We start from the raw sequence: 60,948 nt of genomic DNA, 5'->3' as shown, positions 1-60,948 counted from the left end.
TTTATGGGACACAAATAAAACTTAGTGTATTATTAACATATATTTAGAATTTTTATAGTGATATCATAAACACTTATATTAACACTAGATTAATTTAATCAAATCCTAAATTATTTAAGACAGCTAGACACTTCTCTGATCATCTATATGCACTCAGGTACATGTTTTAAATTCTTTGGAGCTCTGATTAGGATGCGGGAGGGATATGTCAGAAAAGTGCTGCAGCACTGAAGAGCCACGGAGGGAGAGGAGAGGAGAGGGGGCCGATGACGCGGGCCCCGGGAGCTCCCGGTGTGAGGCGCGCGCCCGCGGGAGGGGCCGGTAGAAAATGGCGAGTCTGTGCAGAAGGCAGCAATGCACGATCGAGAGGCGCGGCTTTCGGCAGGAGCTTGACTCGTGGAGGCATAAACTCATTCACTGTGTAGGTAAGCTCGCTTCACCTAACATGCAGAATTGTCTAGCTGGGCTTCGCGTGTTGATTCAGTGTGTTTATTCGGTGTGGGGACCGGCGAAAACCCATTGCCTTTTTTTTTTTTAAATAGCCGCTGGACCTTATCAAAAATAATCGCAGTTATGAGTTTAGTTGCGTGGCTGTTGTTTGATAAATAATGTACATTTGCTATTTTATTTGATTGCATAACAGCTGTTGTTTTGGCCCAACGCCCTTTCTTTAAGTTGCATATATTTTTTAGAGGAAATTTAGGCGATGTTTATTTATTGTAAGCAGGGCGTGTTACGTGTACAGAGGGAATTGTGCACTGACCAATCACCGGCATCCGTTTTGCCTGAGTGCGCGCTCCCTGCTTTATTGTAGGCTACTGTATTATTTGGGGGGGAGGGCTGTGCGCGTCCCCGCCCCACTGCGCGCGTGCCCTCCCTTCCCTCAAATCATCGGCGCTGGGGGAGCGCGCATTGCTGCAATGGGGAAATGTCAGAAAATAATTTTGTATTTTAGGGGAAGGTGGGGGTTGACAAAGAAAATGACACTGCGCATATTGCTTGTTATCGCGGCCTTGTCAAGGCCAGATTATTATTACACTGAACGTGTCAATATAACGCCTTTGATCTTAATCAGAAGGTTTGTGCAGAATATGTGCGCTGGTATTTGAGTTTGTTTTGATTTCTTTATTCTTTTTTTTTTTCGTTAATCGATTTCTCGCTTTGAAGCAGAAATACAGTCCATGAACGAAACGTGCCAGTGTAGCCAAAATGTCGTGTAAATATCAACAATATTTGGTTTGGGGAAACCTTGAGTCCCGTTTCTATTTGTTATGTACTAATTTTTGGTTATCATTTCCAAAAATATGACATAAACCGTTGGTTTTCCCGCCCCTCCCCCGTTAAATGTTTCATTAGCTTTGTTTAATCCCTTTAAATCGCCGTATCTGATGTTATTGGGAGATTATTGAGTCTTAACCTCGAGGTTTCCTAGTTTTCAAACCCTAGATTTGTGGTAATCCCCCTTTTAATGTCAGAAAGAAAACCCTTGGCTTTTGGCATCTGTTAACTGAAGCTTTTGAGTAAATGTTGGTCACTCTTTCTATCAACCAAAACTGAGTCTGTCTAATGCTGCATTAATGTCAGATATTGAATATGAATCCATATGTTGGACCCTGTTTGTCTAACATTTCCTATACATCATATCAGATATGACAAACTGATATATTTAAAAAGACTAGTTATCAGATATTAGACGTATATCATTGAAAACGGCTTAGTTTTTCTCATACTATAAGGAAAAGCTCCTATTTTTTTTTTACCAAAAGGCCCGTTCCAGGAAGTTTGAAGGCGCTGATGTGATGATGGGTGGATTCATTGCTGTTTTGTGCTGAAATAGTAAAGATATTTGACAGTGAGCCTTTAACAAGATTCCCACGGTGATAATATTATATTATTGCTTGTATCTCATGCCATGCAGATATTCTGTCCATCACAAGAGATTAATTCTAGGCATGCTTCGAGGAAATGCAGGCTAAATAATTTGGGTTTAGTCTACTGAAAGTCTCCAGTGAATCCATAATGAGAGCTTAGCATGTTTTTGGACGTAAAAAACGGCCGAAGTTTCCGTCTCCCTCTGTGAAATCTAGAAGTATGTAAGAGTTGATTCACACCTTCATGAGACGAATTTACATTGGCGCTCTGCTGATAACGCTTTAGGGAGCATCATAAATCATTTCCTCAAACTTTCAAAGGGTCAAAGTTCCAAATTCTAAACTGTTGTTAACCAACTCTCCTTCAAAGCCAGCATTGCTAGAAGTTGCAAAGAAGATTTTTTTATTTCTTTTTCCATCTGCAAAGCGGTCAGTTTGATGCTGAATTTGGGCCATCAATGGTATTATATTTTGTCTTTTTTTTGTTGTCTGTTTGTAGTCTGGTACTAAATCATCCTCTGTAATGTTTGCTAGTACAGCTAGCTTTGCTTGTGTGTTCATCTGTTGGTAACTCGTAGATAACTTTGCACGGATACGAGAGCAGCATGTTAATATTTACAATACATAAATGTAAATTAATAATTGACAAACAGTACCAACGTTCATCAACTGATTTTATTTATATTAATTTTATGATGAAGAGCATTGGCCATTTTATTTTCAGTCACTAGAAGTAATAGTATATGTATTTGAATTCAATTATTTCTGTTTATCAGTGGCTCGAGGTTTGGCTGAATGAGACCTGAGAATAGGATTTGATGTATTAGGTGATCTGTAATTTCAGTTTAACTCTTGAAGTGGTCTTTATATCTAGCCTTGGCACGTCTAAATACAAAAAACATAGTTTGAAAATGTGTGTGGAGCATTCAGTTGGTTACATAAATCATTGCGGTGAGATGTCGCTGTTTTAATCAGACAAATTTATTCAAAACCCAACCGCACCCTGGCTTTTCCGACTCTTTCCGTGTGAATTTGTCACCACACATTTGGTGTCATGCACGAGAGAGTGTCACAAATTCAGACAAAACTGAAGGTCAAAGCTGCTTGCTGTGAGAACCATTACCATCAGGAAAAATGTCACTTTTTATTTTTATCTCTAGTCATCATCTACCTCCCCCTCGCTCTCTTCGAAAGCTCCCCTATGCATTTGCCTTTCCTCTCGTTTCATCAAAGATCAGCAACAATCTCATGACCAATTATGATTCTTGCAACATCTCAGGGCTATTTCGGATATTCCTTTGACATTTATCACTCCAGTTTGGTTACCTTCTTATCTATATTTGATATCCTAGCGCTTTTAGAAGTTTTTGTAGTTCTTTTTAGAAATACGATGCATGGTTCACAATCGTGCATTTTGGTTTTGGTGGTTTGAGAACCTTTTTGGTGCGTATCGAAAGCGACTTTACCTTTATTTGTTCCTATCTTGGCCGTAAAGCGCTTCTAGCAGCTCTTGAACATCCACCCCCAAGTGAAGAGGTTGTTAAAGAAGCGTCAGGAGCTATTTGACGACAGTTTCCAGCCGTTATAATTGGCATGTAGGCTGCGAGAAGGGGCATTGATTCGAGTTGCATTCTTTTTGAAAACCACTGAAAATCAACAGCATATTAAATTGATAAAAAAATACTGTCATCTGAATTATGTATGGATCTTTTTCAGCTGCGTGTGTCTACAGTACGGGGGAAAACATACTGCCAAATATTACTGACAAATATTTGATTAAATTATTTAATAGTTAATGAAATAAATGTTTTTTTTTTTTTACCGTATCATGTATTTTACTTCATATTTTATGTGAAATATTGAAAGAAACACTTAGATATACAGCAGCTGTTAAGATGCATTACACTTTAACTGAATTATTTATTTAATCATCAGATGACCACCAAATGAAGGTCATGTTTTCTTTGTACATTTGGTTTAGGGAACTAAAAACGTTGATTCCTCTTGATTTTAGCGTTTATCTAAAGCTTACATCTTTGCTTTCCACCACTTTCATGTTTAAGCTGTCAGGGTTACGCTGAACTACTTTAAAAGTAGTAGCATTATACTCCCACAGAGATAATACTTTTGGTTTTCCGCTGGATTTTTCACATCTTAAATACGCTAGGCTTCTGTGCCTAAGTATTTTGACATCTGGGAAGTCTGCCTCCATTATTTTCTCCTTTTAAACCCCAGGGATTCTCATTTTGTCGAAGGACATCTAGATTAAATCGTGCCAGATCCCTACTATATCGCAATTCTGACAAGCTCTAATTGTGGAGGTTTGATTGTGTAGACAATTTAGATGTTGTTTACAACTTAACTTGTAAATGCAAATTAATAATAATTGTAAAATAAGGTTTTACTGTCGAAAACACTGAATTTTGGGTACATTTCTTAGTATTATATTCGTTCTCTCAAGTTATGTTTGCTTCCTAAATTCCCAAAAGATTCCAGGTGAGTGAGACCTTTGATTCGATGAAGTGAAACATTCTTGAACAGGCTGTTGCGCAAGAACTTTGATATACAGTTACTGTAAAGACAAGATAAGCTCAAATTTGTCTCTTAATCTTTCTGTGCTGTAGTTCATGTATGCCTAAACCAATCCCTGCAGATCTAAATGTGTCAAAATCTGCCATATGCCTCGCCATTATTTGTCTGCCTCTCATGTGAAACTCAGTGGTTGTTTTCCATTAAAGCCATGTTCAGAATGGGTTTAGATTATGCGCTCAAAGTCGAATGCCCTAAAAAGCCGCCTGAGGTGGGGGTTTGAAGGGTTTTTGAAATTATTTTTGCTGCCTAATGCAGCAGATGTTTTAGGGAATGAATGCTGATGCAGATTTTTTTGAGTATTGGTGGCAAATTAATTAAAAGCTTTGGCCTAGTTTTCAAGTTTTAATGTTTATGCTGCTACAATTCCTAAATAAAAAAATTAATAAAAAAACAGTTGTAGCATCACCTTATGGAAACACCTGAAACACTTATAATGTGGAGATAAGCGAATTAAATGTGCAATGCAAAGATAGGTTCAAGTGTAGCATGTTTTTCACAAAAGGCTTTCTTTTTGCAATTATTTGATTGATTTTATATTTGACTTAAATATTAATTTTGAAAACAGTTTTAGTAATATTTTATCTAGATGTTACCCCATAAATAAACCCTGTTTTTAAGTAATAATTAGTTTTGGAAAGGTTCAGTGAGGTTAATATTTTTGATTAATCCATTTAATTGATTTTTTTTTTTTCTCAGTGTATTTTCCATATCTTTTTGGTTCGGTTGATTAGGGATGGGTGTGCCTTGCAATGGCTGACTAGTCCAATTATTATTTAGATGTATTTATTTTTTGTCGTCTGTGTGATTCACTTAATTTGCATGCTATACTTTAGATGTTAGACCTTCTGTACAGTATAAGCCCACTGAAAAAGTACAGCCATCCGAGGGTCAGCTGAATCTAAAACTTCTGCACACAACCAGCCAATTAGCACAAGTTAGCCCATCCTTCAGCTATATGTTGGTTTCTTTCTAACATCTCAGTCACCGTGCCAATGATTTCTTTTGTTTAGCAGGAATGCATGTGAAAATCATATGATAGGAGCACTCTGCTGAAATCTCATATCAATTTCACAGCCCCCTCCCGAGTCCCGACTAGAGATGAGTTTATACTCTGGTGATCCGTGGACTATTGTCTTTAGGGTCTTTGTGCTATTAAATGAGATTAATTGTGAGTCCCAATGTAAGACTATAGCCAATAATTACAAAAGTAGAATTAACTATTTACTATTATTTGGAAAATCCTGAATTATTAAGAAAGTGTTCATTTGAAAGTGTTCATTGTTCTTTTTTTTTCCAACACAGTGCTGCATAAGGCCGTCAAAGTCATTTAGTGGAAACGCATAACAAATGCTATCTCTCTAGCCAAGTTATTACTTTTTGTCTGTGTTAGAACCTATTCCAAAGCTAGATTAGATCTCATTAGAAACCATATAGCTTAGAATATTTGAGCAGATATAGCAAATATGAAGTTTTGCATTTAAACCTTATAAAATCTCTACTATAGTTTGATAAATTAGGTAAAATAGGATATTTTTCATCTCATTTTTGATTGAGATGTTTGATTTGTCAGGGTAGGGATCTGGAAGACTCACCAGACGGATTGTTTTGTGGGAAAGAGCGTTTTTGAATGGAGTATCGTATCGCCTGCATTGTGTTTTGTCTAGAGAGATGAAGTTTTCCTTTCACTCATGTATTGTTGAATTATTACAATGGATGCATGTTCTCTGATGTCTTTATGAAAGGTATGGCTCACCCAAATAAGACAATTTGATGATTAGTAGCTCGCTCTTTGAAACTCAGGAGTTATTTAACAGAATGTCCAAGCCACTCTTTTAGTACGATTTATTATTATTATTATTGGCATGTTTGCCTTTATTATGATAGGACAGATCAGATCAGGATCAGGAAATGTATTTGAGCCGGGATTCGAACTTGGGCAGACCGTAGCGCATTTCTTTGTCTTTATGTTTCACTGAAGGAAAAAAGTTTGGAACAACATTATTTTTGGTAAACTATACCTTTAGAGGGATTAGACTGGTTCTAAAAATTGCTGTATTGGTACATATTATTGAGAATGATTAAGTACAATTCTTTCAGTTATTTTTGGGAAATAACTTTGTGGGAAAAGAAACGTAGTTGCATTTCAGTTGCTGAATATATATACTTGGAAACATTTACTGCATAGTTTAAATAGTAGTCTACCTACGTTGTAAAAACAGAAAAATAGGCACTTTTGTTATATCCTTCAACTCTTAATAGATAAACAGACAGAAAGAAAAATATTATTGATCCAAGGTTCAGGGGCAGAACAATGGCAATGTACAGTACTACACAGACAAGCATGACGAAGGCCAAGCCTTTTTGAAGAGTGCTTTCATTCTCAGACTGACCTTAGGCTATGAAAAACAAAATATTATATATATAGTTTTTAATAAAAAAAAAAATTCTCTCAAAGACAAATATATTTTTAATTGCTCTGCAGATGTTCTGTGGGTTTACTTTAAGATCACTACATTAGTTTCACATGCGCCAGCCCTGAAAATAAACCATTTGTCGTGACACAGTAATGCAGAGCGGCTCGCAAAGATAAAGCATTATGGAAAATTGACCGTGTATTCTGCTTTAAAAAAAAATAGCTTTTTGATATGAAGTACTGGCAAAAAAAAAAAAAAGTTTCTTTATTCTATATCACATTAGATTTTTTGGAACACTTAACCTTATAAATAACCTGCTTTACAGCGGACTTAAATCCAGACGTCTACTTTAACCTAATGCTGCACATTTGGTCCTTAATGGCCAAGTAAACATTGCTTTTGACACTAATCACCACCATCAAAAGCTTAAAATTGCCTTTCGTGGCCAACAGTTCCTTTTATGACAAATGGTGCATGTACGAGATGTACATTCCCTGCAATTGGGGCTTGGCGACCTAAAAGTTCCTGTCGTGGAAGGCTGATGTCCTGATGGGTTAAATGTGATTGGCCCTTCCCTCGTAACACGGCTGCAGGTTTGAGTTTTTCCCACATTCTGATTCAAACACAATCTAGGTCAAGAATGACATTGGTTAACCTCTTCTCCAAATAGCACTTGTAATGTTCTTGCTGGAATCGAACAAGGGGAAATAAAATAGTGGATGCAGGAAGCACTTGAGTGTGTTTTCTATGTGGTTTTCTCAGTATTTCACGCACTACCCTTGTACCTTGCCGCTAGAACGTTCATACAATTGTTTCTAGGTTTTTATGTTGTTTGAAAAGCAAAGTCTTTCAGGTAATAGGACAAGATTATCTGGATGACGGAAATGTCTGCTTTTATCTCCTCCTTAAAGATTAAAGACATTCATAATTTTTATCTTTATGATTTTTGTCATGTTTTTCTTAACTAGGTCCAAACAAAGGATTGCCAAATTTGTAATAATATTTATTTATTTACCTTTTTCCTTGATTTAGATTGTAGTTTTCTTGTCTCTAGAGTGTCAAATTATATTTGTTGTCTAAATTCTGCTATTGCTTTGATACATACTTTGGGTTTAGTATTTTTAGTTCATATTTGTCACTTTTTGTTGATCAAAAAAATGCTCTTCTTTTTTATTTCATAATCGAGCCAAGATAGGCTATGGTATTTTTGGACAACGGGCATGATATTTCTGGATCAGTTGGGACTTTTATACATTTTTAAGTTTAAAAGTTTTTAGATTTGTGCCTGATTGGTTGATTCCAATTGATAGCTTGGATATTTCTCTGAATTTGAGTTTTGATGTGCAAAAATAAAAAATAGACAAGTTATTGGGGGCTCCTTAGTGACTAGTTGACTAATCGATAGGAGGGCCTGATTAATCAGTCAAATATCAGGATCACCCGAAAGAGATCTAGTTCGTTCTAGCTGTTTCTTGGTCTTTGCAATATTTATTTACTAAATTGAGCAAAAGGTAGGATACGGCAATAGGTGTGATATTTTGGGATCAGTTGGACCTAGTTGATTATATTTTACAGTTTATTATGATGATTAGGGGTTTAAGTGCATAGCACTGAAACCCTATTGTAATTGTTAGGATTTTTATTACTATTATGCCGTAAAACTGATCATGCAGACTAAACCTTTAGGCCTAGATACTGGAAACCTGGCCAGATGGTAGGTCTCAATTTCGGGAAAGCCTGACAAAGTATGACCCCGATTGGCAAATAGGGGGCGCTAAAGCGATCAACAACGTGAAACTGCTCATAACACCTAGACAGTTTGTCGTAGACTCAGTTGTCTTATATCATTGGAATCCTTGGTTCAAGACGTCTGATTTTATTTCTGCCATTAATAGTTTTTGGCCATTTTGAATTTTCTAAAATATCTACTTTATCGAACTCCTCATAGGCCGTTTGTCCGATTCACTCGAAACTTGATATACATCATCTTCGATCAGTGATTCATTCTTGTGACGGTGACAACAAAACGTTTGAAATAAGACAGGGCCACATTCACGTAAATGGTTATAACTCTTAAACGAAATTAGATATTTTCACCAAACTTGTTATACTTATGTATGAGTTCATTCTGTGGTCATGCAAAAACAATTGCTGAGATTTACTACTTGATGGCACTATAATACGAAAGAACACAAAAACAGCTATAAAAACGCAACTGTTTGTCCAAATGACTTGAAAATTGGCATAATTGGCTTTGTCCAAGTTCCCTTAATCATTCATGATGACTTTCGTGTATCTCAAAAACATGGCTGCCATCGGCCTATACATTTTGAGCACCTCTAATGGCTTACGGAGAACGATGGGGACACTCTGTGGGCCTATTTGACTCATCGCCCTAGAGGTCTGTGCGAAGTTTGAAATAAAATGGCCATTGGGTGGCGCAATCGTGTTTTAGACCCTATATATATCACGCAACCTATCACTCATACACACAATATTCATATCATATGTTGAATCTCCTCATTCTGAACCACTTTGCCTCCACAACCACTGCAGTCAATCAAATTGTTCATTAAACATTTGCGATTATTAGCAAAAACTACTTTTCTCATAGATACTTTTCTGATACAACTCCTAATAGGCCATTTGTGCAATTTGTTCCGTATTTGACATGCATCATCTAGAAACACTCATGACAAAAAGATATTTAAAAAAATGTAGATGGTGATTAAGGTTCGCAACAGAACGCCAGAACGTTTGAAGTAGAAGTTGCCTTACTAAAATGGTTATATCTCTTGCAATGAGATATTTTCACCAAACATGGTACACGTGTAGATGCTCAGTCCGAAGTCACAGTAAGAAAAAATAATAATAATTTGCTTTTGGCCATTTGGTGGCACTATAATATGAAAAAAACATGAAGACCACTACATCTACACAAAAGTTAGTCTGATTGACTTTAAAATTGGCATGCACTGTCCTTGTTCAAGTTGCCATGATGGTAAAGTGATTGTCCTCTTGATGGCTCCATTACAGGGGAAAAAAATAACTACGCAATCTTTAGTCTGATTAACTTGGAACATTGGCATGCAGTGTCTTGGCCGAAGGTGCCATGAATGTTTATGAGGACCTTCACGTCTCTCAAAAAACATGGGTGCCATTGGCCCATGAAATTTGAGAACCTGTTAGACCAGGTTAACAGTAGCTGATCAAAACAAAACTTGGTGGGCCTGTTTGACTCTTGCCTTTATCACTCATGTGTGAATTCTGAAAGAAATCTGTCACCAGATGACTGTATTTCCTTATTCTCTATAACTTTGCCTTGAGGTCATGTTTTCTATTCTCAATCCTCTAGATTTTTTAGGTCAATAATTATCTAAAACTGTGCAACTTTACCATTTGGATAGCCATAACTGGATCATTAAGAAAATAGCCATCTCCAAATGTACTCAAAAGCCTATGAATCTTTAATGCTTTCGTGTCAGCCTAGACCTTAACAGATGACATAAAGGTCTTAGCATAAATGCTGCTTGCAACTATAATTATTATTATTATTATTAATAATTCTTGTTGTTGGCCATTATTTGACCAAAGGTGTGGGTGATAAAGATATAACTCTATTATCACAAAAGATAGTTCCTTGATAAAACAATAATAAGACTTTGCTAAATGTTAATAATGTTTATATGCTAAAAGTGGAACAAAACAGCACTACTCATTTGAAGCGCAACACCGTTTATCCACTCGTTTGAAAGTTCAAACAGCTGCACAGCACCAATTCACTAAAGCAGATGCGTTTACTTGCTGATAAATCTCGGTCAGATCCAGCATAAATTCAGCAAACAACACAAATGGATCAGTGATTTAAACTAGTATAAAGCCAGATGAAACAGGAAAAACACTGTGCACGACGATACAGTCAGAAGACTTTTTAATCTACAAATCGCCATCATTTACCATGGATTTACTGTAGTAACACTAACATGGTATTGTGGCTGAAATGTGTAATAGTTTATTATATTATTAATGTAGAAATATTAATGTATTAAAGGAATAATGGAATGCAATTACAGGATTTTTTAGATAAAGCCATAGTGTTTTTTCATACAAATAGATAGAAACCATATAGGCTAGTTAAATTTTTTGTATTGAGGTGCTATATGTGTGGTTTTAACTGTGATTAATAAAACTGTTCGAATAATTACATTTCACCATATAAAAATGTTTGTTACAATTGTAATTTTTATTTATTTGATAATACACTTTAATTTACATCTGCATCCTAACTCAAATGTGCATTTCCAAGAGACAATTTTTATTAATATTATTAATATTATAGCCTGCACTGCAACTTAACTGAAGATAAGTCATCAAATTTAGGCAACACAAACCTCTTTTTGGATTTGAAGCAATGTCACTCATTAGAACTTGCAGAAACTATTTTTTTTATTTTTAATCAAGTCATTTATTTTGTTAAAGGAAAATAACTGGAAAATTTTAATGAATCCAAAAATGTTAAGTGTTTGTCACGTTCTGAGTCTGACCATAAAGAGTATTTAAAATCTTAGAAGCAGAAATATGCCTTTAAACTTGAAAGAAATAACGATAAAAAGTTTATCGCAATAATTATTAATATTAATAGATATAAAAATTATGAAAAAATTATCATGATAATTAATTTTGGACATATTGCCTAGCCCTCTGTTTGACCATTTTGAGATTCTTGCCTGATAAGTCTAATAGTTGGTCGATTCCAATGGATAGTTTGGACTTTTTTGCTGATTTTGAGTTGGGATGTTAGTGAGGGTTTCTGAGTGACTAATCGCTACAAAGTCCTGAATAATTAGTCCAGTTACGGTTCACTTGACTGTGATCCAGTTCATTCTAGTTGTTGTCTTCAAAAACAGAGAGCTGTTTAACATCGAAATCTCAACATCTTATTTTTGTCACTTTAATTAACACTCTCAAAAATATGCAAATAAATGCAGTGTTTAAGTTTTTATTTATGTAACTGAGCCAAGATAGAGTACAGCATTGGGAATAATATTGTTTGCTCATTTGCACCTAAGCATTGTCTATTAGTATTATTAATTTTATTAACATCAGTGTTATTAACCGTTATTTGACCATTTTGAGATTCTTGAGATCCAGTTAACTCTATTCCAATGGATAGTTTGGATATTTGGCTATTTCTGAGTTGGGATGTGCAAAATTTCGAAACCAGCTAGTTAGTTGGTCTTTAATTGACTATTTAATTGGAAGCTCAAAATAATTAATCCAGTTTCAGGTTCACTTGACCGTGATCAAATGTGTTCTTGTTGTTGTCTTCAAAAACAGAAAACTCAGCAAGCTAATTAAAGCACCAATTAAAGTATCAAATATATATTATATTTGTAGTTAAGAAAAGTTTAAATCAATTAGTCGAACTCACTGAATTGCATTAGATGTGTGTGCATCTAATTTGCAATAATTTAAACTGTATTATATGCATAAAATCATTATTACATTGGCCATCTGCCATCCAGATCTCTGAATATCTACATAAAAAAAAAACTCATCAGTCATTTTTCTAATCGTGATACACTGTGGATGAAAAATATAAAACCATTTTAGCAGTAATTCTTCTGTTTAACCTTCCACTCTTGATCTAATGCATCTGCAGTAGATCGGTATGACCACCATGTTATAAATACCTTCCTAACTTCATCAGATGCTACGCCACATCATTTGAGGAGCTTAATTAGTTATTCATCTCCAAAAAAAGACCTTTATGAAATGGGTGATGGGGGTCACTTTCTTGATTGGATCTCCCCCCCCCCCTTTATTCTACATGTGTCCTTTAGAAATCAAAAGCCAGACAAGCTTAGTTTTTTTTAAAGCAACTTTTCAATTGCACACCAAACATGTTATATATATAGTCCATGAAATGACTGACAGGCGGCAGGAGACAAAGGGATGGAGAGAAGGCTAATTAAGAGAAGTATAGCAATCTCGCCCAGTGTCACTAAGCAACGTGCAAACCTTCTTTTAACGCCCCGAGGTTAGGAAGCACACGTCTGAGAAAAGCCAGTCTGCTGCTACAAGCTTTCTTTTTCTGTTCTCTCTTTAATAATAAAATATGTGCACCTTGCGACCTCATAATTAGCTTTTTCTGCAGTCCTTCAAATTAATTAGTTTGATGTCTATGTTTGAAATGCAAGAAAAGAGGGCATTGAATCATAAAGGCATTCAAAGTGGCAATAGCGTGTGCTTATTTATGCCACTAATCACACACAGGTGATGTGCCACTCTTTTATTTACACTTCTGCCATTGGTAGTTAGAAGCCTTGAATGAAGAAAATGCAACCGTCAAAAGGCTTTTACTTGGAGATGTGGAAAAGCTATGATGCTCATGCGGACACCGAAAGTTCGAATCCAGCTTGCAACATTCTGCATTTAAAAAAAATCTCTTCCCTTCACTTCTCAACATTTAAAAGCCCAAAAGTTATGCTATTTGTGCTTTAAAAAAAGCCTATTTTTTTACTTTCTCGTTGTAAGAAAGCCAAACATTAAAAAAAAGATATTTGTATGTTTTAAATTGGTTGACACATTTTCTTCACTTTATTTCTACTACTATGTGTTTATTGAGTTATTTTGTTTTCCTTATTTTTTTCTTTAAGAAACATTCAAAGCACTTGACACATGAGCTACGCTTTTGTATCTGTGTTTACAGTTTATTTGGAACTGAAGTGAATTGAATCTGGCAGAACGTGTGAATTGAAGCGTAGGAATCCTATTAAGCACTTTCAGTAGAGGTTCACAGAATAGAGAACTTCAGTCTATAGATATCACATTGTCACCAACAGCAGTCACAGGCAACGTCCACTCTATTCATTCAGCATTCGTTTGTAGAGTATGTGTAAGCCGTTCCTTGCAGGGGACTGAGACAAGAGAAGAAATGCTTCCTAGAGAGCATTCATCTACTCTCTACTTTCTCAAGGGTGAATCTTTCCGGCTGCAGTAAAAGCAGTCAAATCTTAAAGGCAATCTCTGTAACCTCAACATCTTCTCTACTCCACTAACAATACGAGCATCTTAGACACTGAATAAAACATAGAAGCATTTGAATACATTGTGACAAAGTGGCACTGCATCTAGAGTTGAAGATAATGATCTGTGAATTTAAATTATGTTAGGAAAAATGTGATAATGGATGTCAAATTACTTTTAAAATTGATTTTAAGTAGTGATCGACCGATGTATCGGTTTACCGATATTTTTCCCGATATTTAAGCATTTTTCCATAATCGGGTATCGGTTTTGTAATATCGGATTCGCCGATTTACGGCGCCATCTTGTGGCCGTTTTGAGATTTCCGCCATTGCAGCCCGGGCGTCTGAGGTGATCAGTCAACAACAACTCAGTGCACAGGTAAAGTATATGTTCTACTTGGTTTGCTTTAATTAATCAACTTTATTTAACATAACAGACATGCACAAATGAGATCTGAGACATAAATTCCTGATATAGTTAATTTATGCAGCTTGTTTCTAAACAATTGAGACGAACTCATCGAGTTACGTAGCCCAGCCGGCATTTCAACGTTGATTCAACGTTGAAACAACGTCAGGTACCATGGTTGAATCAACGTTGAAAAACCTTTCGATTTTGCAAATTGGATCAACGTTGAAATCACGACGTTGATTCACCGTTGAAATCGTGACGTTGATGTACGGTTGAAATCACAACGCTGATTCACTGTTGAACTCCCGACGTTGAATCAACGTTGAAAAACCTTTCGATTTTGCAAATTGGATCAACGTTGAAATCACGACGTGGATTCACCGTTGAAATCGCGACGCTGTTTCACCGTCTTACCTGCACTATGGGTGAATTAGGGTCGTGCTGCAGCCCTGGGATGAAAGCTGAATGAGGTGTTGATTTTGAAATCAGCGTTGATAACACGACGTTGTTTCCCCGTCGTACCTTGCACCGTGTGTAAATACACCTAGATCCTAGTTGGCATTTAGATCAACAATGTACATGCAAGGCTAAAAATCAATTGACTGGCAGCAATGGCTTTACAAACAACTTCAATAAACTACCACATGCTCAAAATTGTCAAACAGCAGTTAAATTTTGGAAACATACTGTTGAAAACAGATGAAAATAATCCCACACTTTATTATGCAGAGTATGCATGGAGGTAATGCTAAAAACAGGTAGTAGAACAATCCAAATACAATAATATTTAAAGGTTTTTGTGAAATAATTTGGCACATAAATGCATATTTTTTGCAGCACTTACAAGACAAACCCTTGTACCTTTATGACTGAAACCAGTGGATCTTTTATTTTGGTGGAAACCTACAGTTTCTGTCAAAAACATGTTTTAGTAATGTGTCTCATTTCAAGAGTTGTGAACATTTGTGCAGTGAAAATGTGTTGAACAGTTCGAGAAGGGAACCTTCCACCAGTTGATTTCTAATGGGAACCCCCCCAGACTTTCTTCTTTACCGTGGGGAATGCAGAATGAGATTTCTACCGCAGGGCACTCTAAAATGTTAGAACCAGCAGCCTTAGTGTATACAGTGTGGTTGTGCTTCGGGTGATCCTTGAAAGTGTCCCAGCGCTAGGTCCTTTCTGACGCCGTCCCCTCCACTCTCTCCCACTTGTGCACTTTCTGTACCGTCCTGTATAAACATTTACATTTAATCATTTAACAGACGATTTTATCCAAAGCGACTTACAAATAAGAACAACAGAAGCAGTCAGGTGTACAAGCGAACAACAACAGTATACAAGTGCCAATGCAAGTCTCAGTTAGTCTAGTACAGAACACATAGCCAGGTTTTTTTTTATTATATATATATATATAAAAGACAAGAAAAGAAGGAAAAGTGCTAGCATTAGTTGGTTAAGTTCTGGTGAAAAAGATGAGTCTTAAGATGTTTCTTGAAAATGAGTAAACACTCAGCAGTTCGGATTGAGATTGGGAGGTGATTCCACCAGCTGGGCACAGTCCAGGAAAAGATCCGTGAGAGTGATTTTGAACCTCTTTGGGATGGCACCACAAGGCGTCGTTCACTTGCAGAGTGCAAACTTCTGGAGGGCACATAAGATTTAACCAGTGAGTTTAGGTATGTTCACAATGTTTGACAATAACTTTGATATTGTGAAATATATTTAACTGAAAACTGAATGCAAAATAAATCACACAATATTTTCACTTTACAGTTCAGTAACTGAGGTTGGAAACAAAGTGGACAACACTATTCATTAAACACTTATTTAATGTATTCAGATGAAAATGTACAATATTAACAAATTATTCACAAGCAGTGTTTTCAGAACCCCCAGTTACACTGTTTTAATCAGAACACTAACATTACAGTGTAGTAAAACAAGTCAAATCAAATTCAGTACATTTTTATTAAACTAAGCACAACCAAAACCCATCACAAAAGGTCAAAGCATCTCTAGCAGAAGTGACAGTGCAATGTAGCAGAAGAACAATTTCTTACCAATGTTTCAAGAACAAGCTGGATCCTCGATGACTCTACAAGGGGAAAGAAGAAATGGTTTACTGAAAAGTTTTTAAAAAGCATGATTTCATATTATACCATTTCTTTAAACCACTGGTTCTCAAACTTTTTATACCAAGTACCACTTCAGAAAATATTTGTTATTAAATATTAAGTTGCACCATAATGACCAACATTACATTTCAGCAGCGTAGTAGACCAAACTATTCAGCTACAGCTCTACAGTTAAAAAATGAGGCAGTTTTATTTCTAATAAGAATATTAATTGTTGTCAGACACTTTACCATGGTAAATACAGTTTGAACATTAACACTACAACTGTGCTTACATACACAGGTAAATGAAAAAAAAAAGTTTAAATTAAAATGTAATTTTAAATGTAATTATGTAACAAAAGTTGCAAAACTGTACTCTACTTTAACTGTAACATACTTAAATGTGCAACAAAAAAAAAACTTACTCAAAGACTAAGTTAAAATATATTAACATTAATTAGTTTAATTTAGTGATTCACCTGCATAACAACTAGAGGGGGCCTGACACTTTGAGAACCATGGCTTTAAACAATCCTTTTTTTTTTTTCATTTTCATTAATTCATTAAAATTATATTATTTAAATACCGACATTTGCACTTATATGTTGCAGAAAACACTTTGAAACTAATATAAGAATACAAACATATATAACACACCTAATGCATGGGATTCATATCAGGAAAATATGGGAAAATCTCTAAATGACAGACATTAACACATAACTCACCAGCAACACATTAGGTGAGCATCTAACTTGATCATCTGTGATAAAGCAATGCAAAAATAGACACACGGGTATTTATTTATCTGCAGGTTACATGTCCTTTAAACTACCCATTTGTAAACTCTGGTAATACTTTACTATTTTCAAAAGATAATAAAGATAAAGTTAGCGATTTTCTTACCTCATTTTGACAGGATGTTTTCAGGACCTCGCAGAACACCTGACCCTTCTTGTGTTCACATTTTTTGTTCTCCATTGACATGTCACGACTCAAATTTGCTCGAAATAAATAAAAAATGTACAGGCAAATATGAAATAATTCGGGACCGACCGAGCAGTCAGTTATAACGAGCAGCAGCTCACAGTTAGCCGCCTCACTCACAGAAAGACGACAATAACGGTCATATTTTTAAATGTAGAAAAGCGCGAACCGATTCATTGTCCAGTTTCCTGAATGACAGCCAGATTAACCAATCATGATAGAAGTAATAAAATAAAACTACCAATGGGAGTTGTTTCAGTGTGATAAAGCAGCGAAATGTATAGTTTTATTGTTGTTAATGATGATAATATTTAACATTTTAGAATAGGTATCATGACTAAAATATTGTTAAATGCTATTAAAATAATAATTAATTTAAATAATTTAATATAAATAATTTAAAAGCTTGTTAACCTTTTTCTACCATTTAGCATTAAACATTTTTAACGTTGTTTCATTAAAACAACTGACCTTATTTCAACCATATTTCAACGTTGAAAGTTGGTCATGTGCTGGATGTTTTTCAACCATTCAGCTTTAAACGTTGAATCAACGTTGTTTCAACGTTGAAACCACAACTGACCTTATTTCAACCATATTTCAACATTGAAAGTTGGTCATGTGCTGGATGTTTTTCAACCATTCAGCTTTAAACGTTGAATCAACGTTGTTTCAACGTTGAAACCACAACTGACCTTATTTCAACCATATTTCAACGTTGAAGGTCGGTCATGTGCCGGCTGGGAGTGTTCGTCATGTCCTGCTCCAATAAAGACGTATCTTTAAATGAATTAAATAAAACAGACATGAATGAGTGCATGTTGAAAATAAAAAAAAATGTTTTTTTTATTCTTTTATTATGTGTTTTATGTTCTGTCGCTGTTATTCTGTTGTACTGCGGAGCTTCTGTCACGAAAACAAATTCCTCGTACGCTATGTGTAAACATACCTGGCAATAAAGCTCATTCTGATTCTGATTCTGATTCTGAAAAGCGTTGAATTTAATTCTCTATCTGTTGTATTTGCTCACCATTAGTCTAGAAGAGAAAGTTTGTTCATATTGCTTAGCAACTGACGGATGATCTGGAGGCTTAAGCACGGCCACTGAATGAAACTTTTGACAAGATTATCTTGTTTAAACACCCTAGATTATATTTTAATTTACTACATAACAAATATTTCGCTAATACACATATAAATATAGCCTACCGCTTTGTGGAAATTAATTATTTATTATCTCCATGCGGATCGCGGTTGATTAAGATATAATCAAAAAGCACTTTGTCAGTTGGCATTTCATGATTAAACATTAGATTAAATTTAGATCATAAAATGCCAACTGACAAGTGCTGTTTAACTTTATATAGTCTCGGGAAAAAAAGTTCGTTCATATTGCTCAGCACCTGACTGGGTTGATGATCAGGAAGCCTCAAGCAATGCCACTGAATGAAACTTTTGACAAGATTATCTTGTTTAAACACACTAGATTATATTATCATTTACTACATAACAATTATTTCGCTAATACACATATACATATACCGCTTTGTGGAAATGAATTATTTATTATCTCCATGCGCGATCGCGGTTGATTAAATTATAGTCAAACAGCACTTTGTCAGTTGGCATTTCATGATCTAACGTTAGATTGAATCTAGATCATAAAATGCCAACTGACAAGTGCTGTTTAATTTTATATAGTCTCGGGATAAAAGTTCGTTCATATTGCTCAGCACCTGACTGGGTTGATGATCAGGAAGCCTCATGCACGGCCACTGCATGAAATTTTTGAAGGAAGCAGGCTTACAGGGCAGAATGCTGAAAGACTGTTTTCTACACTAAAACCTAGTTCTGCTTAACTGGGAGTATTAAGTTACACTACTAAATAGCTATGCACTCCTAAATAGCCCTCCCGCCCCCACCAATATGTTAGAATCATTTTTGTGCTTTATTTTTTTACCCGTTTTTATTTTTTTACCTCATCAAAGCTTTTATTTTAAAACAAAGACACTTGCACTTGCACAGTGCACTTAAATTTTTTGGACTCAGACCCCTCTATTTATTTGTGTATAAATATAAAGTTTTTTTTGTATGCAAGGAAGGAGTGATTGTTATAAATAAAATGTTTTTTTTCAGCTCATTTGTGTTGTAATAATTGTCAGAAACAGAAGTATAACAGTAAATAAATATCGGTTCTGCATATCGGTTATCGGGTACATAAACATACAAATAATCGGTATCGGTATCGGTTATAAAAAATCAATATCGGTCGATCACTAATTTTAAGTGTACATTTAGAAAACATTTGATTGAATAATGAATCTTTTATCATTTGCCCCAAACCAATGATAGCTCATGCAATACTTGCTTAAAATAAATAGTTATAATCTATTTTAAAATATTATTTAAACTTCTGTTATTTATACTTACATTAGAGACAGCATTAATTTTAATTCCTTACGGTCACATCAGATTTGGTCTAGCGACATTTTCTTGAGCTTGTTTGAAAAAATCCCAACAGTAAATAAATATTTTAGGGTTTTTGTATCAAAGACATGAATAATACCTAAAATCTTCAAGTTATTTGAGCTTTTTGGGAAGGGTTTTATTATTTGTTTACTTATATATTACTTCAGGCATGTACTACTTTGACGTCTTTGACATTTTCAGCGTGCATTTCACTTTACATTATTTAGCATTTTGTATAATATAATATGCATTTTGTTAAATGTATTGAAAGGCATATTTAACATTATTAAACTCTGTATTATTCTAGCCATATTTCTTGCTGAGCTAATATTGGAGGCGTTGCATTAAAATCTAATTTCAAATGTTTTTATTTCAAAGGAATAATAAAATATTTCAAGCCTGAGCTTAACAATTGAATTCCTAATCATTTCAGTGGCACTTCAGTTGGATAATTAAATAATTGGATAATTAATTAGACGTTCTGCTTTTGGCACATGGTGCACTGAATAAATCATTGGCCCCAACAGGACTGGTGAACTGCACAGCATGACTCCTGCATGCCACCACACTGAATTTCAGCCGTCAGCTTCCTGACAGAGAATTATCAGAAAAAATGTTGTTGTTTTTTTTCTTCTTCTGTATTTAAAGAATAGCCATCAGGGTCACAATGGCAGATTCTTCACAGATTAGGATTGCTTTCTCAGAGTCTTTTTTGTTGGTTAACTCCTTAACCAAACAAAGAGAAATGACTCAGTTTCTTTCGCCCCTCTACAATTTGAATATGCTCGGTGTGAAATTGGATAAATGCAGTTGAAATGTGGAGAAACTACTCTTTAAATACAACAATGGACTGAAGAATGAGGGTAAGGGTGGGTGAAGGGTTGGTAACATTTTTTGGAGTGTCTTTTGAACTGCTTCGGGCTGGATAAAGGGCGATCTACTCTTACCATCAGAAATGTTGCTATAGAAACTGTGTTGTGTGTGTGTTTGTGTGTGTGTGTCTGTGTGTATTGAAGTAGGTGTGTTTTAGTAAATTATATTTATTATATTGGTCAATTTGTTCATTGGTTTGTTCTTGAAAACTCTCAAAGGTTCCCTTTGGCAAGGCAATTTAGTAGCATCCGTCTAATGGATTGGCTCTACCATATTAAGATGGTTGTATTTGACACAGATTTCCCCTCCAGAACAGCCCCAACCCCCTTTCAGCCTCCCATGTAAGAAGGATTGGGGGCAGGGTGTTGGCTTAATTTAGGGTTAAGATAAACCATGGGGAAGAAAGCATGCACCATCTCCAATATGCTCATTTTAATGATTTAATGAAGGCATTTTACTCTCCAGAGGGAGAAAGCTCTTTTTTTCTAGTCTTTATGTAAAATGATATTGATCTCTTGGGTGGTGCTTAGTTCCTTAAAATGTTACAGAAGAAGTCTGAAAGACACTGAGAACAGTTTAAGCCTTTAGGAAAGTAAAAATTAGCAACCGATTTGATTTAAAATAAAACAACATAAAAAAGTGTATAACACTACAGCAACATGCATTAATCAAAAAATATTAGAAAAACATTGTTATAATAATTCTGAAGCAGTTAATATCCAAATTCATTTTAAAGGGGCCTAATGTCAAGTGGTGTGCCTCAGGGTTCGGTACTAAGTCCAATGTGTGAAAATCTCTAAATTGACATGCCGTTTATAAAAAAATGCTAATGCCAAATATCATTCTTTGCTTAGAGACATCACATCCAGTTTGTGGCATTCTCATTTTCTTTCTTTTTTCTTATATATGAACAAGACAAGAACATAACATGGTGTTACCGTTTAAAAAAACTTAATGTATTTCATGGAAATAGAAACATAAGCAAAGCACTCCAAGTTAATTGTGTTTAGGCTAATTTCTGCATTAGAAGTAAAAGTATGATTATGTTTTTACAGTAGCCGAACCTTCTAAAGAATCTGTCCTTAATATAGATTAAACATATTCAGTTTGTTAGGTTAGATTTAATTACATTTTATATGGAGCAGTTAGCTTGTGTGGGAAGCTTGCTTGGAAATAGTGTCCTTCAACCATCTGCACTACTCAGACTCTGTACGATATATCGATCTTATCTGCTGGTTAGATACATGGGTGCTTGTTGCCCAGTGAAAGTAAATTATTCATACATCCACTACACTATGTATAGACTATTAATGGTCACTAGGAAGTTAAAAACAAGCTGCTGATGTGACCCTCCCTGGTGTTGAATTTATGGTCTTGTTTCTGCACGTTCATGCACCCCACCATGGGATCTTTTATTACCATGATTCTTGGTTCTGTTGAATGTGTATGTATTCACTGCATTTTTTATTTGGTCTTGGTGATTTGGAGTTTTGTAGTGAATGAATGTTAGTTTTGTTTGTGTTGAATAAGACACTCTTTTGTAGCAATATCCCACACAGTTCTCCTCCAACAAGCCTCTTGCACTAGTGCTTTTCGTATTGAATATTACACCACGACTTATGAAGCCATGTTACAGATGATAATTAACAGAATAATTAATAACCCGCAACCCAAAGTTTCTACTTGGAAATGCTTATATTTTAGGGTCTATTTTATGTGGCATTTTAAAAGTTTTTTTGCCTCAATTATTGTTATTTGTTTATTTACATTTTAAAGTTTATTTAAAATGATTAAATGAATTTTTATGTATAATTACCAAAAAAATTTTCCCATCTTAAACATCCCATGAAATCACATTTGGAAGTTTGTAGTCATTGTGTGTTAGCTTTGAGTCAGAAATCCTGAAAAAAAAAAACTTTTTGCAGATTTAGCATAATATAACATTTACAATCTTTCTTTATCTTCAATAAACATTTTGCATTGTTCATTAGTTTGCCCAATAAAAATAAAATATATGTTAAATAAAAATACCAAATAGAAATTTGGTAACATTTTACACATTTTTGTAAAATTAAGATGAATCAATATAAAATATAATGTTAATATGAACAAGCACTGAATTTCACAATGACACAAGCATTTAATACAAAACTCAGTATCACTTATAAATTCAAATGAGTTTAATGAGGGTTTTATGGATTTTTAGAAGAGTATGATTTCCTTTTCTTTCTTTTTTTTTTTATTGTCTAACATATATCTTTTTTCATTCTATGTACAGTACTCAGTCATTGTGTACCCAGATGCAATTATCCACTAGAGCTTGAAAATCGCTGCAGTTTTAGCAGTAATGCAGTGCATTAAATGAACTGGAATGTTGGAACATTTTGAAGTGCTCATTTTTGTTTTCAAAGCCTCCTTTGTAGCCAGCAATAATTTGGAATGCATGCTTTATAAGCAAACTGCAGCGGGAACAGCTGATGAATAGTGAATCACACTAACCAAGCCTGGCGGTTTATGATTCTGTCAGAAAGACAGCCATCTCCTGAAGGATCAAAACTTGTGATCATGTTCTTCTTGACTGAATCATTGCGACAGCATAACTAAGGACAATATTGAACAAGCTATATGGATTTGGCTGAAACTACCTGAGAAAACTATGATCCATTCAAATTTAAGTATGTGGTTTAGACAACAGATAGCACAAAATTTGTATTTTTACATATTATTTTTATTGTGATGACTGCTATTATAAATCTATGTGGATTACTTAGCCTTTTTGTCTCTTCTTATTTAATTAGGAGATTGCAATGTGTTTTGCATTAGCTAAGTAAGGTAAAGCTCTCAAAAGGATTGTGTCATTAATTTGTTCCCTTTTTAAAGCACCAAAATTACAGAAATCGACAAATTGACATTAAGATGACTAAATTGCATTTGATTCCTTTGCAAGATTTCCTTTAATCACTACTATAAAATGTTTACACAGAATAATACTTTTTTTTGTTTCCCATTTTAGTAGATTCTTTTGGGTGTATTCATGCAACTATGCAGTTGAGCCAGTATTTACAGTTAATTAAATTGAGTGGCAGTATTAAATCAGCAAAGCATTGATTTAGTTCATAAAATTGAAAGCAGTTTGTGCACGTGTGGGGGTGGACGTGGGTGGAAGTGTGATTTGTACTTATAGACCTTGCACAGAGCTAATGAGAATATACCTTTGTCTGCTTCACAGGGTTCGAAAGCATTTTGGAGGGGCTGTTTGGACCAGGACTCGTAAAAGATCTTACCCTCTTTCAAGGTCAGTGTTACACTGCATACGATGGATGTGAAGATTATATTGATGGTTACGTTTAGATTAGAATAATTTTTTGGCAGTTAACTTTTAAATATAGTCTAAATATATTTGATGTATATAATTTTTTTACATTTCTTGTTTAGATGTTTTGGTTTATGACCATATATTTTTAATATTGAAAATCCATGAAAAACATGATTTACTACATATATTTAAAACTATATTTTAAATTATAGTAGTTTTAAAAATTTCCATTAAACATGTAATTTTGTCAAAATATGAAAAAGTAAAAAACAAAAACAATGTTATTGTGTTTAAGGAATGTACAATGCTAGCTTTAAAAGTAGCCTTAGAGAGAAAAAAGTAGCCGGCTTTTATTGCAGATATTATTTTCCATGCTTTTTAACCACATTGTTCTGTTGCATATCCTTACAACAGTCTAATATTAATTATAAATGTTAACTTAAATATAACTTAAAAACTTAAATATAGTTTAGAAAATATATATTTTCAAATCTATCGCGTCATTATATTTGTGCAGTTTTTTTGTACTTAAGAAATGTTTTGTAACTTATATGTACACACCCATCTGTACTGTAAAGCTGAGCCAGAGCCCAGATTTAGTTTATAGTTTTATAGCTAAGCCACTAAATAGACAAATCTTCTGTTTTGCACCTTTAAATTAATTAGAGTATGAAAGGTTTTTTAGATGAAAAACACCAGGTTTCTGTTTTTGTTCTGGAGTACTGCAGGGCTCTGTTCTAAGCCCTTAAGTCATTTTGTAAATTCATTCATAAAATATAATCAATCTAATTGCGCATTAGTAGTTCAATCAGAAAATGTTTAAATTGTCTTTTTCTGAAGGTATATACAATTAACTGCTCACTCAGAAGAAACATTCATGAGCTTTAACTATCAAAATCACATAAATCAAACTAAATATAAACATAGCTTTGCTCTTTGTGCATCTTTTGATTGGCAAATTAAAACTTCACACAGTGAACAATTTTTTTTTTCCTAAGTTTTGACATGTTGGTAATTGTTTATTGTTAGAGAAATACTTATTTTTTTGCAAAAACATTAACCTAAAATTCACACAACAACAAATTGAATGGCTTTTCAGGTGGAAGTGTTAATGAACTTTAAAAGTTGCTCAAGTTAGGTTAGTTGTAGGTATTAATTTTCATTCAAATTAAGAGATCATCTAATTGCTTGTACTGTAACATGTCGCATTTCTTTTCATAGTCAGTATTTTGTCTTTTTTAAAATTGCCTTTTCTGTATTTTAATTTATTCATTATGAAAATAACAAATTGATGCATATAAGACATCTTAACATGTCAAATACATGGAGCAGTCAAGAACGGAAGATTGGCTCCTCTCGGGTTATTTCGCAGTCAATCGGTCAACAGACAGCAACTCCTAAAAATAAACAAAATGTCCTTGTCATGTGATTGTTTGCTAGCGGCTATGATCAGACACAGTGTTGGCAATATAGTCTGTCAAAGATCATAACAAAGACAAACATTTAAAGGGGTCATATATGGGATCAAGGTTTATCTCTTTAAATTTCCCCCAAGGCCAACTTATGGTAGTCAAGGTCTCTTAACACCAAAAAACCTTTGTAATTTAATTTCTTGTGCTCAAGAAGATCAAGCACATGACTCCTGTCGGTGTCACCAATACATTTGACTAGGTCTTTCTTTAAGGGCTTTTTCAGCACATTTTAAAATGTGGGTTATTTTAATTAATATTTTAAAATCAGTTGATAGTCCTAGTAAAAATATGTGGTTAAATATTACCATTTTAGCATGCGGTTGACGCAATTTTGAAGCAGTTTCAATGGGTGTTTGATCAGAATGTAAAATTAAATCAAAACTCAAATCAAATGTAACAAAAAGAACCAGTTTCACGCTTCTGACATTTGCATGAAAGCAACTAGCGGAAGATGTATTTCTGAAGCTTTCTCAAAAAGAGGAAAGCTTCTTTCTATATATTTCTATTGTTTTGTAATACTTTAATATAAAAAAAAAGTATGTGACCCAAAATATTATTTGGGATGCTACTGAAAATGCATTATTGTTAATAATTGGCCAACATGTTGCAAAGTGTATTTAGTGTTAGCACTAATACGATTTATTTTCTCTTGCAGATTGTGAGCCGGAGGGTGTGTCAGATTGGTCGTTTAATGAGAATTGTCTCTTTTGCTGCTTGAGACGTGAAAAAGTGAAAGTAATTAACCTGACTCTTATTTTCCTATCTATATGTTTCCACAAACAATGCATTAGCAATTCCACATATCACACTGAGTCATTGAACGTTTTCAGCCACGCAGTACTTTAAAGATCTGTGTAGTATCATGGTCATTGGGGTTGGAAGAAAAAAATAGATGTTCATTAATGCTTCAGTGTTTATCAGTCAAATGACAGGTAATTATTATTATAACTTAAGTTTTTGTTAAGCTCTGACTTGACAACACATCTTCAGATGAGCTACGACACTGTCATTTGCCTTGGGGATTTTCTATACAACAAACCTTGTTCTTCTTTCTTTGACACTCAACAGCTTTTGTATTCACAATAGTACAGGCTAATAATATTATAAGTGCATTGGTACTATATTGGACTTTGTAATAAAGTATGATTCTCAAATGTACTGTACATGAATTTTCAAATAGGTCTGATTTAGATTTTAGTCTCTTATTTAATTTTCTTCTCTCCAGGAAAATTTGGTTGGTTTGAACAGCCAAGTTGTATCAGAAGCGGACAGCTTCAAAGAGGAGCAGTCCAACATTAACAAACTTGAGAAGCAAGCAGAGGATTTCCTCAATGTTGTCTTCTATAGAAAGGGTAAGACCTGCATTATATTGTACTCTACAGAAGCCAAAACCAAAGTCATTGATAAAGTGAAGATACTTTTTTAGCAGAAGAATCAGCATTTTTGTATCTTTCTTCCTTTTTTCGTTATAAACAAAGGCAATTAAAGTGGTGAATTAAATTGACATCCTTCTTAAAATAAAACTGAAATAGTTACGAAATTACAAATTCATTTTGACAATTACTAAAAGACCTTAGACCTTAAATCCATTTTTTAACACACAGATTATGCACAAAGCATATGCATAGCCTATGGATGTTCAAGTGTTTTTAGTCTTCTGTTTCTCTTCTTGGCCGTGCATATTAATGTTTTTGTACTCAAAACAAATTTAGGAAACAGCGTTTACTTTTTGGAAGTCTGCAGAACTTTACTGACCTGAAGGAAATGTTTTCAAAGGCTTTTCTGCCAATTACAGTAGCTTTGATTTGATAACAATGGCACGTTTCAATGGTTCAGTGATGCTGTGTTTATAAGATATAAAATTCATAAGAGAAAAATTGGCAAGAGGTGCGTTTAATCAAATATGAACTTATCGTAACATGTTCAGCTGCCTGGTCAATAACAATACTGCAAAATACATGAGATTTGTTCAAAAGTATGTAAAGCAGGATTATAATATATAGTTGACGAATACTAAAACCTCTAAAAGAAAAATTGTTACTTAAAATACAATTTAAGTGTGCCTTGAAAACGGAAATAAAAATGCATAAAAAATGGAAAACGAATAAATTACTAAAACTGAAATTAATTACGAATATTTAAAACGAATACAAATTGATCAAACGATAATAATATCTCAGTTATACTAAAATAGCAGTGGTGTAAAGTGTGGGCAGTAAATATCACTGAAGGATATCATTTTTATATTTCCCTCTGTCTTCAAAAATCACATAGTATATTTATGTTCCCCCAGCAGACCTCCCCAGATTTACAGACCCCCACATTCCTCTAGTGGCTCGTGAGATCATGCAGCGGATGATCCGACAGTTTGCTGCCGAATATACCTCAAAAACCAGCTCAACTCAGGACGTACCCCGACCCCAGACCCAGCCCAACGGCACCAAGGACCAAAGCCTGCCGAAAGCGCCCTCGCTGGAGCCGGACGCCCCCTCCCCTGGCACCGGCGCCGCTGCCTCCGCACAGAACCCCGTCCTCAGCAAGCTTCTCATGGCAGACCAGGACTCCCCGCTGGACCTCACCGTCAGGAAACCAGAGACCCAACCCACAGAACAAGGTCAGATACCGCTTTAATCCCATATTTGGGTCTAAAATAAACATCTTCAACACATTTCAGAAGCAATTTTATTTTCTGGAAAACTATATTGTTAAAAACAAGTTATCATATAGGCAAATGAAAAACTGAAATATATTTTACCTACATTTACATTTATGCATTTGGCAGTCGCTTTAATCTAAAGTGATTTACAGTGCATTCAGATTATAATTTTTTTACCTGTTTCTTTTACCTATTTTACCTAGTTTCAGTTAGAAATTATCAAATAATGTTTTCTACTAACATTATTAACATGAAAAATATCAACAACAAAAAAATGTCTGTGTTCACAGAAATATCAATAAATAATAATAAACAGCAATTTACCTTCAAATATTTTTTGTTCTTAAAAAAAGCATGGACATTTTCAAGGGAAGCAAATTAATTGTTGAATAAGTGTTTCAAAAGATGCTGAAAAGAATCAAAAGATTGGACCTTTGATTTGCCCAAAACTGAGCTATTAAAAGTATGAATAGGAGCATGAATGAAACATAAATAGCAAGTTTATAGTGCTCCATAATGCTCACGCCACCCTGTTTCGTGTAAAATAAAAAAAAAATTATATATAACTCTATAGGACAATGTGTAATGTATTATTATCGTTTTCAAATTATCCTATATGTTTTTTAAATACTATATGTTTACATTTTTAATGCAATATTTCTTATTTTGTTTAATATTTTTATTTAGTAATAATCCTCATCGTAATTATTAGTCGTATTGATTATATAAGCACACAAACCAGAACCTTGTAAAGAGAATGTAAAGAACTGCCAAGTGTTCAGTACTTCTAAAATATCAAGAAAAGAAATTTGGATCAATACGGCTAAAAGAAAACTAGACAGTGCGATTCAGTTTGGTTGATTGATTTCCCTTAGTTTGGTGTTAGAATATGATGTTTTTATTTACAGATGGAGTCCTTGACCTCTCAACTAAGAAGAACCATAGTCATGGTAGTGTCTCAATGAAAAGCTCTCATGGTTTTTCAATCATGCCCACAGTTAAGGGGTAAGATTTTTTTTTTTTTTTTTTCTCAAGACTTAAAATATTACAGCTTTCCATTTAGGTCTGATTGTGCTCAAACACATAGTTTCTGTTCGCAAAGTCCTTGGAGCATTGTAACCTGCACAGGTGCAGTACACGTGCCTGTAACTGTGAACCGCTGGCCTTATAAATGAGTCTTTAGTCCGGTCACTAGATGCTTATTTTGTGTTTCACTTTTGTTGACTGTAGCTCACAAAATGGGCCCTGGAGAAACAATTTTAGAAACAATTTTGAAGAATTTTACATTTACTGCGAAGGATTTTAACCTAAACTATATAATGCAAAGGTAACTGGTGTCCTTAAAATGATACTAACTCTTTTAGGGTAAAATAATTGTTAGTTGGATATATATACGTATATATATATATATATATATATATATATATATATATATATATATATAAGTATAAAGAAAGTTAAAAAAATAAATAAAAAAAAAACTATGTATTGAACTTTGTATAAATATGGTACAGAATGATGTGTACATGCAGTTTTTACAATAATAAGCATTATTTGAAGCATGGCCATGAACCAAATTTAATAATTTAGCTGATTTTTGAAGGAACAGACGAGCCAGAGTAATCTACATGAAATGTCATCAGAAAACAGTTTCAGAGAGAGTTTAAGGACAACCCCTTGTGGGACCTCCAATTTCCAGCCTAGATAGTCAGTGTCCTTCTTTTCCGTAATAAGACACTTTAGGATAAGTGAACTGAGGTACATACAATCATCTCCTCAGTAGAGGTACATATATTTTATTTATACTTTTTTTTTTTCTCTGAAAGATACAAAATGGTACTGTGAATGACCGACTATTAAACTTTATACAAATATGGTAAAAAAAAATTAAAAACAAAACAAATGGTAGGTGTTTAACCTTGTAAAATGTTAACACTAAGCCTAAGGTGGGTCAAATTAAATGTTGCATGAGAGGTTTTATTTTCTGTTCATTTTATATTTGCTTTGCAGTGTCTGTAACCCTGTTCAAATTTTAAACATTTGTGAAAGTATAAATACCCTTAAAAACCTTATTTGCTATCTTCTAGCAATAAACATGAAACATATGTAAAATATATGTACAGTAATTTAAAAGACAAAATGGATTAAATGAAAAGGGCTAGAATTGGTAAATTAATCCGTGACTGAATATTTGGTCGCAAACTAGTTAAACCCTCTACTTCAGTGACAGATTAACTTAATCTAAATTTGTTAACCTGTTACCCATTCAAAACGTTTATCAACTGGAACATTGAAAAACTTTTCCTTATGAAAAATAACCATGGTTTTATTATAGTAAAACTGTAGTAACCCATGTTTTTTATAGGCGTGTTGACTACAATTTGTATAACCACAGATTTACTACAAATACCATGGTTAAACTATGGTTAATATAGCAAAACCATGGTTAATTTGTGGTCACCATGGTTTAACTATAGTAACCATGTTTTTTTGGTTTTATTTGTAGTAAAACCATGGTTAATTTTCGTAAGGGTTATTTCCTATAAATTGAAGAAAACTTGATTAAATTTTTTTTTGCAATATATTTGTTAATGGTTGAATGATTGAGCTTGATCAAATCAGTCAACGTCTTAAGGCCATTTCACACTGAGCGCAATGTGTAAAAGTGAGGCAGATCACAGATGAACGGTGCTTTTACATTGATCGAGAAATCATTGATCGCCTTCTGCTTACTCACACCTGCACGCTAGTTGGCGCAACCAGAAATGCGCTTTTTCCTCAGATATGTATCTCGTATATGGATTAAGAATTAAGATAAGTAAAGTTTGGTTGTACACCAGAAACACAAACTATCTATAATGTGTACAAGAGTACAGCCTGAAATATAAATTGAGGTACAGTTAGCATTAAGCTACACTTGAAAATGTATGTAATGTATTTGCTTAAAACTCATTTTAAACCATCGAGTACATGAAATAACTTCAATAGTTGACTTTTGATTCTTTAATAGGCAGACATGCACACTTTGTATGTTTAATAATGCTACAATGTTTAAAATTTGTCATTAACAATTGATTGTTATAAAAATACCATGAGCTGCATACAAAAACATAAAGAAATTATATATCGTCATAATCATGTCTATTTGCTTTGATATTTTATGTGTAGAAAAATGGTTCACTCAAGTTTTTTTTTAATACAGAAGACCTAGAAGGTTAAAGGGGTCATGTTACGTTGTTAAAAAGAAGATTATTTTGTGCATCTGGTGTAATGAAATGGGTTTATGCAGTTTATGTTTAAAAAAACACATTATTTTCCACATAATTTACATTATTGTTTCTCCTCTATCCTACGCATTTCTAAAACGTGTGGATTTTTGCAAAGCTCATTGTTCTAAACATGGATCCATGTCTACATTTATGATCGGAGAAATGACAAACAACAAGCATTACTCTACACTGCTCAAAATTGCGTTTGAATTTTCTTCTTTCTTTGCCTGAATATTTGGGCGGCATTATGCAAATCTTCCATCATTAGATCGTTAGAATGAGCCTTTTTAGGAAGACTTTGTTGACTCTTAACGTTTATAAAGAATATCTGTTTGGATTTGAGACTTTAGTCTTTGCAACTTTACAGTTGCACCTAGAGCTTTATGCACCAAGATCTTGTAACACTCCAAAGAGAAAGGAATATGACCCCTTTAACTCGCTCTCACTCTGAAAGTCCTCTTCTTCTGTGTTTTTATGCTCGTGCGCAATACAATCTTCCGAGATTTTAGCACCACCGCATAGACCTTTTGGGTAACAGTGGTTGCTTTGGTCATGTGTTGTAATGCTCAAATGTTATTGTACGGCCCGTGTTTTCGTGTTGCAAAACTGAAAGAAATTTGTTGGACTGGTAAAAAAAAAAAAGAAAAGGATTTGCATTTTTGGTGCACGAATGTTCAAGGTCTATTTGGAAGCATCCATTGGTATCTGTTGTTTTATTTCAGTCCGTCATCAAATCCAATATTCATTTTACTTTCTTGCGCTCAGTGTGAAAAGGCCTTTACATGTCACCATTCTGTAATTAGGAGTAGTCACATGGTAATAGGGTTGATCGCAAATTGTTAGGGAATAAAAGCATTTGGTTATTAAAATAAGTTAATCATTGTAAATGATTTTTACTATAGTTGTTTATCAATTAATCAGTTTGTGTGAAAATTCTAAAATTCATTGTTGGATAAAGTTGAGATCTATTAGATCCAGTGATCTACTAGTTCTCTCACACACATAAAAACATGGTATTTGTTTCACCAAAGCATACCTTTTTCATGGAAAGTACCCTATTCACTTTCTAGCAGACAAAGTAATTGTCCCTTTCTTTTACAAGACTGAAGTGCAAGATTTCCTTCCAATTGCAAACCACATCTAAACATTTTATCTTTCCATAAATTAGGCGTTCCCAGAGAGCTGATCACAACTATCGAGATGTTGATGATGAGGATGGCTTGCCACCGAGAAGCTTGCATGATGTAATAAGGGAGAACTGTATTGGTTCTGGGCCCCTCAAGCCACCCTTGGCCCGCTCGCTCCTCATAAAAGAGGAACTCCTGAACCAGAAACATCGCCTCCTTGGCCAACCTCTTTCTTTGGCTAGCCTTGAGTCCACGGGTCTCCTCAATAGTCAAGCCCCGTCCCTTCTTTCCCGCGATGGGATATGGGGGAAATCCCATCTAGACAGCCTCCTGAAGCTCAAACAAGTTAGCAGCGACCTAAATGACCTGCCTCTTTTCCAGGAGAACCAAGGCGTGTTTACCAAGGGTACAAAGTCCCATGACACCGGTTCCATCATGGTAAAGAAAGAACCTGGGCATTCCCCTCCAGTGGACTTGAAGATCCCGCAAGTCAGAGGCATGGATCTGTCTTGGGACTCCCATGGGAATGCATCGGATCTCTACGGTTACAGCCCTATAGCTTTGGGCAACGTACACTCAGAAAACGCGCTCAGTAGGAAGCTTAGGGCCATCTTACCAAAACAGAGTCGCAGAGCTGCTTTGGGAGGCCTTCTCGATGGGGGAGCCGTAGGCGAGTACTGGGGTGCAGACCTTGAACAGCCAACTTTGGGACCTCAGTACCCGACATCAGATCCAGAGGCAGACCCGACTGGCTCCAAGCAACCCCGAAAGAAAAGGGGGCGGTATCGGCAGTACAACACTGAGATTCTAGAAGAAGCCATTGCTGTGGTGATGGGTGGGAAGATGAGCGTTTCGAAGGCGCAGAACATCTACGGTATTCCCCACAGTACCTTGGAGTACAAGGTGAAAGAGAGGATGGGCACCCTGAAGAACCCACCAAAGAAAAAGCTTAAACTGATGATGAGGGCAGAGGGGCAAGACTCTGGGATAACTGCTGAAACTGAATCCATGTCGACGCCCACCACCACACCCATCGCAACGCAAGTGGATGTCTTGCAGGGGACAGGAGACAAAGCCGAGTAGATTACACAGAACACCTCATAAAATGGAAAACGTTTTTAGATTCTGACAGACACACAAAAAAAAAACTAAAATGATTTGGAATTGAGAATGGGGCTTTAATTGTGCCAATTTATACTTGCAGTATCTGGGTGAGCACAACTGCAGGGATTCATGGGAGGATTTAAGCCTGATAACTGGGGATAGGAAACAAATTGGCAGTTATCACTGGTCGCATTGACACTGCAAGCATTTGCTGAAGTTTTTTACAACATAAAGCAACAAATGCGTACTAAAGCCATAAGAGAGTATCGACACAGAGACATTTTATAAAAAAAAGTGAACAGATTAACTCTTTGTTTGCCCCCTTCATCTGAACTTTGCGCGCTGCGCCATTAGTGCTCACGCGTTTTGGACGGCATGCCATTTTGAGAAACGAGAAGCGGGGTTTCAAGGGTTATGTGCAAGGTTGGAAATTGACCCTTCAAAAATGAATTTATCTCCTCTGATTGATAGGTTTATGAAATAAGTCATGATCTTTAAAACTAATTTATTCCAAGTGGAGTTGGAACACCAGGGATCGATCCTAGGCCCGTTTTTCTATTAACAGGTAAAATAATTGCTTTCAACTCTTTGTAGTTTCCTCCTTTTATATTCACACCATTGAAAAAGACTAAGAATTAGACATGTCCATTTTTAAAAAATGAAGCTTAAGATTAGTCATTCAGGGATGCATGTTTGTGATGTTGAAAATATTTTTTTTTTTTTACTTTACTGTATCAAAACTTTTCTTTAACTCTAGCGCTTTCTTTTGCACTACACTTTCAGTCTGGCGCTCGCCAGAGCCTAAATCTGGCAATTAGACCTGATTACCTCGACACTGCTTGCATTACGCACTTACTGTTCTGTCTGGCATACCACATAATGCTCATTTTACAGTACTCTTAGTGAGAGCCTCTCTCTTAAAAGGATTTCGATGCCCATGAAGGGACAATGCCGACTTAAGCCACACAGGACAGGAACGTGTTTCCGATTCACATCTTTCTACTAAATTTAATCGAGGGAGCGTGCACACAGTCAAATTCTGGATGATTCTGGCTGCTCCCTCATCGCTGCTTATAGTCAGTTGCTGACATTGTATATTTATAAAAAGAAGAGCATTTTTCACAGAGGGTTGGTTTTGGGGAACATAGGTGGGAGAAAATGTAGGTAGGGTTATGACCATATAACCCTGTTATATTATAAATTAGCATTCTTACAGAGAGCCAATTCTTGTCTCTGAAAAGTTTAATTTCCTCATGTAAAACTCAGGGCAACTGAGACAAATATAGGGATCATGTTTTTAGAGAAACACCTTACCTACTTGAACTGGAACCTGTGACACAATTCTCAGTCAATGAATTGGATCAGGGACAGGGCTTTATATTGGGCGTAGGTTGGGTCGAGCTGAGCCATGGATTGCAGATATTGGTAGGATGTTATCATTCGAAACACCTGGCCAGTTGGAACTTTTCTGAGATCTCTCTGAAAATAGCACTTTGTTTAAAAGTAAAAGCTTTTGGGAGTGATTTAAAGTAGCTTTTGCAGTAGCAGATAGCATAAAGAAGACTGGCAAGATCAAAGGGGGAGCATTTCAACACCCCCCCGGCGTCCTGCAGCTTAGACCCAAACATGCTCCTTTTGTTTTGAAAAAATTACCTCTTCAATATACAGTGGTCGACGGCTTGAATTTTCAGATTTGTCTAGTGTTGCCTCACTGTTTATTGTCACATTGCCCCTTTTTCAAATATAAACTGTGTTGTCTGATGTATATAAAACCGAGAAAGCGCATAGATCTGTGAAGATTTCAAAGAGAAGGCTTTTGGAATGGCATGCTCCACTTTGATGTTGTTTTGAAGGGCATTCTGGTAAATATGACTGCCTGGTGCTCACCCAGTCTGTGAAAAACAATTATACTTCAAACTTCAGGGTTTCTGATGATGAAACTGACTCTTTGAAATGTACCTTTTATTTATTTCATTATTTAATTTGAATCATTTAAGTAAATGGCATGCACCAGTTCAGTGGAGGCTGATTAACTATTTATAATCTGACACTTAGTCATCAAAGTGGACAACTGGGAACACTGTCCTGGACTCACCGTTTTAATTTTGTTCTACACCTAATGAATTTCCCACATTATATTAGGATTGTATGAATTGTATATATTTCCTAAAATGCTATACTTGTAAGTATGGTTGTCATTTTAATTATTATCTCACTAAGCAAAAATTATTTTAGTGTTGTTAACTTTGTTTAATGAAGTTGCATTGCAATTATAGCCATGTCTGGAGACACTACTGAAATGAGTATAGATTGTGATTATTTTTAATCAATGCAACATACAATAGTAAACCATTGATTTGACATATTTGGTTCAGTTTCTACATTTTGATCACATGCTACTGTACTTCTACATGAAACAAGTAGAAGGAAAAATTAATGTATAAAGAAATAGAATAATATTCATTATTATAAGCTCTTTAGGTCATCTGGCATTAAATGCACCAACACTTTACCAATGCTGAGCGTTTGAAGTGTCTAATTAGAAATTAGTTAGGTCTTTAATCAATCAATCAATCAAACAATCAATCAGTTAGATTTATTTATTGATCAACGTGATGTAAAATATTACTCAGCTGTCCTTGACACTTGCCATTAAAACATTATCCTAAACAGTATTTTGTCTTGTTTTGCAGTAAACATACCTAAAGATTTAAAGATTTATTGGTTTCTTAAAATATTTGAAACCCTTGAATGACATTTTTCTTACCCTTATTTCTTCTTATTTGGAAAATTTATTTTTCTTGTTTTAAATATAAATTTTGTTGGATTCTCCAATAATTTAAATTTTTACCGGATAACAAGACAAAAATATTAGTTTGAAGTGCAACTAGTAGCATATTAGTAGATTGTTAGTACTAGTAGTGCAAACAGATTCTATTATAATAGAATATTTGCCCCTATAATTGGCACTTATAAATTATTGCACTGATGGCTTCGACTGGAAAATGTTTTGCAGCACTTAAAAAAAATAAAAAAACAGTTTCAAACGATCACTTCTTTATTGATAATCTAGAAAGTTATGAACTTTAATGTCACTACTGTACATTATGCAACCTGTATTTATCATCAGCTGTCTGATTCACTATGGTGCATGCCATTTCAACATATTTAATTTAATTTGAATGATTAATGTATTAAATGGTTAACGGCTCCCCCTGTCCAAAAACATCCTCCTCTTGAAGAAATGATACTGTCTTTACTCAAATGAATGTAAAACCATTTACGAATAATATCTTAAACTAGTTGTTTGAACAGACTGTTTAAGTGTTTCTCTTGCTGCTCATGTTTCAATAGTTTTTATTTGTTCGTTTTTTGCGTTTCTCTGAAACGTACACCTGTAGCCTTTAGTACTTTCGTATCTCAGGATAGGTTCAGCTGAAAGGTTCGCAATATTTGTCAGTCGGATAACAATGAAGAAATAACTACCTGTACAAGACGTGCATAGACATGTTCTATTAACTACAGTCTTTGCACAATATACCTCATCCTCGGGAATAAACGCACCTTTTTGTGCCACATCCTTAAATACCATTCAGGGGCACGTGGAAAAGGAGCAGTTGAAACTCTGGGAAATTATTTTTATTTTCCTATTTCACCCTCTTTTTTGTCTTCTATGAGAGGGATTGCAAGCGAGGCATTTCATGTGTCTGACTGACCAATATTTACGCCCTTTTCATTCAGGTACAGAAAATCGAACTTTTTGAATACAATCAAAAATTTCGCTTTAGATTCGCATCTTGCCAATAACGGGTCCCATCCTTTAAGTTTAGTTGATCGTCAAGGCAAATATCAAAGGTTACTGTACTGTAGGTAAGCCACAATACCTAATTCCTGTACTCTTAAATGCGATTTAACCGTCATGGATGTTTTCGTGAAAAACACAAATGGAGGTTTAAAGAGGAGAATATGGGACAGGTGGAAATGTTAACCTTCTGTTGTTTTTGTGCTTTCTGTAAACTTGTTTTTAAACTGCATTCCAAAAAAATTCAAGAGATACCTTTATATGGAAGAAAAAATCTACACATATACAAATAATATATATAATATTTATTTTAGTTCATCTTTTTTTCTGTTTGAAATTGAAACGCTACACTAAGAAATGATGAAAAATTACACTGTCAGCTACAACCTCAGTTTCTGTACCATATGAAGTGCCATTTGTTTTGTCTCAAGTGGCTCAGACTGATTTCTTCTCTGAAAAGACGCTCAGATAGCCTGTTTTCTTTAATTTTTTGACCTCCACTGCATATCCACATAACAGCATTACCTCAGGTGAGATATCTCCAGAGCAGCTGATTCTACATTTAGTTGTAGAAATCAGGACCTGTACTTGACTTTTACACACATTTCCAAAAAGACGCAACTATTACTTTTCAAGGAAGCAGTTTATAAATAATGCTAGTCGCATTTTTTGTTTTCCTCCGGTGTGCTTTGCTTAACTGAACCACGGGTCTCTTTTTGAATGCAACTCTATTGACATTAGCACACAAAAGTTCAAATCAATAGGGCACACATTTGTACGCCACAATTAACACACTCCATACACAGTGACTCACATGCACACAAAACACCATCAGGTCTACATCATGTGGATGGTTATATAGTTTTAGGCTATTGGTTTGATAACTACTAAAGTGTAGCCTAACTAGGTTATGATGTGAGAAAGATTTTTGTTATATATTTATTTATTTATTTTCAAACCACAAGCCCAAATTATCTTGTCATGTTGCAATTCTTTCAAGTTCTCTCAACTTTTTTCCTCATTGTTTTTTGTGCGATAAAAATGAATAGGCACACCTTTCTTCAACAGAATACATCTGCAAAATTGGGAGAAACAAATCGGCAAACATGGTAGTCCAATTAAATTATAGATATCCATCGTACTGTCAATCTGTGCACTCAAATTACTTGCACCATAACTGTTTTCTATGTTTGTGAAAATATTATGTAGTTTTAGGAGCCATCATTTTCATTTGATGGCATGATACTAAGTCGAATGTTTTATTAGGTTTAGATTTCCAGCCGTATAGCTAAAAATAGCTGTTGTCATGGTACAACTTGCAGCACACGCCATGGTAAAAGACATGTTTTGAATGTAAACGTCTAGAGAAACATGTCTCAGAGAAAACTGATGGACGTGCATGGATAGTTTTGCTCAGAATAGATAAACTCAGATATTTGCGTTCACCATGATACTTTATGCATTTCCTTGAAATTTTGGTGTCATCCGGAGTGTCAGTTTTGCAGTGTTCAGTCGTCACCAATAGTTAGATAATTGCATTCAATCATAATTACATGACTAATTGTTGTTTACTAATTAATAGAAATGATGAGCCAATGATACCTACAGGTAATTGGTAACGGCAATCGAAAATTGTTAACCAAGGCAACTTACAATCTGTTATTTTTCTTCAATTAAATTGAATCAATGTCGTGTATATTGCTTTAATGCAATTAAATATAAATAAATATATACATGTTTGTGTGTGTGTGTGTGTGTGTGTGTGTGTGTGTGTGTGTGACATATCAGGACACAACTCAATGGGGACAAAACAATGGGGACAAAAATGCTTTTAAATCATACAAAATTAGTCTTTTTGAGAAAGTAAAAATGCACAAAGTTTCCTGTGCGGGTAAGGGTTAGGTGTAGGGTTGGTGTAGGGCCATAGAATATACAGTTTGTACAGTAAAAAAAAACATTACGCCTATGGGATAAACACACTTTTCACAAAAACAGATAACCACACCCCCAAAACACTCTATTGGTTAAGCCAATGCTGCTATGCTGGGATGGAGTGCATTTCCCAAAAGCATCTTTAGCCAACTATGGTCAAAATTCCTTTGAACTTGCAGGTGGTAGGGTAATAACCCCTACTTATTGATTTGAGATCGCCGAGATGTTGCTGTAATGATCATTGCACCCGATAACTACTTCGCAGTTTATGGTCCATTTCATTTTGGGTTTTTAATTCTTCCATCTTAAATCATACTCCGGAGTTCCTTTACACATTTATGCACATGTACACTCTTCAAAGATGGTAATTACTGAGGACACACTACAATGCATAAATTTAAATGAATACATCCACATTTTTCCTGAGTAACCGATGAGCGCAGCCATGATGGATTTTAAATTACGTTTGGATGCCCTCCTGTTCCGGTCTCCAAAGAAATCTGTGATCAGATAGGGGTAAAAAAGATTGACTTTTTAGAGTTAATTTAATTGAAACTTTTTAAATATAACTAAATATAAAATTATTTTTCCATTACGAAGCAAACAAGACTTCTGTGTTCGAGAAAAAGGTTGATATTTTAATTGAATTGATAATATATCTAGTACTGCATTTTAGCTTGTTTTTGCGCCCATGAGCAAAATTTATTTACGTCAGTATGTGTTACTAACAAAAGACAATGCATCTAACGACAGATCGAGAGCTATATTTCCAACCATGCTTGCGATGCTGTTTATAAATGTTCATTTAAACTATAATTCTGATGGAACACAAAATTGTTGAAATATGTTGGTAACGACAAAACATGAGACCATAGCAGGCTAACCATGCTTTCGGAAAATGCACCACTGATCATTGTTTTTTAAATGAGCCAGTGTGTACGCTTTTCAGTGGAATCAACCAACAAGTTATTTTCCAGTCTACGTAAAACAAGGACAATAAAGATCTTAAACTTCAATAAAATTACACACTTCATCATTACAATGAGATGTTCCTGCAAAGACTTCAGTGTGAATTACAGTATATGGAACAGAGCCATGAAAAGTGAACAACAGACCGCTGCCTCTCCTGTCTCTGGAATGGGATATTAATATGGATGGCAATGAAGACTTCGTTCTGCTAGCTCAGTGAGAGGTCAAACAGGGCAGTGAATACACAAATGAAAGCAGAAAGGCGAAAATGAGTTTGATCAAATGGTCAACGTTCTTCTAAAGAACTTGAGGACTTTTGGCCGTGAAAGGGCTGCCATTGTTTCCATGACAATCTTGCACGATCATTCAAGTAAAGGTGTGCCTATTCTAAGCAGTCTTTCATTTAAGCAAAACCCACATTCTTTTCTGTTATTTTATACCAATATTGTTGCATTTTCAGTATTTTTTACATGCGATTTCTACCATTGAAATGTAGACCTCTTTTTTTTGTTTCGTTTTTATTTCTAATTTTCCAAAACACAAATGGAGAGAATTTTAGATGCGTTGGTAGTTATGATGTTTCCTTCTGTGTGCAATTTGTCCTTCTACTTTGTTGGCATTGCATAGAATATCATGCATGAATCTGCTCTTGACCATTAACTTCGTCCATGACTGTTTCAACCCTGCAGTCAATTAAAACTCTGCGGGATTAGGATTATTAGTTTTGCTACCTCAATTTACAGATGGTTTTGAGAAAGGAACCCTTTGGTAGTAAAGCAAAAATGACTTTTATCTTGAGGGACTGACTGTCCCTACAGGCTTTTGTCGATCATGTTTTTATAAACATGTTGGTGGTTTGATCGGCTTACGTGCTGTACTGTATGTAGCATTTTAGATGCACACACTGGCTCATAATTCCCAAGGTCATGGTCCCGTTCTGTCGGAAAGCAGTTATACATTCCGCATGCACATATGTGTATCTAATAAAACTTGTTTTGATAAAGGGTAATGATATTTTTGGACCCAAAGGTCCCAAGTTATGCATATCGACTGCTTCTAAGACCAGTTCTTGGGAAGAATCAGGTTGACCGATCACCTCAAAAGTTGGAAACGCGTCGTTATGTGTGTTTCCTCAAGAATCTAGTATAGTCACGCCATACCATATGAGTTTGTGTCCTTGAAAATCAAGCCAAATGCAGTCTGTGGGCAGTATCTTTGGTCGCATTCGCATATGTCAAAGTTGTGCATCTTATCTCTTGATGGAATGCTGTGCTTACACCTTTTTTGTGGGTTTTTCCTTGTATGGAGTCGAAGCTTTATGGAGCAAACATGCCTTTTGCTAACTGTTTGGCTGTGTTCATAATTCCAAGTACTTTCTAAAGTTTCGTAAGAATTCTCAGAGAAGAGTCTTAACGTTGTATAGGTTTGGCGTTCAGTGTAGTATGATGATCGTATCCCTTCTCCTGTACCCCCTCAGGTTAATGCATGAGAGTGGAATGATTAGGCTCGGCTAAAGATTGATACCTTTTCTATATTTCTTAATACTATTGATATTGTGATTACTTCGATTAAAAACGCTTGCCTTTAGGTTCCATTTTTTTACTGCTCATATTCCAGAATCCTAGTATCCGGTAAACTGGGTTAAAAAATGGTTTTGGTGATTTTTATTTTGCAGTATTAAACTATAAGTGGGCAAATGAGTCTAGCAAGGCAATACTCGTGATTTAAGTCCCCTTGACTTGAGAAAAGTGAGTTTGCTGTCGCAGGCCCAAGAAAGCCGCGATGTCCTTATCAGACCGCCTTTTGCATTTCAAAAGATTCAGCCAAATAACCTTAGTTCAGTGCTTTATAAACGGCGAGGATTGTAAAGTACAAATAACCTGGGGAAACAAAAAAAATGGACTCTCTAACCTTAGACTTTTCATTCGGTCCCTCGAGACCTACGAGGCCACAAAGACTATTTATTTTGTTTCTGACGTCTGTACAATGTGTGATGTTTCAAGTTAAAGAAAGAAAAAAAAACCTTACAACACAGAATACCTCAGATAATAAATCCATGTAAATCTTGACAGCCTCCACGTGTAGATAGAGCCGTGTTCACTGCCTCCCCATCCCTCATGTCTCTACTTCTATAATTTCACTGCCCGTTATATGTTGTGGAGGTTTCATTACTTTCCTTTTCATGTTAGTTTTTGTTCGTCCCGGGAACAAATGAACCATTATTTAATTCATCGTTCACCTGTGTGCTTGACAAAGTTAAGCGGTGTTCACACTGACAGCACTTTGCAAGTGACTCGATTCCAATGGGAGTTGGCGATTTGAAGCGACGTGAGTGTTGATGATGTGGCAAAGTTAAGCTAGTCAGTTTTATGCAAATGTGTAGTAATGAGGTGACAACCAATGGGAGCCTAGACTGTGATTCGTCACCCGATGGTGGAAACTGTGGTTGAGTTGAAACGTCTTCTGGCAACCAACAGTACAGCAACTTTGCGACCTCCAGAGTTTTTATCGAAGACAGTGTGAAAGCCGCTTAAGGAAAGACATTGCCTCAGTAGTAGATGCAGTAGAAGTGATGCAGTGATATTACAGACCAAGTACCATGTTTCTAATTGCAGATTTCAGTCTATTACCTTAAATTAAGTTGTGACTCAAAACCAGATTTTAAAGTGAAAAGGAGGGCTTTGTCTTTTTTAGAGATAGTTTGTTAAGCATAAGCCATAGTTTACGCATTTGTCGAGCGTAATTTCATCATCGTTCTCATTATCAGCTAAACTGAATGTAGGGGGAAAAAGAATAAATAATTACTCTTAACACACAAACTAACTTTTTATGTATCTCGTATGTACTTTAGGAAAAGCTATAGGTTATTATATTAATGTGTTCTTAAATATATATACACTCAACAGTCAGCGTGCATTGTATATAATGTTCTGTATAGTTATATACTTATCTTCTGGAACGAGATGTTTATCTCGTCCTCATTTGATTCAGGGAACAAACATTTCAGTGTAGTATATTTAGACTCCTGTGTACCGCATTTGTATAGTTGGTGTTCATTTGCTCACTCGTTTCTTTTATCGTCCACATACTGGAATGATAGTTAGTCTTGAAGTGAGCTAAACAAAGTATAAATTAAGTTATTGTAAGGCATCTAACGCTGCACTGGTGCAGACAGCTGTTTTTTCCACAATACTGTACAAACATAAATATATATTGAGAGGAAGCGCAAACTTTTTAAGGTGGATGTCTATATAGTCTCGTGCCCATTCCGTGATTTCATTTTTTTTGTAACATTTTGTTTTACTAACAGCATTTTCAATGATTATAAAATAGTCATTGCGGCATCAGTCGACGATGTAAATGAATTTTCCCTGTGAAAAAGCCACGTTTTGAGGTATTGCTTGTTATTTTTGCTTGCTAAATGTACATGAAATAAGTTCAGAAGTAAGATGGTTAAATTATTTGTGAACACTGGATCTCTATCGGACGATGTCCTAAAATCATCCTTATTCATTACGATGAAGAAACGCGCCCTTGGTGTGCTTTGCTGCAACTGCTTTTTCTTAACGATAATGATGTTTATTACTATTTTAATTTATTGTGTGGAGTGAAACGTCTCCGTGGCCGTGAGCTGGTTGTGTGTGAGTGTGTGGAACTGCTTGAGGTTTTGAATTTTTTGCTTTTTGCTCATGCATTTTGTGGATAAACCATTTCTTATACACCAAATCTTGTGATTTCTGATAAGACAAGCCTCTGAGTAGTGGTTTTCTTGATCATCTGTGAAAAAAAAAAAGAAGAAAACCGATCCTTAAACCATTTCTCTATTAACCTTAAATCCTCTTATTAAGCCACAACTACGATTCCCTCAGGGACAAATGACACTGATTCAATCTATTCAGGTACTTTCTCTAGATTCTGCGGCCTAGCTGTTAAAATACGAAAAAAAGTACATATTTTTTGAAAAATTGACCAAAAGAAATTGGTCGCTCGTAACGAGTCATTTTTAACCTGTTGTCGCTTAATTTCTTTTCCTCTGTCCTTTTAAGTTTTTGTATTCTTTGTATCCAGACTTAAGTACAATATACAAAATGAATGTCAAGCTGAAACTTCAGGTGAAGAGCAACATGTGCTTTTCATTACAATTTCTTCTGCACACACTGTGCCTCAAATGCCTGAAGACAGTAGAACAACACTATAGCGACAAACATCACACCAGAGCCCTCCATGATAGTGGTCGACCGGTCTCAGCGCTCCTATACAGACGTACCTCTACAGCGCAAGGCCTGATCTTTCACATTTGCAGTTAGTGATTGGTAGTTTTGGTCTCTGCTTGTATCATGTAAGTATTTCAGCTGCCTGAAGAAACTGCCTCTCCATATGTGAATGGCTTTACATTGGGTTCTGATTGTCTGGTTTTAATTTGTGCTTGCTTTTTTGTTCTTGAGCTTTTAGGTGCCTACTCTTATTGTCAAAAAAGCTCAGATACTTAAAGGATTTATAAACTAACTGGCTGATTTTCGTCTATAATTATTATTAGAAAGTCAGGAATCGTGCATATTAAAGCGACCTTAGAGGTTGTGTTAAGGCGGCATTTACTCCTCTATTAGTCTTGGTGTTGAGTTTCGTTGTTATTTTTCCTCAGATTTGCAGTTCTCAAAACATTCTTGTTGTTCTTGTCATTGTGGGTTTTAGTTTGCGATGCCTAATAACAGGCAGTGAGTTTGTTGTTTTCCACACAGGCTTGGATTCAAAAGTTCAGGCTTGATTTAAGGCAAAAAATGAAATACTTACATGTTAACACTTTTAATACGAGACACAGAATGGGTTTTTAAAACACGTACGTTTGCCAGTGTGGGATAAGGTGCTGCTTTTTCCGAATCTTTGTTTTCGATATACCTCAGACCATCTAGATCGAAACGAGTGCTTTTTACAATATGGCATCTTGCCCTGTAACACACTGGTTCCTTAGAGTCACTGCAACTGTTGGAATACAGGCGCTTCAAAACTGGAATAGACCTCATTTCAATATATACTGTTTACTCTTTGACAAAAACATTGTATAGTTTAATATTTTCTTGTACTGTAGATTTATGTATGTATATTAATTTGTTCTTTTTTGTACTGTGTGTTTGACTTCTATTCTAGACCATTATCGATGTCTGTGTTCGAGCACTTACGAGGATCACAATTATTATATATATATATTTTTTTTTTTGCACTATTTGTTTTGGGTTCGTTTTTTTTTTTTTCGTTTGAATGCAAATTCTTATTTTTGAGCTGGGCTAATGAATAATGTATGTGATTTGTAAAAAAAAAAAAAAAAAAAATTTAAAAGGAAAAAATTGATTAGATTTTCTGTGGTCTAATAAAAATAAAAAATAAAATACTCTCTTTTTATTTGCATTGGCCGTTAAGCAAAATGCTGATTAGATCCGTCTTTGTGCATGTGTGGAATTTTACTGGTTATATTTTACCCATTAGGAAAAAAATTCAATTTTTCAACACATTTTAATTGTAACATTGTGCAACTTAGTATTCACTGGATGCTAGAACCTTCTTATGAAAACCACTATTCTTCTAATAAATTTTTGTTGTGAAAATGAAGTGTTGAGACTGCTTAATGGTGTTGTTGCATGTTTCTACTGTTTTCTCGGGTAGAATATAATTTTTTTTGTCATTGCATTTTAGGTTTGCTTATTAATTTTCTTAGACCTTAAAGTCTTAGACATTTTCTAATTTAGTGAATGATTAATGAATGCAACATTATTTCAACCCTGTTACTAATTATTATTAGTATAAAAAATAAGCCATTACATTTATCTTTAAACATGTTTTGCACCACCCTGTAGCATTCAAAATTTTCCAGGGTTTAATGTTAAAGAGTAGAAAATCAGTGTTCAAGCTCAGTATTAGACTGTAGTAGTTTTTTTTTTTTCAGGCATCACAGAGTTGAACCATGGTAGAGAGCTCAATACAGTAGTTAAATTCTGTTTTGGGAACAAGTGAGCACTTTTTTTCCCCCTGCGTAACAGAGTTGAACTATTGAATCATCATTGCAATACACAACATTTATTGTTGTAAAGGCCCCCCCCCCCCCCCCACACACACACAAATACTGATCACTATATAGTCTCTCCCTGTAACAGGGTTGAACAACTGTAGAGAAACTGACAAGGTACTAATAGTTAAAACTGTTACCTAACACTAACATGTTTAGCTCAATAGTTCAAATCTCTTTTGGAAACAACTGATCACTGTTATTTTGTTCCAACATAACAAAGTTGAACTACTGAAACATCATTGCACCTACCACATTTACTGCTGCACGTTGTGCCAAAATATCTTGATCAATGAATTTTTTACCATAACAGAGTTGAACTGCTGTAGACAGACTGACAAGGTCATGTCAAGCTCAATAATTCAACTCTGTTATAGAAACAACTGTTGGCTGTTTTTTGTTTCTGCATAAGAGTTTATCTACTGAAACATCATTGCACTCCACCATGTTTACTGTTGTACTTTGTGCCAAAAAAAAATCGTGATCACTCTATTTTCCACCCATAACAGAGTTGAACTACTGTAGAGAGATTGACATGGACACATCAGCCTCAATAGTTCAACTCTGTTATGGAAACAAATGATATTTTTTTTTGTCTTACATAAGAGAGTTGAACTACTGAAATATCACTGCAGTTCAAAACATTTATTTTACTTTGTGCCAGAAATATATCCAGATCACTGCATTTTTCTCCTAATCAGTATTTTGAATGATTATATGCACAAGCTCACACAATATTTTTCAAAATGACTTGCATGTGCCTGTGTCTCTTTGTGCCAGCGACAGAGGGTATATGCCTAATAATGACCTTCGAATTTTGGCCACTTTCTTTTCTTTTTGGAAACCAGTTATGTTAATGTGCCATTTAGGTAATAACCAGTCAGCAACACCAAGATGTTAAATGGCTACACCATCTGAGATTAATCGCAATCTCGTTGTGTACTGTGCATTCTGACCTTAAATGCATTACATTAGCAAAATCATTTGACATCACCCATTTTTGATTGGTCCATATTTGAACAATACCAACAACACTACACTTATGCACTAAGGGCCTCCATTGTTTTAAACTGACATATGTCAAGTGAGAGGAAAGGTCAGGTCCATATTCGTAGAGCCTTTCCTACTGTGCACAGTTGCAAGCACTCAGCAAGTGGCCCCATTACTGAATAACAACTGCAGAAAATGGATTCAATTAAGAAACTGAGGACAATTCAAAGAGAATTAATGTCTTTGGTCATAAAGAACATTACACTCTCACAGGCATGTGCAAGAAATTAATCTATTTCTGTCTTATTTAGCTGACAGTTTACATCCAACACATTGCTAAACACTGACAACTGCTATTGTATAATAGTTGGTGTTTTTGTTAAAGAACATACATAAATTATATATTTAAAAATATATATTTAATATGTGAATGACATACTTCCATAATCACGAGTTTAAAAACTGATTAACTTTTGCAGAGATAAGGTTGGAAGGGATTATTGCAAACAACACTTCTAAAAATAAAGTTTTTTTTTTTTTTTTGCCATTGAAGGTTTCATGAAGAACCGTTAACAATCACAGAAACTTTCCATTGAACAAAAGATTGTTTGAAGGGGAAATTTAAACATTTTTAAGTGTTCTTCATACTAAGAATTTTTAAGTGAAGGTTTTTTAGGGAATTAAAAATGGTTCTTAGATGGCGTCAATGCTTAATTTTTGCCATCATCTACTTACCCTCAAGTCTTTCCAAACCTGTACTTGTTCATTTCTTCTGCAGAACACAAAAGAAGATATTTTGCAGACAACACTGGAGCCATTTGACTTACACTGTAAAACTCAGTTTCGCAGAATAAAGATGTTCCTTTAAATATCTTATATGCACATTTGTTTGCTGCCTCCAGTAATATATATAAAGTCCAGGCTATTAAACTATGCTCTAATGTCTTCATAGCAACAGAATTTAGAGCAACAGGTCTGTAATCATTAGACAGCTTGGATTAGACAACTTTGGTACAAAGGTTACCACGGCTAATTTGACGCATTGTGAGATGTTTAGGTTAAAAATAGCTGTTTATGCTTGAGCAGCAGAGGTGCTGAGTTTATATGGTGCACCCACAGCGATTCAAGCTTCTTGTTGTGGCTGAAAAGGGTGTTTTGATTCATTTATTGCAGAAAGAATAAATGCTTTTATTGTGTGAATATTGCAGGGGTTTGTTGTTTATACTGTTTTGAAGGTATATTTGTTAGTGTTGGCTGCTTAGGCCAATATCACTATTATATTATTGCTAGAGTAAAAGATTGTGATTTGAAGTACTAAACCCCTAATAGTATAAAGGTTGAGTCTGAAACCCATTTTTTATCTCAACTTCTACAAAATGTAATTTAAAGAGTGTGCATGAGTTATATTTTTTACTCCATTCATGAAGATGTTGTACACTTCATTGTTTTCTATCGTATGCAATGCCATCCAATTCTGTATTAAGTTGTATTTTTACTTAATTATTTACTATTTTATTTTTTATTTATAAATTTGTACAAACTACGAGGAGTTGCAACCATTTTCATGTTTCCCACCCATTATTACTACATTGTGTTGAAGTTCACGTGTATATTTTATAAATACAATCTTTCTGACATGACTTGAACGCAACATACCACACGGACAATGCTTACCTGCCAACACCTGCCTTTTTAAGCAAATCAGTTTTGCAAACCTCAAATAACATGAATTAATATTTATGATCCAATCCATGCCAGCCAAAGTTTGGCTGGATCCAAAATCACATATGGTGATTCTATAATTGGAGATACATTTGGCAATTCAGAAAGTTAATAAAATAAAAACTGTTCGCTAACAATTTTTTTCCGCAGTATCTTATTGAAAACATTCAATTGTAACAATTCAGTTCTTGCCAAACCTTTTTTTTTTTCAGTGCTTGCCAATAATAATAATAATAAAAAAACAGATGTATTCATAGTATTGTTTGTCAACTCAAATCAGGCAATGTGTAGAATTAACAATAAATCATAACAGGAAAAATCCTTCTTGTTTCATTAGACAAACTGAAATAACATTTGACAAACCTTAAAAAGTATGTCTTCACAGAACCGTCCACTTGGAGCAAATATTTTTCATCTGAAAATATATTATATACAATAAACAGTAAAAAAAAATATATATATTTTTTTTTGCAATATTATTAGGGTGCATATAAATCAATAATGTTTATGAGATTTTTATGAAAACACATATTTTATTGTTTTTGGAAAATAGTTCATAAACAGAGTTGACCCTCTAAGTAACAGAATTGACAGAACTGTCCAGTGGACTCACAATTCTGTTACCGTTAGTGTCAGTAATGTTACCCTACCTTGGTAACAGAGTTTGACGGTAACAGAGTTTGACCGTAACAGAGTTGAAGATTTTATTAATATTTTGCCAAAAACTCAACTTGTTAACTTAAAAGCTAAGATAATCATGATTAAAAGACTTTTAAATAATATAGTGTGATCAATGAAAAAAAAATGTTTTAATTTTGTTTTCACAAAATAACTCTTGGTGTAAGAACTTTTAAAATGTAAAATATTTTCTTAGAGAGAACACATAGACTTTGGCAGTGAGGGAAAATGACAATTTCCTGTACATAGTTGTGAGAGATAATTATGCAAAAGTATGGAACAGTAACAGAGTTGAAAAAAAAATAATGTTGTACAGTTAGGTAAATGACGCATTAGGGCTTTTATAAATAAAATGAATGAAAAGAAAAGTACAATAACATATTTTGATTACACAGTGATACATGACTAATTCGTACAACATGAAATCATGATTTTCAGCTTTTTCATTAAATTATATTGTTATGGACTTTAACATCTTTTAATTCATAACAATGAGTAATACAGAATTAAATATAAACATCTGAAAAAAATTGTTTAAAAAAAATGTACAAATACATTTGTACACCAAATGTACCTGCAATAGAATCACCCACATACTGTATATGTGAAAAACAGTATGTGAACAAGTCTAAATTCACAATATTCATAAAATAAAAAACTAAAATTATTCTGAAAAGAGAGATGCTTCAAGTGTGCATCTGATGGACACTTTACCTGAATGGAAGAGGAGCAACGCAACTGACACTGGTAGGTCACTTGACAATCACAACGCTGGATTGCATTTATACTATACAGAATATACTTTTTAATGGTTTTATTTAATGATATTTAATATTAGTGTCTTTTTAATTGAAGTAGGACTATACAAATATCCCTTTTAAGGACTTATTTAATAGAAGTATAGACTCAGAGACTGTGATTTTAGACAGCCATTGTGTGCTGAGTCTGCTATAGACCATAGTCAGGGTAGTATATTTAATTTTTGACAGGAATGAAAACGAGTTGGCGAGCTGGGACTAAAGTCCAGTACGTTCAATGCTGTACTATATTTTAACAATGTACAGATTGTACAGCTGACAAAACGTGTTTCCAAAAAAACTTTGAGTAGACAAAAACTGAATGAAACCATTGTGAAAGTTACATTATCTGGAATATTTACACAATGCGTACCACTGTAAGGACAGCAACACACACAGACTTGTTTTTGTCTGTAAAATTCAATATGGTGCCTAACCCACCGAAGGGCTATACAAAATAAACTTATTTAGAATGTCCAAAAAAAAAAACATTTATAGGATTAGGTGTAATTATTAAACGTTTGACTAATTAAATGGCATATTGTAAAAGCTTAGAGCTCAAATAGAGTATAGTCTCATACAGTATAGTAGTTCAAAAAAAGTACGCGAAATGTGACAGCTACAGTAGTGTGAAATTATATGATTACGGAAAAATTAAACACACAATAGTATATCCAAAAAAAATATGTTTATTTTCCTATCAATCATCACAACATTGTTAATAGGTTCTATGTTAGGGATAATGAATGGCTAGCTGTGCATGAAACTGCTTAATGCACGACGTGGAGGCCAAGAATCATTCGACGCAAAGCAGAGTGCTTTAAAAACGCATAGCTAGCCATGCATCGTCACGCTTTTACCATGGTCATTTGCCTGCTTTCATAAGTTAAAGCTGTTAATGACCATGGTTTTATTGTAGTGTGTAGCATATTACTAATGAAGTTTTTTTTTTTTTTTTTTTTTTGGCGTATTGATTACCATTTGTATAACCACAGTTTTATTACAAATACCATGGTTATATTATGGTTAGCGCAGCAAAATCATGGTTCATTTTTGATGACCATGGTATAACAGTTTTTTGGTTTTATCTGTTGCAAAACCATGGTTAATTTTCGTAAGGGGTGTTGCTTCATTATATATATATATATATATGTATATATATATATATATATATATATATATATATATATGTATATATATATATATATATATATATATATATATATATATATATAGGCTATTTTATTAATTAAACAACTTGATAACTTTGTGTGTGCAGCACAATCTGCAATCTCCAACTCGGTGTGTGTGTGTGTGTGTGTGTGTGTGCGCGCACAAGTGATGTGTGTGTGTGTGCATCAGTTAAAGCATGCATTAATATCCACCTTATTTTTCACAGTGGAAAAATAAGGTGGAAAGCCGTTTTCTATTATGAGACTTCTGGTGCATTAGCCGTTATAGAGAAATAACGAGAAGAATAACAACATGCAGTATATGGTAAAATGTTTGAACTAGTGTGTTTATAACTAGGATAATACATTTAAGTAACATGGTAAAATAACATGGAAAGATACATCAGTTTGCAATATCAAGCAGCAAAACTAGCTTATTTGTACAGATAAAAATATCTGGATGCAGATGACGCCGGAATCCAGACCCATTTAATTTACAAATGGCCGCGATCGCTCTTACAGGATAAAATAAGGTGATTAATCTGACTTGGAACTAACTGTGCATTAAAGAGTTTAATGCATACCTGCCAGCCAATCAGAATCCAGTATTCAGACCGACCATGGTATAATTATTAAATAGCCTAATACATTAATATAAATACACATACATACACACACACTGTCCTCAGCAAAATGTGCCTCTCATAGTTTTACATGTGGATTATAATTTTCGGGAACTGAGTTAAACATAAATTGTAACCATTAATCTCCAAGTATAGCGTCCCTGGGAAGCCCAAACAAAGATGATTGAACTCCGAGATGAAATTAACAGCGTTTCAATGACATGGTGACAAACACAAACGCAACTCTTCCTCTTCTCCGTCGGAGCGCAACAAGACCATGCCCCCCTTTTTATGAATTAATGTGGGCGGAGGTTAGTCAAAAAACTGTTTTAGTGACGTCATTCCTGCAGGAACTAGAGGGATGTAGTCCAAACGGGTCGTTTTTTTGTAGGCGAATTCTGTTAAATAAAATATCTCGCTTGGCATTGAACTTTGAGCTTTAGCATTTTACAGATATTATTTATACTCTAACAAGAACATTACACACTTACTAAAGTTTAAAACATGGGATCACAAAGAACGGGACCTTTAAATCTAAGATCTGCTTGTTCGATTTTTACTTTTGACATTAATAATTCCTCGCCTGACAGCACAAAATATCTTTTCCTAAATATCTTTTCTTCAAGCTACCTCACAGATGTTACAGTCCACAGATTCAGATGCACACTATTTTCTCTTTTAATGTCTTCTGTGATCTCTGACGACTACACACACTTTCTACATCTGCATTTGACCGTCTTCTCAATGTCCTGTGTGAATAAACTGCCGTCGTCACACTCGAAGCTGTAGCGTCTGCGTCATACCCCGGTGCCTCCACAACACTCCACCCAGGACAGCGGCTGTGTGCTGCGACACTGGACCTCACTGCGCCGCACACGGTGGAAGTCCTGCACCGACTCGCCCCGACACAGAGCCACTGGAGACAAAGCACAAAGTCAGACAGAGCTGCTATAGATTACTAGAAAACTGTAGTCTGTAACTGATTCCAAATTACACAACAAAAATTTTAGTTAGTAATGTAATCCATTACATTAGACCTTTTAAGGGAATAAAATCAGAGGACTTTTAGATTACTTGTGACCTAATTTATCATATTGATAAGATAATCTTGTACCATACTGATATAAAAATGAGGATTTCCAGTCAGGATTTAGACCGTATCATAGTACTGAGACTGCTCTCCTTAGAGTTACAAATGATCTGCTCTTATCATCTGATCGTGGGTGTATCTCTCTATTAGTTTTATTGGATCTTAGTGCTGCGTTTGACACAATTGACCACAGTATTCTTTTGCATAGATTTGAACACTTTGTTGGCATCAGTGGAAGTGCATTAGCATGGTTTAAATCGTACTTATATGACCGCCATCAGTTCGTAGCAGTGAATGAAGAGGTACAGTATCATATTGATCACAAGTGCAGTATGGAGTACCTCAAGGCTCAGTACTAGGGCCGCTACTCTTCACACTTTATATGTTACCCTTGGGAGAAATCATCAGGAAACATGGTGTTAGCTTTCACTGTTATGCTGATGATACTCAGCTCTATATTTCTTCGCGGCCCAGTGAAACACACCAATTTGAAAAACTAATGGAATGCATAGTCAATATAAAAAAACTGGATGATGAGTAATTTCTTACTGATAAATTCTGCATTTGTAAAACTTAATTATGACCTATGCTCTCAATTTCAAATGCAGAAATGTTAATCCATGCATTTATGACCTCAAGGTTAGATTATTGTAATGCTTTATTGGGTGGTTGTTCTGCACGCTTAATAAACAAACTACAGCTAATCCAAAATGCAGCAGCAAGAGTTCTTACTAGAACCAGGAAGTATGACCATTTTAGCCCGGTCCTGTCCACACTGCACTGGCTCCCTATCAAACATCGTATAGATTTTAAAATATTGCTTATTACTTATAAAACCCTGAATGGTTTAGCACCTCAGTATTTGAATGAGATCCTTTTACATTATAATCCTCTACGTCTGCTGCGTGCTCAAAACTCAAAACTCTTTAATAATACCTAGAATATCAAAATCAACGGCGGGCGGCAGATCCTTTTCCTGTTTAGCACCTAAACTCTGGAATAACCTACCTAACATTGTTCGGGAGGCAGACACACTCTTGCAGTTTAAATCTAGATTAAAGACCCATCTCTTTAACCTGGCATACACATAACATACTAATATGCTTTTAATATCCAAATCCGTTAAAGGATTTTTTGGCTGCATTAATTAGGTAAACTGGAACCAGAAACACTTCCCATAACACCCTATGTACTTGCTACATCATTAGAAGAATGGCATCTACGCTAATATTTGTCTGTTTCTCTCTTGTTCCGAGGTCACCATGGCCACGAGATCCAGTCTGTATCCAGATCAGAGGGTCACTGCAGTCACCCGGATCCAGTACGTATCCAGACCAGATGGTGGATCAGCACCTAGAAAGGACCTCTACTGTCCTGAAAGACAGCGGAGACCAGGACAACTAGAGCCCCAGATACAGATCCCCTGTAAAGACCTTGTCTCAGAGGACCACCAGGACAAGACCACAGGAAACGGATGATTCTTTTGCACAATCTGACTTTGCTGCAGCCTGGAATTGAACTACTGGTTTTGTCTGGTCAGAGGAGAACTGGCCCCCAACTGAGCCTGGTTTCTCCCAAGGTTTTATTCTCCATTCTGTCACCGATGGAGTTTCGGTTCCTTGCCGCTGTCGCCTCTGGCTTGCTTAGTTGGGGTCACTTCATCTACAGCGAGATCGTTGACTTGATTGAAAATAAATGCACAGACACTATTTAAACTGAACTGAGATGATGACATCACTGAATTCAATGATGAACTGCCTTTAACTGAAAAGTGTTTACTATTGTCATTTTGCATTATTGACACACTATTTTTCTATTTGATACCGTAAAGTGCTTTGACACAATCTGTATTGTTAAAAGAGTTATTTGTGGCAGCAACACAGATAAAGTAGTGTTTGTGAGCGCAGTGCTTATTATTTAATTACAGTCAGTACGGGGAAAACTGCTATATCTCCGCTCCAGCATCACCTCCTGCTGGCGGATAATTAATTTGCATTTGCAAGTCTGTGGGAAACATAAACAAAAAGCATGCTTCAGAACTGTTTAAGTAAGTAAGAGGGTGCTTAAATGTATTATTACTATGACTTAGGCTAATTCTACTATTACTGTTGTACCCTGCAAAAAACATTTGCTCAAACTCTCTTTTATGAGATGAAGGGTGGAAAAAAGAAAATCACCCAAACATATCGGCCAAAAATATCGGCATCATATATCGGCCACCCTGATTTCTAAATATCGTATCGGTATCGGCCAGAGAAAAACCAATATCGGTTGACCTTTATCTCCTAAACTGGGGTTCATGAAGAACTGCATGAGGTTCAAATAAATATATTAAGTCAAACAGACAAATAAAAATGTTGGGAATCCCTGCACGACATGTAAATAAGAAATACTGTGAATGTGCGCTTTAATGTGTTTGAAAGACAAAAGCCCTCCGAAGACAGTAATACAAGGTTAAATAACCTACTGAGTGATAATTCAAATAAAAAATGAATGTGTTCATCAGTGGTTGCAATGTTGAGAAAAGATTTCATAAAACTGTTTTAAAAAATGATTTTGTAAATTTAGTGTTCAAATGCTGTGGCCTTTAACTTTTCTGTGTAAAAATATCCACCTGACTAATCTTTGTGTGAATATCAACAAAACTGGAAGACTTTCTGAATGTATTTAAGCGGTAGGCTTAAAAGATGAAAAAGAGGAATAATATGTAATCATGTAATCAATAAACTGTAAAACTGTAGTCTTATTATGAGTATTTTAAAAATGTAATCTGATTACAAGTACTTAATTTTTGGAATCTGATTACATAATCCAGATTACATGTTATCAGTTACTACCCAGATACTGTAAATTAATAAAATATGTTGCATGAATCATTTTAATACTCTCTTGCTATGAATTTTGCATCTGAAAATTAAACTCCTACAAATGCATATGCAAATAAGGTCAGCTGCTAAAATGACTGTTTCTCAGTGCATCTTTGGTAGATCCTGATCCCTGTTTTTTAATGTTAAAAGATGTTTGCATCGGCACAAGCTGTTAGTAAATCTGGCCTTATGTTTATAAACTGCCTAAAAAAGAGTTGGTGCTACAGCAGTGATTATTGTCATATTAATGGAATATTAAACTGGATAATACTGTTTTTATATTATGAAATTAAATTACTAGAAAGTAGGGGTGACCTCGAATAGTCGAAGATTCGATGCTTCAATAGAATGATCCTGATTCAGTCTCACACTAGATGTATTCATCTTTTATGAAAGCATTCAACTGGCTTTACCACATGGTTATTTAATATATATTTATTGAAAATAAATAATATTACAAATGTTTTAGAATATGGATACATTGAAATTGTTGTATAGTTTACATAAAATATATAAATAATAAATTACATATTTTATGTACAATATTCAGCATACATTTATTTTTGAACACATTTTTACAGATAAATTAAAATGTTCTACATTTTATATAAAATATAAAAAAAATATGTATTCATCATAAAATGTAATCATTTAAATAGCTGTGTATTAAGCTGGCATTTGCACATGGCATATACTATAAAAGCATAATATATAAAATAGAAAAAAAATATTATTTATACATTTATCTTAAATGTAAGATTTGTATTTCTATTTTAATACATTTTACATATTATATAATAAACATTTTTAATATTTGAAATAAAATATTTGATGTTACGTTAATAAATTTAAAATCTAATATATTTTATATTAGATTAGATTAGATTCAACTTATATTGTCATTATGCAGAGTACAAGTACAGAGCTAATGAAATGCAGTTAGCATCTAACCAGAAGTGCAAGAATCTATTGTTTTATATACATATAAGTGCAGAATAAGTGAAGCTATGATTTACAGTATGTAAAGTGTTGCTATATACAGTTTTAAGCAGTGTATGTACAGAATATAAATAGGAATGCACTGTAGGATTATATATACATTATGAACAGCAGCAACGTAAGACAGTGGTAATATATATGTGTGTGTGTGTGTGTGTGTGTACACAAAATAAATGTTTCATAAAATCTTCTCCTATTTATATTTAAAAAATGTACCGCAATGCATTTGTAAATGAGAGTGTTTCAAATGTTTTTATTTTCACAGTATGTTGGTTTTTTTTGCATCCTTGAATCTAACAATAGCAGAAACATAAAAAAAATATGACACTTACTCTGACATATGGCTGTTAAAATTACATTTACATTTACTCTTTCAGCAGATGTTTCACGTGCCAAGGTCAGAGAAAATGAATCCAAAGCATATGCTTGGACCGAAACTTCTTAATTATGGAGCTGTTTTTGCTTTATATTTTGGGCATATGGTGAAGGTCACTGTCTCTCTCGCATTATCATAAACTAAACAACACTCATAACAAAAATAATACACACGTTTATGTGGTTTAATGTTAATAAGAGTTCACATATATGCTGCAACATGTGGAGGAAGAAAAATTCTAGATAGGCAACAGTAAATATCTCTTTTAATATGTGAGCACAAAACCAGTCTTTAGTCTCTAGGGGAAAACTTTTAGCAATAACCAAGAAAATATATTGTATTGGTCAAAATTATCGATTTCTCTTTTATGACAAAAATCATTAGGATTTTAAGTAAAGATCATGTTCCATGAAGATATTTTGTACATTTCCTACCATAATTATATATAAAAAATAACATTTTGATTAGTAATATGCATCGCTAAGAAATTCATTTAGACAAATTCAAAGGCAATTTTCTCAATATTTAGATTTTATTTTTTTGCATCCTCATATTCCAGATTTTCAAATAATTTTTTCTCAGACAAATATTGTCCGATCCTAAGAAATCACACATAAATGGAAAGATGATTTATTTATTTATGTAGAAATCTCAGTTTCAAAAAATGTACACTTAAGACTGGTTTTGTGGTCCAGGGTCACATATATATATAGCTGTGAATTTTATGTTTTTCAATATTGTTTTTTGTAGTGTAGCTGTTTTCTAAATGTACTTAATTAGTTTTATTTACTGTTACTATAAAACACTAACAGCAAGGCACATTAGTGTTAGTATTAACTCTCCACACATTACCAAAAATGTGTAGTCTAAGAGATTATATTACTGGCTACAAATTTTGTCATGTATTCTGTAATCAGTAACTGATTACAATTGATAAGTAATCTACCCAGCTCTGTATATAACACAGTGATAGTATAATGATATATTCATTTCTTTGTATATATTTGCACCTGTAGCGTGATGTCGTTCTTGACGTCATTGAGCCTCAGGGACGAGTGTCTGTCGATGAAGTTGACGCTGAGCAGTTCATGGCAGACACTGGCAGGCTGCAGTACGGTCTGCCTCCCCACAGGGGGCGCTGTTCTCACAGACCGCAGGAGCCCAGAGAGACACACACAGACCGACCGCTGACACCAAACAACACGCCGTCATCAACTTCTGCATGAATAACCGCACAGATGAGCATAGGAACCTAAATGTTCCTATATGGTCTTGAAACACTTTCATTTGATTGATAATATAATTATATACTCTAAAAATGTAATGTAGTGTAACCAATACATAAAAAGAAATAACATATTTTATTTAAACCTTCGACACAATTAATCAAAAGTAATACTTTATTTCTTAAACAGCCTTTAAATATTTCTTTTTTCAATGTTATTTTATTAATTCATCATAATTTTGGGGGGGAGTTGCACCACCATTACATTTTAAAAGCTTAACTAATCTTACTTAATAAAAAGGTAAATTATCTATCTATCTATCTATCTATCTATCTATCTATCTATCTATCTATCTATCTATCTTTCTATCTATCTATCTATCTATCTATCTATCTATCTATCTATCTATCTATCTATCTATCTATCTATCTTTAACAAAATATAAATAATATTAAAAGATTATAACAAACTACCAAAGCACCACAAAATATCATAATTAAATTTTAATTCAGAGGTGTATTTAAATTATTGTATGTATTAACTGGATTTTAATGTATTTTTTTAATGAATTAAAATAATAATTTAAGTGACATGTCACTGAAAGATATTAATAGGCAGGACTACTTTATTTATTCATTTTTTCCAGAGAAAAAGAAACTTGGAGTAACGTGAAAATCTAGAAACACAGAGAACATTTTTAACATAAATCTATAATGAAATATTATGTTTCTTAAAAAAATTCTTCTTAATAAGCATGTGGTAATGCCTACTGAACATCTGAAACAAGAGAAAAAATATTTTGTTCACTGTATCTATTAAGTCAAATAAAAAAAAACATTTCTGTTATCTATAAAAAAAATTGTTTTAAAACATTTACTTTATATTAAATATTTTAAATAATATATGTGATGTGACTGTGATGTGATGTGGAAGACAGATGCACGTGTATCCCACTCATGATCCACATCCAGTAATGACCCTCACAGTCATTATAATACACACCTCACACAGATGCACCTGAACACAAACACACACGCTCAGAAAACTCATTACCTTCATTATTTCAATGACCTTAAAGGCTGCTTTTCAGCTGAAAGGCCTTTTCACACACGGCAGCAAATATCTGCCATAAACAGGATGATGAAAAGAAACGGCATTACTGCGGAGCAAAATCCACCAGGTCAAAGAACAAGTCAGATGATTGCTTGATCAGAAAGACTTTAAAAGTTGATACAATTCTGTTTATTTTACTCTTTTTGTTACAAATAATCATTAAGTTTTGGAGGGTCGCACCACCTGACATTTTACAGCCATTATACTAACATTGCTTATCATAAAAAGGTAAAAATATTAATATTATTTTTAATCTATTTTGTTTGTTAGTTTTTTTTTCTCCAGCATATTGGTTATCACATGACTTAGATTTACAGTACTGTACTGTTTTTTACTGCTAATAGTTATAGTTTTATTAGTGTTCCTGTAGCTCAATTGGTAGAGCACTGCGTTATCAAGCGTAATGTGGGGGGTTTGATTCCCCGGGAACACGTGATAGGAAAAAATTGTTAGCCTGAATGCACTGTTTAAGTCGCTTTGGATAAAAGCATCTGCTAAATGCTTTAATTTAATTTAATTTAATTTAATTTAATTTAATTTAATTTAATTTAATTTAATTTAATTTAATATGAAAGAAAAATACTTTATATAAAATATTATACAACAACTTTAACTGTAACCCTTTCATTTCATATAAATTATATATACATATCTTTTATATTTCACTATATTTCATTATTTTATATAAAATATTTAAACATATACACTACCATTAAAATGTACATAAAATAACAGTTTTCATATTTATATGAATATTATGTGTATATAAATATACAACGTTTTTATTATTTAAAATATAACATTTTATGTTGGTTACAATATAAA

At 34.4% G+C, this 60,948-nt stretch overlaps 1 protein-coding gene and 1 long non-coding RNA gene across 3 annotated transcripts; one reads left to right on the top strand and one right to left on the bottom strand.

The window, feature by feature from the left end:
- Window positions 1-317: 317 nt before the first annotated feature.
- On the top strand, window positions 318-46,016 carry LOC127987941 (ligand-dependent corepressor-like). Of its 2 annotated transcripts, none has more exons than XM_052590400.1 (7): window positions 318-425; window positions 23,995-24,060; window positions 26,209-26,288; window positions 26,779-26,905; window positions 27,850-28,167; window positions 29,118-29,214; window positions 32,647-46,016. In XM_052590400.1, the coding sequence occupies exons 1-7, from the start codon at window positions 329-331 to the stop codon at window positions 33,686-33,688; spliced, it is 1,827 nt and encodes a 608-aa protein (XP_052446360.1). In that variant the 5' UTR covers window positions 318-328; the 3' UTR covers window positions 33,689-46,016. The 2 variants fall into 2 exon arrangements, with proteins under 2 accessions (XP_052446360.1, XP_052446359.1); XM_052590399.1 differs by having other exon boundaries at window positions 27,847-28,167.
- Window positions 15,731-17,757, bottom strand: LOC127987942 (uncharacterized). The gene is made up of 4 exons (XR_008161476.1): window positions 17,343-17,757; window positions 17,165-17,199; window positions 16,381-16,415; window positions 15,731-15,961 (listed from the first exon to the last, which is right to left on the bottom strand). It is a non-coding gene; the product is annotated as an uncharacterized LOC127987942 (long non-coding RNA).
- Window positions 46,017-60,948: the final 14,932 nt, after the last annotated feature.

Source organism: Carassius gibelio, chromosome B22, assembly GCF_023724105.1.
Source record: "Carassius gibelio isolate Cgi1373 ecotype wild population from Czech Republic chromosome B22, carGib1.2-hapl.c, whole genome shotgun sequence".
In the NCBI taxonomy this organism is placed as follows: domain Eukaryota; kingdom Metazoa; phylum Chordata; class Actinopteri; order Cypriniformes; family Cyprinidae; genus Carassius; species Carassius gibelio.
Note: the sequence above shows the minus strand (reverse complement) of the source record. Positions and strands in the feature narration are given on the sequence as shown.

Bases quoted from the DNA above. Each gene is read 5' to 3' on its own strand.
- LOC127987941 (XM_052590399.1), top strand. From the start codon at position 329: ATGGCGAGTCTGTGCAGAAGGCAGCAATGCACGATCGAGAGGCGCGGC. The intron at 28,168-29,117 runs GTCAGATACCGC...TTTTATTTACAG, and splicing joins GACCCAACCCACAGAACAAG to ATGGAGTCCTTGACCTCTCA. The intron at 29,215-32,646 runs GTAAGATTTTTT...TCCATAAATTAG, and splicing joins ATCATGCCCACAGTTAAGGG to GCGTTCCCAGAGAGCTGATC.